A 69,558-nucleotide genomic window follows, 5' to 3' on the forward strand; every position below is an offset into this window, starting at 1 on the left:
CACGTGCACTTTCCGGAGAGGCCAGGTGTGAGGAGGGGCAGGGGCGGCCTGTCCTGCACAGGCCCCTAGGACGCGGGGCACACGCAGGCCCCGGTGGCCACCTCCGCACACCTTGCTGACCCTGGGCCCGGGGCAGGGCGCGTGGACCGTGGAACTCCCAGGGCCGCGGGGCCCAGCACGACGCACACGGGTGTGCAGAGGGGCAACTGGAACGAGGCCTGCGCTCCTGCCCCACGCTCCACGGGGACCCTCGGCACCAGCCTGCCCTGTGCCCCCTGCACCCCTGCATGCCTCAGCTGCACACCCCCCTTCCCAGGGCTGGTCCGAGTCCTCCCAGGGCAAGTCTCTTTTTTTTTTCTTAATCTTTATCAGTTCCCTTAATTATGTCCACGTTCTAACTGAATTGGGATTTTACAAGAGTTAGTTTTACTCTGTTTCACCCAGGAGACTAGACCACTTGGGGTGAGCCCTGGGAGTAGACTGGGGGGGCTGCATGTCCTAGGGGGGTGCTGGGTGCCGCACGCTGTGGCAGGAGCTCGTTCCTGGGGTGGGGGGGCTCGGAGGACGACCCAGGAGCCCGCAGGTCCCACTGAGGCAGCGCTCTGAGCCTGTGATTTCCAGGTGCAGGTGAGTAAACAGACCCCAAGGCCCTGGGGGGTCAGGCCTCAGCCGGTGCTCAGCACACACGGGCCGCACTCGGCCTCCCAGCCCGCGGCTTCTCCCAGCAGGAAAGTGTGTACTTTCCACTCCACCAGTCACGGCCTTCACACGAGCTGTGCACACAGGAGGGATCCGCGGCAATCAAACACCCGCCGGGTGGACAAACAAAACCCCTCTCCAGAGCCCTACAGCTGCCTCTGCGACCCCTGGTCACCGTCCTGGCGAATGTGACGGCCCACTTCTGAGCCCCACCCCCACCCCGAGCTGGCGTGGCACCTGCAGTCAGGGCCATCTCCTCCCGTGGGGCCTCAGGGCCCCGGCTGACGCTGCAGGCACAGGACTAACCCAGCACACTGGGACACAGGAGGGGGCCAGCGGGGGCCCCGCACAGCAGCAGTGTCCCTGTGCTGTCCCTCGTGCCAGCTGTGGCCACCTGGGGCCCCTTGAGCCCATTCAGGTACGTGGATCCAGCACCTCCATCCTGTTAGCCACGTTTCCAGGGTCAGTGTGGGCCTGGGGCCACCACCGTGCCGCTCATGAGGACGCAGAGACGCCACAGAGGTGACAGTGTTGGAGGAGCTTCTCAGGCTGCTTTCCGTGCAGACGCTGTGGACGGAATCGGTTGGTGGTTCCCGTTGGTACTGCCACGGAGGCCCGTGGGGAGCCACCAGGAGTCCCCAGGACGGCTCCGCCCAGTCCTGGAGGCGTTTCCCACAGCTTCCCTGCGCCAGGACTGAGCCCCCAGGAGGGTCTTCTGGGACGCAAGGCACCTGAGGCAGCCGTCCAACCCTCCTTGGTTCTTGCCAAACTTCAATGAACAAAAGCCACCTCTTCAGACTTGTTTTTTAACCACAAACTCCGTGTTTCGGATCTAACGCCCGACGCACAGGGCAGCACGGTGCGCACACCTTCCAGCGGCGCGTGCATCAGTCACACGGAGGCAAACAGCCGGACACTGCGGGGTCACCTTCCTGGGCTGTTAGCACAGCCCTTGCTCCCCCGCACCCCACGGAGCTCAGCTGGGTGCACGCGCAGCAGGCCGGCACCCGCGTTCACACCGGACGCTCTACCGCGCCTTTCTGATCCCCAAGGTCCCCACGGCCTGGGCGCAGTGCCCGCCTGTGGGTGCCCCCTGCCGCACGAGCATCACAGCGGCGGGGGGCGGTAATTACACTGCAGCAAAGGTGAGGGAGGTGCGGAGATCCCGGGGGACGTGCACTCACCTTCGTTCCAGGTGTCCCCAGGAAGCGGCTGCAGCAAGCACAGCAGAGGCACTGCTTGCACGAGCACCCTCCAGCCCGGCTCCCCGCAGACGGCGCCCATGGGGCCTCTTGCTCACACCCCAAACCCTGGCACCTCCGATGGGCCTGCAGTGGCGACAGCCGTCCTGTCGCCTGTCCTGTGTCCCAGCGGGGGCAGCGAGCCCGGCCCTTAGCACCTTGCCAACCAGCCAATCGTGAGTGTGTTGGGTGGGGGAGCTCAGGTCTCACCCACCCATTCCCCCGCCCCTCCCTCTCCATCCCCCCACCTCCTCCCTCCCCCCCCAAGGCCTGGAGCAGCCTCCCCTCAAAGGCGCCTCCTACATGGTGGGAACACGCAGGGGCAAGTGTAGCTCCAGCCAGGGAGGTACCCTGGTAACGGGGAGTGACACGGGGCAGGCGCCCTGCACTCCCAGGGGAGGGCCAGCACGGGACACCTGCACGGGACACCTGCACGGCCCTCTGCCAGCTACTCCTGCTGCTGGAGGAGCAACCGTCCCAACACTCACTGTCTCAGCTTCAGGGAAGTTGAGTGTCCACAGATGAGCATTGAAACACCCTCATAGGGGACCATAAAGGATCCCAAACACCTGGGGTGCTCTGGCCACTTGGGCACAGGGCCTCCCTCCTGGTATCCTGATCCTTTCCTTCGCCTCCTCCTTCCCCGCCCCCCTCCATCCCCCCCCCCCCAATCTTCTCCTCTCCTTCTGCAAAGTTACAGGGAGCAATCCCACCAGCAGGACACAGATCATCACAGAAGTCATCATTCAGCCCTGAAGACTCCAGTGATCACTTTGATTTTTCTCTTAAAAATACATCACAAGCAGGAAATCATAAGTACTTTTGCCTAATCCTGTTCCAAGGCAGTCTTGGAAGGGTGGGGTCTATCGGGTCCAGAACACACGCTGGCCCACAGGAGCAGCGCAGGACCATGGGGGCACCCGCCCGGCTCTCGCCTTCTTCCTTTGTCCTTTTGCCTCAAGTGGTCTCCCCCTTAAATCCACACCAAGCAAAACTCATGACGTAGTTAAATGATAAACCATGACCCAGAAATAAGATCTTCGGAAGCTGTTGCCACTTGCGGCCGCCGAGATCAAGTGATGTCAGCCTCACACCACGTGTGCTGGAGGCGGGCCGGGGACAAGGAGAGCCACTGCCGACTCTATGCAGGGAGGTCCCGTGTCCCTAGAGGCAGAGGAGCCACCAAACACCCCAAGTCACCCGGATTGTGACCCTCTGGAGACCCGTCCAGGCCTGGGGGAGCCACTCCCCGGGGGCTCTTCCGCCAGGGGCTGGAGGTCAGCAGGGGGCACAGCCCCCCACCTCCTCACAGGTCTGCCCCCAGGAGGGGACGCCCCAGGCCCCGTCCCGGCCCTCAGTCTCCCCGCCCATCCTGCTCCTCCGACTCACACAGCAAGCAGTCCCTGAGGACAGAGGTGTTCTGGTCACCTGTGCTGGGGCGCAGGGCTGTAGTCACGGCGTGCGGGAAGCACGGGCAGGCCCTCCTGGGGGGCCGCTGGCAGGCACCCTAGGACCAGACCCAGGGCTGGTTCCTACCCGGCTGGCCAAGCGCCTGAGGGCTGTGCTCCCTCTGACCCCACAGCAGTGGCCTCCGAGATGCTAAGCCCAGGGCTACACCCAGCACAGGGGTGCAAAGCCGGGGTCTCCCCGGGCCTCCCGGGGTCTCTGCTGGAACCGGGGCTCAGTCAGTGGGGATCAGGGCCCCCCGTCCCCATGCTCCCAGGGGTCATCATCTGCTCATCGGGGACGGGAGGCCCTGCAGCCTGGGCCCCACCACAGGCCCGCCCACCTTCAAGGGCGGGAAGCAATCATTCTGCGCTGTGCCGCTACCTGATGCACAAGTCCGCGTGGCCTCCTGGACCTCAACATGACGAGTCAGAATTTACTTTTCTATCCAGAAAGTACACGCGTGAAGGTAAAAAGTCTAAAGGCCTATGGTGAGCAAACGGCCAGAGATGATGGACTGCATTCCAATAATACATACTACTCAGTCCCTTAAAAAATAATTTATTTTTTCATTACAAAACCGACTAGAAGAGTTTTAGAAAATACTTAAGTTTACAAAGACCAAAATGAAACATTCACAAGTCATCAGGTTTAAGTGCTGCTGCATATTTTTCCAACCTTTTTCTTTTCTTTTAAAGATTTCATCTATTCATGAGAGACACAGAGAGAGAGGCAGAGACACAGGTGAGGGAGAAGCAGGCTCCCTGTGCGGAGCCCGACGTGGGACTCGATCCCTGGACCCCGGGGTCACGGCCTGGGCTGAGGGCAGGCGCTCCACCACGGAGCCCCTGGGCGTCCCCCAACCTTTTTCTGACACCCACACGTACGTGGCTATTCTCAGACCTGGAGTCCGGTCATACCACCTGTAGCTATGATCATAAACACTGCACCATGTCAGTATGTTGTTTCTGTAACGTTACTTTGAGAGCAGAAAACACTGTCGAGCCATAGGTTATTTAACAGATCCCCTATGAATTCATATTTAGGATATTTCAGGGATTTTGGTACAACAATACAGAACACCTTTAATTATCTGTGTAAATCCCTATAATAAAAAGTATTGGGTCAAAGGGCAGACAGCCCTTTCTAAGGCTTTTCCACACGTAAAAACCCAACCAGAGCCCAGCAGTGGCTGCAGGGTTAATGTCTCTCCCGTATCCCATCCTGACCCACATCCTAGCTCAGGGTTCACGTGGAGAAGCCAAAAAACCCAGCAGAGCTCAGGCTTCCTTTCAGATCTCCCATCGGGACCCCCATAAAAGGCCACGATTCCAAGCGCAGCTCTGCCCTTCTGCCATCCACCGAGAACTGGAAGGCCGCTCGGCACCTGGCCAGCCCCACACGACGGAAGCCGCAGAGCGAGTCTCCCGGGTGCAGGACGTGACTGAGGGGCTCAGCACTGGGACAGACGAGTCTCAAAATATGTTAACTGTTCAAGTTATGTTCACGTTTCTAACCTGAGCTAACGGAACTGCAGTGGTTACTGCTCAGCACAGCAGCTTGCTGGTTTCCCTAAGCACCCGTGGGAGAGAAAGCCGTCCTCAGTCAAGGCTCTGAGACCCAGGGAAGCACGAAGCAGGGCGTCCTGCCGAGCGGAAGACAAAGACCCCCGCGTCCTGACCCCCGGAGACAGCCTGGGTGGCCTTGCCCACACGGAGACTTGGGCCAGCCCCGAAACCATCAACACAACTCTACACGCAGAAAGAAATCACCTGTGGGTTTACAGCACTTTAGAACCTGCGTGCAAAGCTACTTGACCACAGCAGAGTTAAAATGAAGACGCTCTTCCCAGACTCGTGAAGTGACTGGTGGACACGGAGCCTGAAACGTGTAGGATTCGTTACTCTGGACGCACAGCGAAGCCTGGAGAGAGGGCCACCGATCACGCGTCAGAGGCCTGGATTCGAGTGCCATCCCTGCCACCAGCTCGGCGTGCCTGGGTGCACTGCAAGATCCACTCTGACAAAGGATCTCAGGCGTCTGTGCCGCTCCAGCCTGGACAGGCCCTCCAGCAACACCGGATGCCCAAAGGTGGGATGCAAAAATACACACGCCGGACGCCGGAGGAGCTGAGGCGCGGTGGCCACAGGGGGCGGCCAGGAGCCACTGCGCCACCACCTCGTGCTACAAACCAGTACTGTACACTCACTCTGTGCGAAACATCATTTGGATAATCAGCAGTGACCAACTTCCCAGGTCGGTAACTATCACAGCAAAAAAAAGGTTTATGAACTATCTTCAGGCTGCTTCACTGAACATCATGATTTCCAAGTCTTACTGCAGCAAGGAGAGAAGAGAGAAGAGACACTTGAAAACTGGAACGATATGAGCTTTAAAGAGTTGCTTGAGGGCAGGCAGCCCTGGTGGCTCAGCGGTTTGGCGCCACCTGCAGCCCGTGGTGTGATCCTGGAGACCCGGGATCGAGCCCCACGTCAGGTTCCCTGCATGGTCCCTCTGCCTGGGTCTCTGCCTCTCTCTCTCTCTCTGAATAAATAAATAAATAATCTTTAAAAAAAAAAAAAAAAGAGTTGCTTTAACAAATGCTACGTCCCACGCGAACGCTCACTGACAAGCATCAGAAACAGCACTCGCGACCCTGGGTCTTACCACGCGCTCCAACGCGCTCAAGTGGCTGGAAGACAACTGCTCAAGGTTGCAGATTCCTCTTCCGCTTACCCTAACCCCGCACCTCACTTCTCGGCCTTGACATGCCAGTTAAGACGAGTCACAGCGGCCTCCCCACAGCGGGATCGGATGGGGCAGCGTCGGGGGGGGGCGGGAAGCAGGGCCAGGGGGCTCTGCGTGCTGCAGCTGGACACCCGTGTGACTGAGGCGGCCACAGGGCTGCCCCGGCCGGTTATCAGGCTCCGAGGACAGAGCCAGGGGAGGGTGGGGTGTAGAAGCCTAAACCTACCTGAAGTCTGGATAAACACAGTCTCTTTTCCTCATTTTCCACATCTTGACAACAAAACAGACACGAGAACAAGGGAGAATAAAATGTAGTATGTTTATCCAACTGTCTTTCATTAACCCAACTTTTAGCCAGAAAATTTCTGAAAAAGTAAAATGCACAGACTTTCATGGCTCTACACATGGCCCACGGCCAGCACGGCGCAGCCCCGAGCTCCCGGGCAGGGACCGGTCTATGATAGGGCTGGGATGAAGTACTGCAGGGAAACGTCCTCGTGGAGCAAATCAAAGTGGATAATCTTGTTACTGACGAGGTCTGAGGAGAGAAGAAACCCTGTCACTGCCAAGAGCCCCAGCGCTGCGGCCCACCTCCCTGGGGACAGGCTGCAGTGGAGGACAGGGCACAGGAGGGGTGCACGTCGCACCGAAGCCCAGGTCAGGTGGCGCACACAGGGCGAGGGGCACATTCCTTGGGAGCCCCGCTCGCTTCAATGGCCATGAGAGGCCCTAGCGAGAGGCAGTGGTGACGGCAGGGCCACAGCCAGCACGGGCAGGAGCGCGGGGGCGGGTGAGGGGACCCCATGGAGCCCATGAGGGTAGGCCAGGCCAAGTGCCAGGCTGCAGAGGGACCAGTCACAGGGGCCGTGGGTGGGGCAGGCGGAGACCCAGGGTGTGGGGCAGAGGAGTGGGACGCTGCAGGACGCCACCCCGGGCCAGAAACCACAGACAGAAAAGCTGGTTTGAAATATCAAGCAAAGGGTAGGAGAAATCCAAGTCGTACTGTGTCACAATCCCTGGCTCATCACTGACCTCTGGGGATCCCAGTCACCTTTCTGAGGGCTCAAGCCACTCAGCTGGCCGCCTGGTGTAGAACCCACAAGGCCCGCTGTCCTGAGCGGGCCACGAGGGGGGGGACTCAAGGGCAATGCCCCCCTCCCCCCGGGCTTCCACTCTACACAGGGCAGGGCCGGTTTGCACTGGCGCCACCCAGCAGCCTGTGCAGAGCCTGTCAGCAGACGGGAGGGGTGGCTGAAGCCTGGGCCGACCCCACACCAAGACGCAGCTCCCACCCTCAGCCCTAGAACCCACAACAGGCCAGGCCAAGGGTTCTCGGGATGCAGCGCACGCAGACCCTGGTACCCACCCCAGGATCCGGCCATTCCAGCATCTGCGACCATAACCCTGGCCCTCGGTCGCCGTGCCCCATCGCCCCATCTAGTGGACGTGCTCACTGCCCTCCCGTGATCTGCTTCACTGCGTGTCTCCTTCTATGGGGCTGCTCCTCCTTGGCAGGCACAGCCACCTACAATTTTCTGTTCCCGTCAGGTGCGCTCCTGGGCCGTCCTGAGCGCCGCTCCCAGTTGGCCGGGCGCTCAGCCTGCCGGCTCCTCTGTGGAAGGTGTGGCTCCCTTTCAGATGCCCTGATCGGAGCGGCGAGGAGACAGAAAGAGCCATGGAAAGCTCAGGGCGAGCAAGCCCTTCCTCCTGTGTAGCCAATAACTCCTGAGAGCCAGGAGGGAGGTGCAAGCTGAGGAAGACGGGGCCGACCGCGATCCAGGGCCCACAGGCAAAGATCGGGACAGGAGGCAAACGGCCAGGTAGGGGACAACTGTAGGCAGCGCTCAGGGTTCGACCCACGAAGGCAACAGAGGCAGAGCAGGGGAGCTGGGGCCAAGCCCACTTGACGTCAGGGGCTCCTCTCAGCAGGTCAGACTGGACGATCAGCACCCGTTGTCTGGAAGCCTCCCCGGATACAGACCCACACAGCCCCGTGCCTAGCCAGCGATGCTGCAGGCCACCAGGCGCTGCTAAATCCAGGAAACCCCAAACACCCACCTGCCCGAGAACACCGGGTCCCTGTGGCTGAGCTGTGTCTGCACTGAGGAGACCACGTACCGTCACGGGCCTGCCTCTGATTATGGGATCTGAAACGTGGACAACGATACACACACACACTCACTGCACACAGCCCTCGTAGGGTTCACTTGCTGTCCAGCGAGGAACTGCAGGAGCTTCCGGATGTCTATGTGCACTTCAGCCATCTGCTCGGGGGGTCTCTCCTGAGACGCGTCTTCAGAGGCTACAATGACACGGACAGTGTGAGAGGTGACCGGGAAGTGTGGGGACTTAAACGGACGATTCCCGTTGCCACTGGCTGGCACAGCCTGGAAATACAAAGTGTGAACACAGTCGTGGCTCAGCAAGCAGCTACCGAGGCCTTCCCTCTAAAACACTGCGCAAACTCCCAGGGACTCTACCTGAAATATGACCCACTCTCCCCATTTTGGTCCAAGGAAACGGTTCCTGCTAGCCCCCTGCCACATGCTGAGGAGCGGGACCACACAGCTCACATGTGACTGCTCCTCCTTGGGAACGAGGGGGAAGAAACGGTCCTTCCCCCTCTGGCCAAGCATCACACACCCTTGTTGTAACACATTAAAATAAAGAAAACGAGTAACACGGAAGGCACTCATTTCACATGGCTGTCAGCAAAGCCTCGCCAGGTGGACCTCCCATGGCTGGATCAGCACATGCTTCGCTATAGAGTGGACCCCCCTAGGATGCACCTCTCTTAACGCAACGTGCACTGACACACCCTAACTGTAGCACCGGGGGTCCTATCACACGGTTGAGAACGTTGGAGGGGGCCCCAGGGGCTCAGTGGTTGAGCACCTGCCTTCGGCTCAGGTCATGACCTCAGGGTCCTGGGATCGAGCCCTGTATCTGGCTCCCTGCTCAGCGGGGAGCGTGCTTCTCCCTCTGCCTCTCCCCGACTCAGCTCTTGCTCAAACAAATAAAATAAAATACTTTTAAAACTTTAGAGAAAGAACAGAACACACCCGGGATCGATCCGTTTTCCACATCATCAATGGACGTCCCAGGGCCCCGTGTGGCGTCCGCTCCAGCACCCGCTCTGTGTGTCCCAGGAGCTCTGCAGGCACCACTGGGCCCCCTCACCCCCGGCGCCCCTGTCACCCTGTCACTTGCCGCAACTGAACTGGTCCCGTGATGTCCCAACACCACAGAGGGGACGAAACATCAGGTCAGGCGAAGAAAGCTGTTATGTGCTAACCTAGTCCATAAATACCAGGGACTGCAGCGGCAGGAGGTGAACCCTGTCTACCCGGTGTCACTATTCCAGGGCAGAAATGGGCAGATACGGGCCCCTGGGGCCCCAGGGACCACAGGTGCAGGCGCTGCTCCTCAGGCCAAGGCGGCTGAGCTTCCCCAAGCCTGAGACCCCGTCAGCCGCATTTCTCCCGTTCTGCAGGCAGAGATCTGAGCAAGCTGTGCCCCCCGAAACCACGTGTTCCACACACAACACGACCCCTGGGAACACGTACCGGGCGGAGGGTTCCCAAGGTCTTTGAAGTGAGTTGTGACACACACTAGTTCTGTTTCTATTTTCAAGTTCAACTCTCCGCTGAGGTTTGCTTCCATGATCTGCAAATGGAGTATTTTACAGTCTTAAAAAAGAAGGAAACAAAAGGGGGAGAAAGAAGATCAGCTCCTGCTAAACCAGGCAACACAGCGGCCGCCAGCTGCAGCCCCCTCGGGGAGGGAGGCCCACCCGACACCCCGCAGCCCCCGCGGCCCCCGCAGGAGGGCCCATCAGAGCAGAGACCGGGGAGAGGCGGCAGCAGCCTGGCCCCAGGATCTTGGCAGGTGCCCGCGCGGACAGGAAGCCATGGGGGCGAAGCACAAGGGGAGTGGAACGGGAGGGGGGTTTCCAGGAGGGGAGGACAAAGAGCGAGAAGGGATAGCGGAGGGGCCGCCGTGGAGGCGGCGTGCTGTGACGTGCCGTGGTCACAGCAGGACAGAGCCCTAAGCCCTGAACCTCAAAACCATCTGGGGTCCCACTCTCATGCCGAAAATGAGAACCCGTGCTCTAGAGGATTCCTCAAAGGACTGTGGTCAAGCCCCAAAGTGAGATCTTCAGAGAAGACAGCCAGCACGGTGGCAAGAGCGCTCGGAGACGCAGGGTCCAAGCAGCCGCGTCCAGCTCCGCGAGGGCAAACCGCCGGGAACAGAAGGGAGACAGCAGAGCCCGAGTTGGGGCCGGGTCGCCGGCAGAGACAGCGGAGGAGGACACGGGATGGCATGGTGCCCAGCAGCAACACGGAGCCCTGGGCAGCACATGAGGGCCCAGCGGTCCCCGGGAGCCCTGGAAATGGGGAGGGGATGCACCTGCATCCGCCTGCGGGGAACGCTGCCCGCACAGAGGAAGGCCGGCCAGAGCGGCTCACGGCAGGCTCCAGAGAAGGCCCCTCGCCACGCCTGTCCCCACCGCGAAAGCCACTCCTCGCAGTGACTCAATCAGAGCGGAAGCCCGCCCGCCCTGGAGAGCACGCGGTACAGGCCAGGGTGGCGGGAACGCCGAGCAACACGACTCCCAGGTCGTCTGTCCCAAGCGACCCTCTGGGAGGCGGCTCGACGGGACCGCAGGCGGTCTGCTGTCCCCGTACAGCGCAAGCAACACCCGCGCCACTTACAGGGGAATGTGGGAGCAGAGTCCCATGGGAGCGTTTCCGTGCTGACAACGGGGACATCCTCAACTGCTACAAACAGGAGGGGCATGTGGAAATCAGGAGAAGCTTGTCCACAGCTGTATTCTCTAAGCTGTCAAACCCATGTTCTGACTACAAATGCAACGTAACTACAAAACTTTGAGAATCTCCTGGGAACATAACCCGTTTTTAAAAACCAAGCTCAGGAGTGCCCGGGGGGCTCAGTGGGTGAAGCCTCTGCCATTGGCTCAGGCCATGATCTCGGGGTCCTGGGATCGAGCCCCGTGTCGGGCTCCCTGCGCGGAGGGGGGCTGCTTCTCCCTCCGCCTGCCCGTCCCCCTGCTTGTGCGTGTGTGTGCATGTACTCTCCCTGTCAAATAAATAAGTTCTTTATCACAATTAAAAAAAAAAAAGGGTAAAAACCAGACTCAAGGTTGGGAGGTGAGATTTCCAAATTTCGAAAGGTCTGGAGATGTGGCATTTCCGTCTGCACTGCCAGCAGAGTGGCTTGGTGACCTGCACTGAGGGACAGGCCCCGGCCAATCCCCAGAACCCGCCTCCCAGTCTCCCAGCCTACGCCACTTCCAAGGTCACAGACAGCTCTCCTTTCCAGCTGCAGCCTCCACCACCAACCAGCACGCTTGGGTAACGGGACTAAACCCACCAGTGAGGTTCACAGAAAGATGCGTGTGCCGCCGTATAGCCCACGGCCTCGCAGACCAGCCCATGGCATGCGGTCTCTCTCCCAGGTGTCGGCACCTGCCCCCCTCTAAAGCCGGAGGTCTTCGGGAATCCACAGAGCTGTCTGCAAGTCGGCAGTTTTGGTTACCCACCAAACCCAGAGGCTGGTGGGAAACCTGAGACCTGCGGGGAGTCGGGGGGAGACTCGGCCCGCAAGGCTCTGGGCTCGGGCAGCCGCATCTGTACGCAGCAAGCGCAGTCTGATATTCCTCATTCCTGTCCCTTAATACCTGTGAACTCAAGTATTTCTCATTCTAGAAACAAAATTAAAAACCTCTCTGAACTTGACTGAGCACTTATCTGGAGTTTGTTAAGATTTTTATTTCTAGGTCATCTCTACCCCCGACGTGGGGCTTGAACTCACAAGCCTGAGACCGTGAGCAGGAGAGGCGCAGAAGCCAGGCAAGGACCCACAGGCTCCGAGCGTCCCAGGCGCCTCTGATGACTTGAAATTGAATAGGAAACAGTCCTCCAAAGATCGGACTGTTGCATAATCTTGGAAACATGCCCTCGAACGTTAAGTGCTTGCTGTCAACTCTCCATGTGAACCCAGACACATGCTGTCGCATTTCTGAGCCCATCCTCCTGGAATCCAGCACAGAACCTGAGCAAAATAACATAAAACAACCTGCAGGTTCTCACTGCCTTTGAAGTGGTTTCATATCAAGATTTCATTCAGGAAAGCAGCCTGCCAGGCTCTCCTAAGCTTTCTTCTGATCCTAAAACCGAAGTGATCGCACACGAGCCCACCCACTGGGGCACCAGCAGGGTCTGGAGTGTAATGGCCACCAAAACTCAGGGACAGAGGGACAAAGGCCTAGTCCTCTGAGCGCGGGCCACCGAAGGCTGGCTGTGACCATCCTCGGGAACATCAACCGCTCCAACGTTACTCTATTTCTCACGGGGCTGGGAAAGCCCTTACTTCTCTGTGATTTCGCCAGTGACCGTCCCCTACCACTTCTAAGCGTGACCCAGTGCGCTGGGCAGCCAGCAGGAAGCGTCTCTCCGCACACACAGAGCAGCAAAGCTCCCATGAAGATGTGCCATCCTGCTCACCTCGGGGGATACCTGGCACAAGGCCAATGGGCTGCACGGTGTGGCCAGGAGGGGCCTCAGGCCCACGTGGCCCGAGGACCACCCCTTGCCACAGCGTCACGATACCATCACCCCTGCTTTAACCACAAAGCTGACGAGTGCAGCTTCTGAGCTGAGGGCAGGCGGAGCAGGACGGGGCTCTCACCTCGGCCACTGCAGGCGGTGCCAGGCCAGGCAGCAGGCACACCAGGCTGCGCATCGGGACTTGGTCCCAGACCCCAACCCACACCTCCTGAACCAGAACGTCAGCTGGCTCTCCCTGCAGGCCTCCCCGCTCCTGCCTGGGACCCCAAGTACAGCCGCACGGGCCCCACCCCGTACCCAGGACGTAGGGAAAGACCGGGGGGCTCAGCCCGGGTGTCAGCACCTCCTGGAGGGGGATCTGCGCAGGCTGAGCCCCCTCCTTTCCCTCTCTCCCCCTTCGGACGCAGACTTCTGGTCAGGCTCACTGAGCTGTGTGCCTGGCCACTCCAGAATACTTCCCAGCAAGAGTTCCAGACTGTAGCAGCCACGGCATGAAATCTGTTTTTAAACATTCCAGAGAGGGCAGCCCCGGTGGCGCAGCGGTTTAGTGCCGCCTGCAGCCCGGGGCGTGGTCCTGGAGACCCGGGATCGAGTCCCACGTCAGGCTCTCTGTGTGGTGCCTGCTTCTCCCTCTGCCTGTGTCTCTGCCTCTCTCTCTCTGTCTCTATGAATAAATAAAATAAAATCTTTAAAAAATTTTAGAAAATAAATAAATAGGGATCCCTGGGTGGCGCAGCGGTTTGGCGCCTGCCTTTGGCCCAGGGCGCGATCCTGGAGACCCTGGATCGAATCCCACGTCAGGCTCCCGGTGCATGGAGCCTGCTTCTCCCTCTGCCTGTGTCTCTGCCTCTCTCTCTCTCTGTGACTATCATAAATAAATAAAAAAAAAAAAGAAAAGAAATAAATAAACATTCCAGAGAGAGAAAAACATCTCTGATGGCTCTGGGCCCCTGTGCTGAGTCATTTCCACTGAACCAAAAGAACACTCAGAGCCCTGGATTAACTGCCCTGCCTGTCCCCCCATGTGCCTCACGAAGCCCCTCAGAGCCTCTTGGGGGTGCCCAGAGTTGCCCCAGAGGAAGCTCCCAGCTCCTGACAGCTGGATTCACGTGAAAGCAGCCACAAGAAAACGCAGACATTTGGGGGTAGCCTCGTCCCGGGCTAAGTGGACAGGACCCTCCATTCACGGCCAGCACCAGTGACTCCTTAAACAAACACGTATTAGCAGATCAAACATGGAACGTCGTGTCCAACATAGGAAAGAAGGCCCAAAACCGCTAAACACATCCTCACGAGGCCACAGATGCAAATACACGGGACGAGGGCCACGGTGGATGCTCTCCCCGAGGGGAGGCAGCAGAGAAGCCCCAGAACAGGATTCTGCTGGCAGCTGTGAAAGTGCTGGCTCTGCACCCAGGCCAGGTCTCCGGGGCGCCCGGACACCACAGGGCGGGGCATGAAGGCATCCATACCTCCAGAAGGCGCGGCCTTCTCCCAGGGCACGCGGCCCAAGCCAAATGCTTGTAAGATACGTGAAATGCCCTTTTCTGAAGAAGTCACCACTTACAAGGTGATTGCTGATGTTCTTCATTTTTTCCACGATGCTCTTCATCGTCTTCAAGGCTGGTAAGTAAATACTAACCTACAAAACCAACGAGGAACATCGAAGGTGTTAGAAACATGAGCACGGTCAGGTAGTGACAGGGGCTCACTACCCGTCTGCGATGCGTGTGTGCTTAGCAGCTCTCAAGGCCCGTTCTCTAGTTGTCTGAATAAAGTTCCTTTAAAAACACAAAAAGAAGGACGCCTGGGTGGCTCAGTGGTTGAGCATCTACCGTTGGCACAAGGCGGGACCCCAGGGTCCCGGGATCGAGTCCCGCGTCGGGCTCCCTGCACGGAGGCTGCTTCTCCCTCTGCCTGGGTCTCTGCCTCTCTCTCTGTGTCTCTCAGGAATAAGTAAAATCTTTAAAACACAAAAATATGAAAAGAAAAACAACTTTACCACCCTGCTACCTCCTCCTGCCTCTGGTCACCTGGGCGATGGCGTCCCTGTGGGCATCCGCCTGGGGCCAGGCCGGCAGCCCTTTAGCCAAGATGCCCCTGCACGGCCGGCGGGATGATGCAGCACCATCCTCTGCCCTGCGGGGCCACAGCCACACGCTGGCCCCACCCCACACGGATAAACCCTGCGAGGGAGCCTGGCTCCAGCCCTCAGCCCGGGCTCCGAACAGCGCCTGAGACGGTGCGGTCCCTGTAGGGACCTGCCAGCAGGAGTAAACGGTCTCCCCAGTCTGTGTCAACACTTCCCTTTCCAGAAATTGTGAGCAAGAGGCGGAGGACTCTGTGGCACCGCCCTGACTCTCGGGGGCTCTGGGAGGCCCCCCGGCAGGACCCGCTCTTATACACGTCCTGGACAGCGCTCCCCACAGATCTGTCCCCTCTGTGCCCCGCTAACTCCAGTGCTACGACCCAAGCACTTCTCTCTCCGTGTGTCGCGTGTGGTGTTTCCGCCAAGTGCAGCGCTATCTTTAGGTATTTTACATAATCCACAAAAGGCAATTACTGCAATTCTTTTCCTGAAGTATCCTTTAAAAATGACTAGCATTTCCTCTCAGGTACTGTATGATTTTTAAATAAAATAAACTACAAGACTGTATCTGAAATCAGGGAACTGGAATCACAGCACTGAACACGTCACGAGCGAAAGACAACTGGCATCACTCACATCGGAGTCTGGGATGGTAGGTTCTTGCAAATCCTTCCACAGCTTTCTAGGAATAACCTTGACGGGGATGTCATGGGTCACCACGCGACTGCTGCTCGACACAGATAACTGTCAAGAGAAAAATTAAAACATATTCTCGTAGCGTGAATTAAAAAGACAGAATAACTGAAGGATAAATGGAAATGGGTACCCAAATCTAAGTGGAACGGCCTCAATTTGTTCATCAAGGCACATTCACCAGATATTTAGTGCAGGCCTGTTTGGCTCTTAATCCTGTAACAGGTTAGATGTGTGGGAAGTAACACAGGGTCCCCAAGTTCCAGGGGCACAGGTGGGTCAATGAGCAAGAAAACCAACACCCACAGGGGCATCCGGGGCTCAGTCGGTGAAGCATCTGCCTCTAGCTCAGGCCATGATCTTGGGGTCCTGGGATCGAGCCCCGAGTGGGGCTCCCTGCTCGGCGGGGGTCTGCCTCTCCCTCCGCCTCTCCTCCTCCCCAACTGCTCAGGTGCACACATGCAAACATGTGTTTTCTCAAATAACTAACTAAGTAATCTTTAAAAAAGGGAGGTGGCTGCATTGAGGGAAGGTGAGGAGGAAGGGCACTGGGCTGCAGGTCTCAGGGAGCCAGAAAGGGAGACATTCCAAATGGAAGCCTGAGGGCCCCCAAAGTCTGGGAGCTGGGAAAGAAGAGGATGCTCCAGGGGACCATGTGGACGGCGGGAGTCGGTGATTTGGCTCCAAGACAGCGGGGGCCAGGCGCGCAGGGTTCTGGACATCATGGTAAGACACGTCAACCCCATCCTGTGGGTCAAGAGAGCCTACAAGGTGTGTGTCCCGAGGACAGCCAGGCAACAGAGGCTTCTGGAAGCAGCACTGACAGGTGTGCATGCTGGGAGTACAGGAGGTCACCCGAAGGTGTCAGAGGGGATGTGGGGAAGTCCTCCCAAGGTGCAAACAGACAGAGAGCATGATTTGTGCACGAGGTGACCACACCTGTAATGGGAACACGCAGTCGGAAGCGGGGTGGGGAGGGCCCTGGCACGGGGAAAGACAGGGTCCCAGCCCGCGGCAGGAGCGCAGCACCATTTACACACGAGGGGGCCTGACTCCCGTGGAAAGCAAGTGTCTGCGCGCACATCCCTCCTGCTGGTAAGCCAACTAGCTTCCCGTGTGCTGCTGCAAAGTCCGGATTCAGAGCCACTGGTAACCCGGCCGGGGCCGGCTCGGCGCTGCCCCCCACTCACCAGCTCTATCGAGACCGTGAGGCAGGGAAAGTGCTTATTAGTCAGCTTGATCTTCAAGGCTCTGGCGTTCTGGGCCGTTTTCAAAGCTCGAGATAAATTTTCCGCGGTTAGGTCTAAATAGATGGCGTTGTTCTCCGCAGAGATGCCCTCCATCTGGAACTCGCTGAAGAAGTTCTCCTGAGGGAAGGCGAGGAGGGGACCCTGTGGCCTTTCCCAGGGCTCCCGCGGAGGTGCCCCGGCCGCCCGCGCCTCCTCTCACCTGCTCCAGCTCACACCACATGCTCACCCCTGCGCTGGCCACTCTGTCCGACAGCACGAAGTTCAGCTTCTCCGGGCTGATGCGCAGCGTGCAGGTCTTGGCCAGCTTGGCGATCATGGCACTGACCCCTGCGGGGAGCGAGGGCGCAGGGCAGCTGCTTCAGGAGGCTGGTGCGAAGGGGCCCGGTGCAGCGCCCCGGGAGGGGGGGGGAGGGGGACGGGACGGGACGGAGCGGGGACTGGGAGGGGGAGGGGACGGGGCGGGGAGGGGGAGGGGCGGGGAGGGACGGGGCGGGGAGGGGGACTGGGACGGGACGGAGCGGGGAGGGGGACTGGGACGGGACGGAGCGGGGACGGGGAGGGGGAGGGGACAGGGAGGGGGAGGGACGGGGAGGGGGAGGGGACGGGGACGGGACGGCGGCGCGGGGCTCCCTCTCACGCTGGGCCACAGGGCTGCAGGCCGAGCCGGGGCGAGCCCAGGGCCCCCCCCCACGCTCGCCTGGCCCAAGGCAACTTCCCCGACCGTCCTGGGCGCCGGCTCAGCCCGCGGGCCCCACCGGCCTCCAGCCCCCCTTCCCCCGCCTTCCCCCGCCTTCCCGGGGGCCCATCACCCCCCCGCCCCGCGCCGACGCTCTGCCCCACGCCCTTCTCCCCGTCGCCGGCGCCCCGGCATCCGCCGGCCCCCGCCCCCGCGCCGCCCCCGCGCCCTCCCCGCCGCCGCTCACGGGTGAAGTGGTTCAGACAGGCCGCGTCCACGATCTTGGCCCGAAACTTCATGGCGGGACCCGCGCCGCCCGGGCCGGCGGGCGCTCCCCACGTGCCTGCAGCCGACCGCCGGACACCGCGCCGCGCGGGGAGGGCGTCAGCGCACGGCGGGGCGGGCGACCGGGGTCACATCCGGGGGAGGCGGGGATGGGGGGGGGGCTCACGTCCGGGGGGCGGGGCTCCGGGGCACATCCGGGGCGGGGCTCCGGGGCACATCCGGGGCGGGGCTCCGGGGCACATCCGGGGGCGGGGCGGGGCAGGGGCGGGGGCGGGGCGGGGGCGGGGCGGGGGCGGGGCGGGTGCTGCAGCGACGGCCGGCACCGGCCGAGGACGCTCGTGTGCTGATGCGCTCCGATATCCTACAACTTTTTAAAAATGTCTTATTCATTTATTCACGAGGGACACACGCAGGACAGAGGCGGAGACCCAGGCGGAGGCAGAAGCAGGCCGCACGCAGGGAGCCCGCCGGGGACCCGACCCGACCCGGACCCAGACCCGGACCGGACCGGACCGCCGCAGCAGCCCCCAGCCCGGGCGCCGGCCGCCCCCCGTGTCGGGCGCTGATGGGCGCGCTCGCCCCGCCTGCACTCAGGGTGTCTGTCGAAACACACGCACTTAGTCCCCCGGTGTTTCCGGCGCCCTTCTCTGGGCCTTTCTAGTCCTTGTTGGTTTCGCCCTCTTTCCCCCTTAGAATCCCTTGCCGGACGGGCTCAGCGGTCCTGAACTCCTTTATTCGTTGCCTGTCTGGGGAACTCCCGATCTCTCCTTCCGTCCTGGACGACAGCCTCGCCGAAGAAAGGATTCTTGGCTGCGCACTATTCCCATTCAGCAAATTGAACATGTCCTTCCCCTCCTTTCTGGGCTGCCGAGTCTGTGGGCAGATCTGCCGAAACTCGACTCACCTCCTCGTCGGTCGGGGACTCCCGCCCCCGCAGCCCCGCCTCGGCCGTCAGGACCCTTTCCTTGTCTGTGTATCTCGTGAGTCCAGCTGCCCTGTGCCCCGGCGGCGTCGGCTGCTCGCGAATTTAGTGGGAGTTCTCTGTGCTCTCGGTTTCAGTGTCTGTGTCCTTCCTCGGGTCAGAGAAGTTTACATAATTTGTCCAAATAAAACTTCTGCCCCTTTTTCTCTCTCTCCATCTTCTGAGTCTCCTGTGATATGAATGTTATTGTTTTAATAAGTGGCTGAGTTCCCTCCGTCTGCCTCTGTCGTCCATGACCTTTCCTGTTTCGAAGGCTTCCACTTGGGACTGCGTCAGTTAGAGCATTTTTAACGTTGGCCTGACTAGATTTTAGTTCTTTTATTTCTACAGTAAGGGATTCTCTAGTTTTCTTCTGTGCTCTTTTTCAGCCCAGCTGCTATCTTTATGATCATTGTTTTAAACTGTAGTTAGACATCATATATGTGTATTGATGGACTTCCTGGCCGTGAGTACAACCTCATGTTATTTTATGGAGGTGAATTTCTCCATCTCCTTATTTTATCCAGAAAGAAGGAAGAAAAAAAAACAAACAAGAAAAACAACAATAACAACAACAGCAACCACCCCCCCCCCAAAAAAAAACACCCCACTAGATCCTGTGTGTGTTTTGGCCTGCTTGTTAAAAGAATCTAAATTCCAAAATAAAGAAAATCAAAGTACAATGAAAGTAAGCAAAAATAAGTCACATATAAGGTATATACATAAAAATTAAAATCAAGCAATGAATAAAAAAGAATCGAAGAAAAGAAATGAAAATAAAGCAAGCACAAAGTACAGACGAAGCTCGACCCCACTCTCCCCGCGGAGCTGGAGCTCTGCGGCCTCGGCCTCTGCGGTGGGTCGGTCCACCTGGCCGCAGCGAGGGGGCGGGGCGGGGCCTGGGGGCGGGGCCGCGGCGCTGACGTCAGGTGCGCACCTGCCTCGGGGGTGATGCACCTGCCTCGGGGGCGATGCACCTGCGGGTCAGAGGCGGGGTCTGGCCTCCCGCGGGCGGCGCTGTGCTGCCCCTAGCCTGGGCGCTGAGGGCGGGATGCGGCAGGGGCGCCGGGTCCCCTGGGCCTGGGGCTGAGCTTCCCGCCACCCAGTCTGCAGGGGCCTCCGCAGAGGAGCGCCCGGCCCCGGGCCTCCGCCGCTTCTGCAGACCCTGCGTTCACCCTGCCTGAGGCCCAGCTTCTGTTTATTTTTTGATCTCGGACAAGTGACTGAGTTTCACACCTCCAAGTTTTAGGGGCTGCCCTGGAGGAGACCCGTGCTCCTCCCGCCCGGGGGGGTCTCCTCCCACTTCTGGCCTTTGCTGGCCCGGCCCAGGGACGTGGCTCCGTGACTGCACAGGGGTTTGCAGTTTGTGGCCACACAGGGCAGACAGCTGGCCCTAGTCCCGCGGCTCTCGGCCGGGGTCCCCGCTCCTGGGCCTGGGGACCGTTGGCGCCCCCGTCCTTGGGACCCCAGGGACCCTGAGCCCACCCTGTCGCTCCAGGGGCCGCCCCCCACTTCGCCTCCCGAGCACCGTCAAGGCCGGCGTGTCCCCCACTCTAGCAGACTTCTGGAAGTTCTGACTTTGTGCTCTGCTGCTTCTAATACTGTGCGTAGACCCGTCAGCCGGCTCCCTGCCCCTGTGGGATCCGGGGCTGTGTCTCCCCCAGACCGACTGATTGATTTTCTTTTTAAGATTTTATTTTTCTGTCCTCTCTACCGCCACATGGGGCTTGAACTCTCCGCCCCAAGAACAAGAGTCGCATGTTCTTAGGAACCACACCGAGCGGCCAGGCTCACTTTGATTGATTGATAGGTAGTAATTGAAGCCGACGTGCTGCCTGTGTCAGGGCAGAAACTGAGCCCCCGCGTGGAGGTGCGGTGGAGTCATTGGGACCTTGATCGATGTTAAAGAAAGCAGAGCCTCCCCGGGAGCCCAGGGAGCGGGGCCCACACACGTGACAAGTTGGCCATTTCCTTGACCAGGAGTCATTTGCCTGCCGATTTATTTAAATTGCTATTCAATGGTGAAGGTCGTTCTAGGATACAGCGAGAACGTTCTAGGTTCGGAGGTAGCTAAAGCTCCCCCGTCATGGACTCCATGTCCCAGTTGGGTGCAGAGATAGGCGAGCCAGCAAAGAGATGAGAAACATGGCCTTGGGGTGCCTGCCGGCCTGGTCGGGGGACCTTGATCTCAGGACTGTGAGTTTGAACTCCATGTTGGGTGTAGAGAGGACATAAAAATAAAATCTTTAACAAATAATAGATGGATGAACTAATAAAGCATGACATCGAAGGTAAGTGCTCGCTTCAGGACAAACCTCAAAGCGGACTATGTCTAACCTGCGACCTGTTCTTGATCGCCCCGCTTGCACTCCTGGGCCCAGATGATGTCCTCCACGAGGGACGGTCCCACCCGAGTGGGAGTGGGCTTCCTTCCCTGTAAGGCCCGTGCCTCCCCTCGTTCTGCAGGAGAGAAGAGCCGGGAAGGCACGAGCTCGGGGGATCAGCATAAACCTCAGCGATGGTCCTTCCCAATCCCGGGAGCCAGAACTCGGCCTCCTTTTGGGACCCGACGTCGTAAAGAAGCCCGTGTGGTCAGTGGCTCGGATGCAGGGTGGAGGCCGAAGGAGAATCAGGAAGAACAAAATAGGGGGGAAACCAGAAGCTGAAGGAGAGGAGGACAGATGTCAGCATCCGGAGCCTTCGCGGGGACCCGGCGTCCTTTCCCAGGAGGGGCCCCCCTCTGTAGGGTGCTTCCCGCCGCCCCGCGCTCCCCGTTGGCATCCGCAGGCACATCCCTGGGCCTCCAGCGCCTCTGCAGCCGTGGTCTGGAGCGTCCTCCGTGTGTCCTACCGGGGACCCCAGCATCGTGTCTGTAACCATCCGGCTGCTGTCTGACAACAATCGGGGGATTCCGACGTTTGTTGGGTTTGGGGTGTGTGTGTGTCTGTCGCCGTGCCGCAATCTGATCCTCAGGCCGCGTCATCCTGATGCCGAAATGGTTGAAACACCATCATTTCTGGTGCTGGCGCTGGGCGGCTAGCTGGGTTCTCCTGGCCGACCCGGGCTCCCTCGTGCCGTGCCGTCCTGCTGGAGGGTCAGCTGAGCTGGAAGGTCCGGCTCGGCCGCATTCCCGTGTCCGGCAGTGGGTCCCGCCAAGCGCCGGCTGCTTCTCTTCTCCCCGATGCCTCTCCAGCAGGGAGCCAGACCTCGGGGCCGCCCTGGGGGGAGCTCCTGAGGAGCCGGCTGCCCATGGCGGGGAGCCCTGGGGCTGCCTGTGTGTGGGAGTCAGGGTGGGGATGGGGCTGGGGTCCCTCGGTCCCCTGTGCTGCCTGGCCTTCAGGCTGAGCCCCATGCTCACCCAGCCCCTACTCTCTAGGGCGTGCAGGGTGCCCTCCACACACTGGTGCGAGAGATCCAGCAGCACCAGGTGTGCACGCTGAGCCCACCCGGTGAGGGTGGCCCAGGTGTGAGAGCTGCAAGGGCCTGCTGTCCTGACATCCCCTCCGGGGCCACGCTGACCGCCCCGCGGGCCCTCTGTGCCCCAGGTGCACAGGCCTGGGGTGGGGAGGGGAGGAAGCGCCCCAGAGCCCAGGCAGCCCAGGCCCCCTGGACAGAGGGGGCACAGACCTCCCAGGGTGCTTAGCACAGACCCTGGTGACCTGAGGCTCCCCGGCTGTCTCTCTGTCCCAGGCCCGTCCTGGCCGCGGGCACAGGCTGAGTCGCAGTAGTCTGTGGGGTCCTGACCCTGGCATCTGGCCGTCCCTGGAAGGCACGTGGGGATGTCAGCTGTGTGTGCCTGGTGGCGCCCCTGCAGGGGCTGGTTGGGGCCTGGGCGGTGCCCCCTCCTCCTCTCTGGGGGTGTCTCCGCACCCCGTGCACAGAGCTCTGGGAGACGCAGAAACAAGCCGGCCGTGCATTTTCACACAACACTTTATTGAACTTGCAACAGCAAACAGGGCCTCAGAGCCGAGGGTGCGCGCCTTCCCCTGGGAGACCTTCCTGTCCTTAGAGGAAAGCGGGAAGCCCACAGGGGTGCGGGCGCTGGAGTCCCCCACCTGGGAGCCTGTGCAGACTCGACTCCGGGTGGGGGCGCGTGTCCTGAGGTTGGGGCATTGAGAGGCGGTTCTGGGGACAGCAGGGCTGACGTGGACCTGCGGCCCATGGGCTCCTGCGCTGGGTCCCCACAGGGCAGCTGGACCCCAGCCTTGGGCCCCCTGGGGCCGGGTGACTGACTGCTGGAGCCCCAGCATGTGGAGGAGCCTGCCTCCTGGTGTGGGTGTGGGTGGGGCCCACAGGCCTGCCCCTGCTGCCCTGCCCTGGGGTGTCCCGGGATCCCCAGGGCTGCCCTAGGTCAGCGACCTGGATCTGTGGGGCATGCCCAGGGCCCAGGACCGGCCACATCCAGCTGTGAAAGGGCTCGCTCAGCCCGGGGCCAGAACGCAAGCCTGGCCAGGGCCCCGGGGCGCTGGATCCCATAGTGCTGGGCCTGGGGGGGGCTCGAGTCGCCCCTGCCCCCACAGAGCCCGGGGCCAGGCCAGCCCAGGTCCCTCTGGGTCAGGGACTGGAGTCCTGTGCGGGGGGTGCCGCCCTCCGGGAGGGACAGCGAGACAAGGCAGGGCACGATGATAGCGGGCCAGAGCCTCTGGGCCCCCGCCCTCACCGCCATGCTCTGCCCCCGAGGCCCGCGAGCATCGAGTTACCCCATGGATGCGGAGGGCAGAGGGACCCGGGCCTGTGCGGGGCCTCGGGGCAGGGAGCTCAGTGCCGCCCGGGCTCTGCCCTGGCTGTGCCCGTCACTGCCCAGCGAGGGGCACGAGCTGCAGTGGCTGCGGGGCAGGAAGGGTGTCCTGGGCCCGACAGCGTCGTCCCTAGGGGGCTGGGGGGACCCCGTGATGGGAGTCCCGGGGGTGCTCCAGGGCCTGGTCTGTCGCAGGGCCTCTGGGGTGGCCCAGGCAGGTGCCGAAGGGAAGGGGACCCCGTTTTTTGTCTTGAAGCCCACCATGTCCGGGGGCCGCCTGCCTGCACCGTCTTGTTGCACTGGGAGGGTGGGGAGGGAGCTCCATCACTGGGGGGGAAGTTGGACGATGGCCTGGCCGGGAGGGGGTCCGGGCGGCTCAGGCTGGGTGGCTGGGCCCGGGGAGGCCTGCTCCTCCACCCTGGGCGGTGGCTCAGAGGCCGGAGAAGGGAGGAGAGGCCCGGGCGCCGGGGACACTCGCTCTAGGCCCAGGGGCCTCGTGGGGAACTCCTCAGGTCCCACTGGAAAGAGGCCGACGGGGTCAGCGTCTCCAGCAGGCTGTGTGTCCCCTGCTGGGGGCCCTGGGGGTCCTCACGGCTCCCGCGTGGCCCCCCGGCCTGACCCTGTGCTCAGCCCCCCACACTGGTACCCAGGCCCTGCAGTGGGTGCCCGCACGCCCAGCCCTGGCCTGGGGTCCCCGAGGCTGGAGCAGAAGAGGAGAGCCCCAGAGATGAGGACGGGGGCCCCGGGGTCTCTGTCCCTGTGGGCGGCCCCAGCAGGCCGAGTCGGGAGGGGCCGGGGCCCTGAGCCCACTTGGGGGGGACAGGTTGCACCGCATCCTCCAGAGCTAGGTCATGGAGGCCCGAAGGTGTCTGAGCACCGCCTCGTCCTTCAGGGCCCAGGGCTGGGCCAGAGAGTCCTGGAGGAACTCCCGGAGCCCTTCCAGGAGCAGCTTCAGGAGGCGCTCTGGGCGGTGGGCGAGAGTCAGACCCAGAGGGCCCCGCCCTGGGGCCCCTGGTGCTCCCAGGCCAGCAGCTGGGGTCCCGCTGTGCCCAGGAGCGCTGTGGGCAATGTGCTGGCCGGGGAGGCCCCTGCCCGCTGCTCTTCTCAGGGACCCCCGCTGCACCTGCCTGCCCCGCCGTCCCCCCGCCCCAGGTCTGGGTGCTGCTCAGAGCACAGGGTCACCGCCCCTGCCCCCCGCCCCCGGCACACCTGGGCTCCCAGGGGCTCACTTACTCCTGTGCACCTTGAGGATGGTGTAGGCCATGGCCGTGAGCACCCTCTGCCCATCCAGCATATAAACATCCCACAGCTTCAGGGTGAGCGAGAAGGGGGTCTAAGGGACAGCGGGGTCGGAGGAGCGGCCTGAGCAGGGCCCCTGGGGGCTCGGCTGGGGCTAGGCTAGGCCTGCCATCTGCCCCCGGCTGCCTCTGACGAGGCCCCACAGCCCCCCCCGTGCGTGCCCTCCTCCCAGGGAGATCAGGGCTCCCGGCCGCTCCGGGTTCCGACCCCAGCCAGCACCTCCCACACCCCTGGGGGCACAGACTCTGCCCGCACTTGACGACACCACGCCTCGAGAGGACCCCAGGCTGGCCGCCCGATGGGCTGAGGGCCCGTCCACACCCCGGGCTGACCCGGCCTCCCCCGGGGGAGCTGAGGCAGAGATGGCCCGACCCCCGGAACCTCGTCCAGGGACCCTCTGGGCTTCTCCAGGATGGGCTGGGCTGCGAGCCTCAGCCTCAGGGGTCGGGCCTGGCTTGTCTGGAGGGTGGGGCTGAGCTGGGCCCTCCCCAGGGGCAGGGGGCAGGTCCGGGAGCGGGGGTCCCGGGGGGGCCTCCCCTGGCCGAGGAAGCACTGCAGGAACCACTTTGGGGTATAGATGCCGGTGGACATCTGCTCCTCGTCCAGGCCCCAGGGGGAAGAATGTGACCCCAATTCTGGGCAGCTTGGAGTGCCGTGCCCCCCACCCCCTGCCCCGGGCCCCGGGGAGGGAGCCTCAGGAGCTCCCACTCGCCATGTGCTTCCTCAGGTCAAGGAGAGCTCTTTGGAAGACGCGCTCATGATGAGCCTGGAACCTGAGGAGCTTCTGGAAGCCTGGGACGAAGAAGCCTGAGAAGGCCCCAGGCCCCCACGATCAGGGCCTCCTGCACCAGGTAGGGTGGGGGGTGCCGGGGCAGGGCCCCCCCCCCACGCCCTGACCCCCGTGTGCCCACCGCCCTCAGAGCCCTGACTGGACCCACTCTTCCCAGAGGGCAGGGCTGCCTCCCAGGCTAGGGGCTTGGGGCCCAGGGACATGCCCGCGGGGCATGAGCTGGGAGCTGAGGACCAGGCCCGGCTGACCCAGCACCCTCTCTCCTGCAGGGGCCGCTGCGGGGACAGGCGGGTCCCCAGCCCTGAGGGGCAGCAGGTGCAGGCCATGGGGAGGGTGATGGGCATGCATGGCCCTCTGTGGGGCTTAGGAGTGAGGCTGGGGGCCCCCAGGAGGGGGAGACGCTGCCCCCTGGGCCCCGTGTGGCCGTGGGCTGGCAGGGGGGCCTGGGGGGCAAGCAGGCAGCCGGGCGGGAGGAGGGGGGGCAACGGGAGTGCGAGCCCGGCCTGCAGACGGTGGGGCGGGTGGCCGTGGCTCCGGGACCCCGAGGCCACCGGGGAGGCGGGGCCCTTGCCCGTGCGGGGGTGCGGGCTGGGGGTCCCCGCCTGCCCCCTGGTGCAGCAGCCTTCAGGGAGGCCCTCCTGACTCCCCTCCGCCCGGCGGCCCAGCGGGCCCCTACCGTGCATGGCGTGCCTGTCGTTGGTCATCATCTGGGCCAGCGCCCAGAAGGCGTCCTCCTCGGGCAGGAACATGAGGATGGCCGCGATCTCGCTCATGCCCTGGCAGTAGCCCACCTCCTGCAAGAGCCAGAGCCCCACGGAGAGCGTGCGCCCCGAGGCCCCCTCTGAGCCCTCGTCAGGCTCCCCCGGCTCCCTCACAGCCCGGGCTCCCGGAGGGGGCTCCCAGAGGGCGGGGGGGCAGGTGAGGGCTACCCGGACCAGCTCGGGTGCCAGCACCCCGGGCCCCACTACCGAGCCCTGCGGCCGCCGTGGCAGGGCCCCCATCCTCAGACCAGCAGGAGGGGCCTCCGTGAGCTGTGCCAGGCTGCAGGGGACCCGCCAGGTCTGGAGACCCCCCGGAGGGCAGGTCGGGGGGGCCTGACTGTGGTCCCTGGCAGGTCCCACGAGGAGAGCTGGGCCAGGACACCCCGCGGGGCCGGGGAGTGCGTGAGCTGGGGTCCTCGGGGACCCTTCTGGAATGTGCCGTGGAAGGGGGCGGCCTCCTGGGCGCCTCGGCCTCGTGCCCTTCAGGGGAGTGGGAGCCTTCCCCGCCCGGGTTCTCGTCAGTAGTGCCGTCTGTCAGGGTCCAGACCCGAGCTCTAGGACGGCCGCGGTGCACGCGGGGGCCCCGGGCAGCCCCGGCCCTCGGGCACGCAGGCCCTGCCTCCCCTGGGAGGTCTGCACCCCGCCCCCTGCCCGTCCCGGAGGAGAGAGACCCTCCCCGGCATCTCGGGGCCGTGGAGCTGGGGCCCTGACTGTGAGTGCCGCTGGTCACCAGCACAACAAGGCTGCCTGCGGGGCAGGAGGGGGGGCAGGGACACTCACGGTGTCGTACACCGAGTAGGCCGCCAGCACGAGGAACAGGGCTCCCTGCCTAGGAGGGGGGACAGCGGGGGGCTCTGCTCAGTCAGCCCCCGGCCAGCAAGACCACCGAGGTGCCGACACCCGCCCCGCAGGCCCCGCGGCCCGCAGGGCCCCTCCGCAGAGGCCGATCTCTGGGGTCAGGTCTGTGCACGGGGACAGGCGGTGACCTCACACGTGCAGCGTGCTGGGGGTTAAGTGCACCCTGGGGTGTCCGACGCCTCCGAGCGGCTCCCGCCATGGGGTGTGCAGCTCTGGATTCCCCGAGCACCGCCAGCGCCCCCTCCAGCCCTGGAGCGGCCCCCCCGCACGTCCCCTGGGAGCCAGCGCTCCCCCTGCCCCGGTCCCCACAGCCCCTGACGCCTCTCCTCCCCTGCCCTGGCCTGGCCTGGCCCCGTGTCCCAGGAACACCACCAGCCCCACGTGGCCCCTGCCCCGAGCCCACGCAGCCGGGGCATCCGTGGCCCTGAGCACACCCCCACGACTTCCCAGGTGTCCCTGGGCTGGACTCTGTGCGGGGGACCCGGGGCCCACACATCCCAGAGCATCTCGGGGCTCCAGGTCTGAGCCACTGTGAGGAGAGCAGGGAACGTCGTGCAGGTGTGACCCGGATACAGGCTGCGAACCCCTGGGGTCACTATCTGAGCACGGGGGGTACGGGGTGCGGCCCCTCAGCGCTGCCAGGAGCCGCCGGATGCCCCCCGCACGGCGGCCTGAGTCTGCACCCCGGCTCCGCGGCCCCCGGGCCGGGGTGCTGGAGGCCGGCTCCCCCTGGGCGGGGGTCACAGGTCAGCCTGACCCCGCCGCGCTCTGAGGGCCACGGGGGCCCCAGGGGGCTGCAGGTTCCCTGCAGGGAGGAGCACCGAGTTCTCGTGGGGAGACGGTCTGAGCGGCCCCCTGGGAAGCCCAGCTACCCTTGCCTGGTAGCCCCCTAGCCCCGCCCCTGGCGCCCCTGCAGGTCACCCCTGGGGTCCCGGGCTCCCACACACCCTGCCTGCTGCGCACAGAGGTAGCTTCACCCTCTGGTCCACTCACCGGCACCCCCCTGTCGGGGGCTCCTTGCCTTCCCCACCTCCCCGCAGCCCCTGGGGACTCTACGGGACACCCGGGCTTCTGACGGGAGCAGGCCATCCAGAGAACCCCAAGGTGGCCGGGGAGGCTGAGCATGTCCCACAGGGGGCAGCTGCACCGCGTCCTTGTTGGGGGGGGGGGGCGGGACCGATAGTGTAGGGGTGGGGGTCTGGGGGTGTGGGGGATGGTGTGGGGGGTGATGTAGGGGGGATGGCCTGGGGGCGTTGGTTGAGGGGGATGGGGTGGGGGGCTGCAGACACAGGGCACCCCCTTCTCTAAGGTGCACACGGAGACGTCTACAGATAAAGGCGACCCCAGTCTGGGGTTTGCTGTGACCCCTGCCCCTGCCCCTGGGGCCCCGTGTGCTCAGCGCAGGGCCTGCCTGGACCGGGGTGGCATCTGGGGGTCGTCATGCTATGTGTCCTCACCAGCTGCAAATTGTCTAAAATAAAATGCCCAGAATTCAGAAGTACATAAAGCACCGAGGGTGGGTGTCACCCTGACCTGTCCGACCCTCGTCGGGTCCATATGTCCCAGTCCAGCTGCGGCCATGCACCCTGGCCCCCAGGTCCCCTTCCTGCCCCCCACGCCCCCACCCCGGCCCCCTGCTCTTCATGGGTCTGCCCCTCACCCCCTTGGGGTTCAGTTCAGACGGTGACCCCAGGACGGGGCCTCCCCATCCCCGAGACCCTGGGGGTGGGGGCACGGGGGTCATCCCGAGCACCCTACCATGTGGCAGTGTGTTGTTTGCTGCCGTTGCTCCCCCCGGCCTCGGAGACCCCGTGTCCCTTGCACAGAAGCCCCCGGGCCTCCCCCGGGCCCCCAAACCCCGCAGGCCCAGCAGCCTCACCCGACCCCGTAGCCCTCCCAGAACATGGTGTGACTGCGGAACGTCCCATTGACGTCCAGGTCAATCTGCATGATGTCCCGGGAGGAGACCAGGGCCTCCTCCTTCATTTCCTGCAGGGAGACCCTGGGAGGAGGAGCCGGCGTCAGGGACACAGACCCCGACCTGTCAACAGCTGCCGTCCTGGGCAGGGAGCCCTGGGGCCACCATGGCAGTGTGTCCTGCAGGAAGCTCCACCCTTCCCCTGGGGGGCCGGGGATGGCGGGAGTGCCCACCGTGCCCGCGGGGCCTGCGTGAGGGCCTATGCCCAGCTGTCGTGGGCAGGGAGGGGACTGAGGGTCAGCCCTGGACAGGGAGGGGACATGGAGGATCAACCCGGGTGGGGAGGAGACATGGGGGGTCAGCCCGGGTGGGGAGGGGACACGGGGGTTCAGCCCGGGTGGGGAGGAGACATGGGGGTTCAGCCTGGAGGGGAGGGGACAGGGGGTCAGCCCTGGACAGGGAGGGGACATGGAGGATCAGCCCAGGTGGGGAGGGGACGTGGGAGTTCAGCCCGGTGGGGAGGGGACATGGAGGGTCAGCCCTGGGCAGGGAGGGGACCGAGGGTCCACGGGGAGTGGACGGGCCCCACCTGGTATTTCCCGGCATTCCTGGCCTTAACCTGGTCGACGTTCAGCAATCGCAGCCACACCTGTCCCCGCACCTGGGGTGGGACCCCCTTGTAGACTCAGCATCGCAGCTGCGGGGAGGAAGGCAGTGCTGGTGAGAGGGGCCCAGGGCGGCCCCTTGGAGCCCAGGGAGCGCGAGGCATCTAGAAGTTTCCAGCTTCGGCTCCAGGGTGTCTGCAGGAGGCTGGGTCTCCCTGGAGCTGGGCCCCATCCCCCACGAGGAGCAGGGACCGTGGCCCCGACCTGACACTCCCCCACCGCCGACCCGGGGCCTGGGGAGGCTCGGGCTCCCAGCAGACTCTCCCCAGGCAGGGGGCTCCCCCGAAGACAGGGCAGGAGGACACTGAGGGCGGCCCCCCAGCCCCGTCAGGACGGAGAGCCCTCGGGGGCACCCAGCGCCCCACCTTCTCGCTGGGGAGGTAGTGGTGCCATCGCTTGAGCATTTTTATCCATTTGTCTGCGCGCCAGGTCTCCTGGCGGAGTTTTTGGAAGAGGACAAGCGGGGCCCGCAGGTGAGGCTCCAGCCTGGGAGGTGGGCGCTCGGGCCACGTCCAGTCCCCCGCGGGACCCGGAGGAGCCAGGAAGGCACAGGGCCCCCCCGGACCACGGCTCCGGGTCTGGGGTGCATTCCTGGCAGCCCGTGCACCGCTGGGACGGGGGACTGGGGAGACGCCCGGGGATGTCCTGGGGGACGGGGTGCAGACAGCTGGCCCCAGCTCCCCCCACGTCCTGCCCGGGGCCTAGGACGGGCTCTCACCTTGGCCTCGCGAGGGCTGGGGCCGGGCAGCTCCTTGTCCCTGGAAGGCAAGAGACGCAGAGCCCTGAGGCCCTGGCCCCACAGCCACCCCACCCGTCTGCACCCAGGGGCAGTGCCGGGCAGTGCAGGTGACGGCGGCAGGACACCCGGCGCAGGGTGAGGGCTGCCCCGATCGGCCCGTGGCCCGTAGTCCTGCCACTTCAGAGCATTTCTTACGGAGCCACCTAGACAGGGCCATGTGTGCACATCTCACCGTCCTCACCCTGCTTGTGCCATGAGACAACCAAGTGTCTACGCGGTGACCCGGCGCTCGGCTCCCATGGACCTCTCCTGTCCACGTGTCGGGAGGGGGCCGCAGTGACCGGAGCCACGGCGGTGGGGTGGGCCGGGCAGCCTGCGTGGGAAGGGTGTTGGTGTGTTCAGGCCCCACGAGGAGGGCATAGGTGTGCTCGCACACCGTGCATGCTCAGCGGGCCGCCCCAGGGACCCCCCGGCCCTGCCTTGGGGCCCTCGTGCTGCACACGGTGGCGTGGAATTCCTGCTCACGCTGGAGACAAAGCGAGTCTGTGTGTCAGAACCTGAGCTGTTGGTTCACGCCTCTGAGCAACTCCTACTTTTTCCCTAGATCTTTAGTGATTAAGGAGTTTTTTTCGAAGCCCAAGTACAACCACATTTTGAAGCCAGAAGACTGTCTGAACCGTGCACCATCCTGCAGCTGGACACGAGAACCGTGCAGATCGCTGACCTGGAGGTGAGAGCCCCGGAGGCTAAGTGGGCGGCGCACGTACCAGACTCTGTGCGAATAAACAGATTGAGGAAACTTGCCTTTGATTTTCCCCGAGTCTTGTCTTTTTTATGCTCTGATTTTGTATTTTTACATTATTTTTTCACAGACCTCTTTAACATAATCAGTCATTTTTATATTTATGTTTAATATTTTCAGCATCTTGAGATTCTAATAAATTATATCTAGTTTCTTCAAGGATTTCAAGTTAAAAATTTTTTTTCTAAGTTGTGCTACCATGGATGACAAAATTCTTAATTCTCACTCTTACATTCCCCCTGTTGCCACGAGGTGGCGCGTGTGCATTCAGGAGGGTCTCATTTTAAGGGTGTGCTCGGAGGTGCAAGGTGCAGAGCTTGGGAGCGGGTCCCTGGAACCCCCTGGAGCTCAGCCGGGAGCTGAGCTGTTGGCTCTGCACTTAGTTTCGCAGTATAGAGAGGCCCGGTTCTTTATGCCAAGAATTGAGAAGAAATAGGATTCCACTCAAATATGGGGCCAGAAAATGAGGCAAGTGAGGCCCACGTTGCTTGAAACCTTTTCTTTCTTTCTTTCTTTTTTTTTTTTTTTGAAACCTTTTCTGATTATCTGCAGCATGTGAATTTGTGCTGACAGCTTTAGTAGTTCTTTCCCGAGGAGCAGGTTTGCTGTGTTTGGCGACACTAGCAAGTTGCATCCACAGTTACTGGACTAGACGTGGGGCCGGGCAGTGCAGCGGCATCTGAGCGGGGCTGGCGGGGACAGCTGCTAGTTCCTGCCCCGGAGCCCTCGCCGCCTGCTGTCACGCGCTCACGGGAGCCGCGTCCCTTCCTTATCGTTTGCCTGAACAGACCGTGAAAGGCGAGCTGCACTTTGAGATCAGGAAGGCCGGCACGCTGCATGGATTCACGGCCTGGTTCAGTGTCCGGTTCCAGAGCCTGGAGGAGGACGAGCCGCAGCTGGTGCCGAGCACAGGCCCGTTTCACCCGTGAGTGTGCAGCACCCGCAGGGGCTCCGCTGCCCCGGGAGGAGCGGGTGCAGGTTCCCTGCCGCGCAGCCGTTGGGGAGGCAGTGGCGTGTGTGGGCGGTGGGCGGGGGACCGGGACCGTGCCCCACCCGCCCCTGCCCTGGGCTGCCCTGCTTGTCCTCTGACCCCTGCATGAACGGGCGGAGCACACTTTGCCTGCCTCAGTTGCCCTGGACGCTGCTTCAGCTTCCCATGGTCTAATACAAGCACAACCCACGGAATTGTAGGGGCTTTTAACTCCCCAAGACTTTCTTGAGGAAGGTCAGTGTTTCTTGAGACAAATTTTTTTTAAAGATTTTATTTGAGGGAGAGAGTGGGCGAGAGAGCACATGAGCAGAGGGCGGGGCGGGGAAGGGAGAGGCAGACGCCCCGCTGAGCAGGGAGCCCGATGCGGGACTCGATCCCAGGCCCCGGGGTCATCCCTGAGCCAAAGGCAGACACTCCCCGGACTGAGCCCCCAGCCGCCCCTGGGACACTTCTGTGCAGTAGCATTTTGACGCTGCACGCTGCTCAGGCGCGCTGGGCGCTGCGGTCTGCCTCGGAGCTGGACCCAGCAGCCCGGTGCAGCGCTGCCTTCATGGGGCCTCCGTGGGCCAGCGCGGTAGGTGCCCGGGCCGGGGCGGGCAGCCGCGCTGCTCGGGTCAACACTGGCCGCAGTGGGGGTCCTCAGGGCCTCGCATCCGTCCGCACCACAGGAGCCAGGCTGTTGGCCGGAGCGTCCGTGGAGGTGGCGGGGCCAGGCCTCCTGCTGCCCTTCCCGGTCCCGGCGCACAGATGCGAGCTGTCGCCTGTCAAGGGCGGGAACTCAGGCCCCGGGCAGTCGAGCGCCCGCACACGGTGGGGTGGGGCAGGCAGGTGCCGAGCCCGGGCAGCGCTCTGGGACGCGGGGACAGGGGCCCTCACAGCGGCTGGGGTCGGAGGGACGTGAAGCCGTGGAGCCGTGTCCTCAGGGCCTGCAGAACCCAGAGAGCGCGGAACGTGACAGTTTGTCCCAGATGTCACACTTGCCACACCCCCTCCAGCCCGACTCCCAGGGGCAGTGGCCTTCCTGCACTGCGGAAACTAGAACTCGGCGTTGGCAGCCTAGGGACCGGGCAGGGATGCGGTAGATGCCCGTGCCAGGGTGCGGGGGCCTGGGAGCACCTAGAGCCGTGTGCTCACTGGGCTGCGGCCCAGTCCCTGGCGCCCACAGAGGCCTCGCCATGGGCCTGGTGCATCTGCCCCACGGGGGAGCCTGGGGGTCCACCCCACAGAGGTGATGCGTGCCCCGTGTCTTGCAGAACCACCCACTGGAAGCAGGTGCTGTTTATGATGGACGAACCCATGTCCGTGGTCTCGGGAGATGTGGTCACAGGCTTGGTTGTGCTGCAGAGAAACCCCGTGTGGAGGAGGCACATGTCCGTGGCGCTCAGCTTCCACACAAGACCCCACATCCACACAAGACCCCACATCGCAGAAAGTAAGGCTTGTGCTGCAGGGCGGGTGCTGGGCGCTGGTGCTGGGAGACGGGTGTGGCGGTCGCGGTGCCACGGCCTCGGCCTTGCGCGCCTGCGCTGCTTTCTCACCCTCCTCACGGGAATTGGGTGCTGTTATTGGTAGAACAGGAAACGGGGGCAGGAAGGTGAGTCTGAGGGCAGGGGCCCAGCCCAAGGCCACCCTTCCCGTGTCCAGGAGGCCCCGGTGGAGAGCGGGCCGGCCGCCGTTCCCACACCTGGTGCAGGATGGCAGAGGGGACGCGACGGTTCTCCTCTGGTCTCCTACCTGCTTTGTGCTAATTTTATGTCAAAGTCTTAATCTTGGTCATTAAGAAAACTTCTCCGCCTGGAAGTCGCTCTTGGGTGCCATCCTGAGTCGTCATCAGGAGGTGCTGCGTGTGAGTCACACTCAAGCGGTTTATTATGACTGATTTGCTTTGTCTGTTTTCAGGTTGGAGAGAAGGTCTTTCCCATCTGGAGATGACGGTCGAAGTTGTGGGAAGCAGGTGCTGCAGGAATGAGCCCGGGCGGAGACGTGCTTGGATGTGAGCCCCCGTTCCTGTGGCCTGAGAGCTCCCCTGCCCGGCGGCGGGACACCCGTGTGCGTGCACGCTACCTTCCTCGTGGCCTCCAGAGGCGCCGCGTGGGGCTCGGTGGGGACCCCTCACCCCTGTCACTGCCCGTGTCTGTGCTCTAGAAGTAGGCTGTGTCCCCAGGTGTCCACAGTCTGGCTCGTGGCCGAGTCGGTGGCACTGTGTCCCTAAGCTAGGTCTAGATCTCAACTCATAGGGCACACGTGCATCAACCTCGTACTCCTGTGAAAGTGGCTGTTCACGTATCATGTGTCATGGTGTCCTTGCTGCCCGGGTCCCTCCCTGTCGTGCGAAGGTGGGCGCCCCAAAGCCGTGCAGGGCCTGGAGGCGGTGATGCATGTGACGGGACTCTGCATGGATAGTACAGTCGTAGAGATGTCTTCCACGTAAATTATGTGTTGGCGCATAGCACATACTCAATAAATAATTTTAAAGAAATGAGTGTTGGCGTGTATCCCATTTCCATGTGCGTGTGCTGTGTCGGCAAGCGTGGGATCGTACCGCGTGTGCTGCTTTGTAGCCTTTTTCACCTGGTGTGAAGGAACGTCCCTGCCTGTAGGTCCAGGTCTACGTCTTTTGGTGTGTATTGTTTTGATTTTTAGTTGACTTTACATTGCAATATGAACGGTATATCCCAACCGCGTGAGTGACGGGTGTGCAGGTGTGCATCTCTCTGTAACAAGCACTCGACCGAGACCGTCAGCCGCGAGCGGCTGCCCCAAGTGCCCAGCACGCAGTGCCTCCGAGGGTGGTGCCCCCGGTGACGCGCAGCTTCCTGGGGCCGGTGGGGCACACAGGCTGCTTCCTGGAGCCTGAAGCTTGTGCCGCTCACACTCCTAGGCTGAGGCTCCTGGCGGGGGGGGCCCTTAGGAGCAGGTGTTTGGGAGGTGCTTAGGCCTCGAGGGGGGCCCCCAGGACGGACTCGTGCCCTTCCGGGGGAGAGCCCCTCAGAAGGCGGCTGCCCGGGGACCGGGCCGGGTCTCCAGGTCCCAGGAGGGAGGCCGCCGGGCTGGGGGACGTCCAGCCCCCGGGCCGTTGAAGCCGCCGGGCTGGTGCCATCCGGGCCCTGTCCCTCGCTGTGGGCGTCGCTCAGCTCACGGGCACCTGTGAGCCCCGACCCGTGTTGCTGCGGGTTCCCGCCATGTCCTGCCCCGCTGGTGGTCAGCGGGTGGTCAGTGGGTGGCCTCCCGGGCCGGCCCCGGCAGGTGCGGCAGGTGGTGCGTGTGGGCCCGCGCGTTCCCCTTGGGTGCACGGCCGCCGTGGGGCTCCCGGGAGCCAGGGTCCTCAGCGTCGGCGTCCTTGGCGGGCCCGGCTAGAAGCCCTTCATAGGCTTGTTCTGCAAACACCTGCTCCGTGGCTTAGTCTTCTCTCTATTTTGATAAACAGAAGTTCTTAAGTGTTAATTTTGTCCGATTCGACATTATTTTCCTTAAGGATACACTTGCTGCATCCAGTGGAAGGAATCTGCTCTTCGTTTACGGCTCCGTCGGTCGCCCTGGCGCACAGCTCAGCGCCCCCAGCCTCGGTTTCTCTCGGGCGTCAGGGCGGGCTCGGGATTCGCGTCCCCGGGGGTGGCTGCTCCGGCGGTGGAGTTGCAGCTTCTTTCCTCTCCTGCTGCGCGCACCCTTGCTTTCTCCTCTAGAGCTGCTGCGGCGGCAACAGCATATTTTGATTTATTTCCAGTATCTCCCAGTTCCAAGTATTTTCTAATTCCCATTATGAGTTCTTCTGCTGTCCCAGGGCTATTTAGAAATTGTGGCTTAATTTCCAAAGGTGGAATTTTCTAGGTATTTTTTCTTATTAATCTCTAGCTGAATGTCACTGTGCTCAGAAGACGACCTGAGTGATCTCACTCCCCTGAGGTCACAAGGACTTGAATGTGCGTCATGCTGTCGGATGATGCGGAGGCCACCATGTCGCCGGGATCGTGTCGGGCAGCAGTGTTGCTCACTCGGCCCCGATGCTTGGGCCACTTGCGCCTCCTCGTCCCCTCAGGCAGCCGCCAAGGGAGGGAGCGGGGCCTCCGAGGACACAGCTGCACCTCGGCGGCTTCATTTGACCCATGTCCTTAAGGCCCTGATCTGCAATGCAGTCACACTGCGGGGCCCTGCTGTGACCCCCGACATCCCCGTGCTGGGATGGAACCCCCACTGCTGAGCGGGCCTCTGGGGATGTCAGGGGCTCCTCAATGATGGGGAGATGAGGCGGCAGGGGATGTTGGGGACCCCTGAATGATGGGGGGGCCATAGGGGATGTCAGGGGCACCTGTGGGGGCGCCTGGCACTCCTGTGGCACAGCTCCACCCCGCATTGCTCACAGGGCCACCAGCTTGCCAGCCCCCATCCCGGCGCCTCTTGGAGGCCTGGCAGCTGGCCTGTGTTCGGGGTGGGGTGGCTTTAGGGGTATCTGCTCAGCGGGGCTGCCCCCGCTGTGGGGGGGTGGGGGGAGCAGCCCCAGGCCGACCCCCTGGCCTGACCCCGTGCCCTCTGCACCCCGGAGCTGACCCCGTGGTGGACCTGGAGGCTCAGGCAAGGTCATCGTTGCAACAGGAAGACCTTGACTGACCTGCATCTGTCTGCTTTTTTACAAAACGTGTTGTGCCCATGTGCGGCAGTGCCCAGGGCCCAGACTGGGTGGGGGCGACTCTTGGGCGTGCAGCGTGGCCTGCTGCCCCTGCTGTGGCATCGGAGCCCCCGAGGGTAGGCTCCAGCCTCTGGCCTCCAGCCTCCAGCCTCCGGCCTCCGGCCTCCGGCCACCGCAGCCCAGCCAGCCCGGGTTCTGAGCGTTCCCAGGCTTCCCCTCTGAGGCCAGCACGGGGCCTGACACGTGGCAGGCACTGCAGGAGCAGGAGACCGAGGGGGAATGAGGCCGGTGCATCCTGGGGAGCCTGCGGGGGGCCGGGGGAGGGGTGTGGCGTCTGGGCCAGGCCTGCTGCCCTGCAGCCTCCTGGCCCTGTCCCCACTGCTGCGCCCCTAGAGGCCTGCAGGCACCCCTGCCCCGGGCACACACCGGGCCACCGTCCCAGCAGCAGGGAGGGCGGTGAGCAGACGGCGGGAGGAAGCCAAGGCTTGGCCCGGATGCGCCAGGCGCCTGGGTGCTGGGCTGCCCCGGTCCATCTGCTCGCCGCCCCTGGGGAGCCGAAGCTCAGCACCTCAGCCTTGCAATGGCCCCGCATGGAGAGAAGCCCCCTGGGATGGCTGCTGTATCCTGCCCCCAGCTGGTCTCCCTGGCCGCTCTGCTTCCACAGGAAATATGGAAAGTAGCAAGTGGAGCCTGGGGCCTGGCCTGGACTGAGCAAGGGGTGGGGGGCCGCCGGCGGGGCGAGTCCCCCCTGGAGCCCTGCCCCGGGCGCTGGTGGCAGCCGGAGGCACCGGCATAGGGCTCTATAGATAGTCAGTTTATACATTTGCTTGGAGTTTACACTAATCTATATTTAAGGTATATGATAATTTAGGTTGACATAGTGGGATAGAAATTTTTTCTTTAGAAATTGTCCATACATTATTCATGCAGGAAATAGTGACCTGACACAAGACACCTGACCTCAACTTCGCACCATGGTGAGAGGTAACCAGGATAAACTGCACTTTACTGTGAAAACTGACACCCACTTCCATCCTGCCAGGGTCTTGCGTCGTTTGCCTCATTGTCAAGGGGACTTTACTTTCCCTGTTCACATCACAAGGATGTGGCGAGGATCAGGTATATGGAAGTGTGTTGGGATCTGTAAGAGACACACTCCAGCCAGCCAGCCATCTGTCCATCCATCCGTCTGTCTATTTATTGTCTTTACTGAGCTTTCATTCACGCTCACGCATGCAGATGCTCACAGAGCCCCGAAATCAGTGTCCCTCTTTTGTCAGACTAATAAATGGAACTTGAAGAGGTTAAGAGGTTTCCCCAAGGTTATGCAGCTGCCAGGCAGGTGCCGGCATGACCATGTGTTGTGACAGGCACTGGATGGTGACTTCAGGTGTGTTAAAAGAACGCCCCTTGTGGGTTGGGAAGGGGCAGGGATGGGCAGGCTTCTTCACTGCCCTGCAGCTTTCTCCCTAATGCACGAACCTCATTTGAGCTGTTCTGCTCCACTGCACACAGCCCAGAGGGCCGTGAATAATCCGGGAGGAGCTGGGACCTCTGGGGGAAGCAAAGGGTCGGCTTTTGGGGGAGACGGGCCGTATCAGCTGGGAGTACTGTTAAGTGAGGCCTGGGAAATGAGTCCCATTTTTAAAATGTCATTTCATAAACTCACCCTGGAAGCAAATGCATTCTCTGCTGTGCGAGGAGCTCCACGTGGACTCAGAGCAAAGCAAACGGTGGTGATGCTGGTGATAATGACCATTGACATTTATTGCTATTTTGGGCCAGACTTTATGCAGCATCCCAAAATAGGTATTAGTGCCAATTTTACAAAAAAGAAATGGGCTACATATTAAAAAATACATAAAAGTGGAGGTTGAGTGGGGGCCCTATCAGGAATAAATGTGTTTGTTTTTAATGTGCCAGAACATAATTAATATTAAATGACGTGTAAACTAACTAACTAGGAAAATGTGGCTGTAGCCAGCCACAATCTACTCTTTTCCATCCAAGAGCAACAGCTCACTTCTGAAATTCATCAAAGTTCAGTTTGAACACAGAAGAGAGAAACTGGAGGCAAGCATAACTTCAATATTTTCAGCATTACTTTTTGTTACTTTGACATTTCATGTTGCCCTTTTTATATTTTGGGGAGCTGTATTTCCTAAAATATTCTCCCTTAAGAAGTCTTATCAGGGTTCTCCCAAGAAGAAGAACCAATAGGATTTACGTGCGCTACCCACGTCATCTCTCTCGATCTACAGCGTCTCTATGTTTATCCTTCATCACTATCTGTATATGTGGATCATGCCTCTCTCCTGCAGGCTGGAGACCCAGGAGACGTCATGCTGCAGCTTGAGTCCGAAGGTCAAGGTTGTCTGCCATCAGAATCCCCTTTCTCAGGGAGGTCAGTCTCATCTCTACTAAGACCTTCAACTGACTGCATGAAGTCAGTGACTTCATGTGACTGCTCATCACACTGGAAAGCCTCGTCTGCTTTATTCAAAGTCTAATGATCTAAATGTTAATCACATCTAGAACATACCTTCGCAGAGAAATCTAGAACGTTTGACTAAATAGGCCTAGCCAAGTTGGCACAAAATTAACCATCACAAGTGTCACTCATTTAAAAAAATATATATTTGGTTTTTAAAATATTCTTGAACAAAAGGATCCTGCATCTAGTCAAACATTTATTATTTTTTTAATTTATTTATGATAGTCACAGAGAGAGAGAGAGAGAGAGAGAGAGAGAGAGAGAGGCAGAGACACAGGCAGAGGGAGAAGCAGGCACCGGGAGCCCGACGTGGGATTCGATAAATAAATAAATAAATAAATAAATAAATAAATAAATAAATAAATAAATATTTAAGAAAAAAAGAAATCATGGTGAATTTTCATAGGTGTGAAAATGCCACAAGTAAGAAAATGTCTTTTCTTCTAAAAGATTTTATTTATTTGAGAGACAGCCAGAGCGAGCGAGCGAGCAAGAGAGAGCATGGGGAAGGGCATGGAGAAGGACAAGCAGACTCCCTGCTGAGGGCAGAGTCTGACCTCAATCCAAGACCCTGAGACCATGACCTGAGCTGAAACCAAGAGTCAGACAATCACCCAGGAGCCCTGGAAAATGCCTTTTTTATTTGAGATGCGACTGATGGTTTTCCAGGTGAAATGACGTGTTTAAGGTTTTCTTTGAAATTACTCCAGCAAAAAGAAAACTGAAGATCAGTAAAACAAGTATGGCAAAATGCTAATGATTGCCAAAGCTGGGTGACATATATGAAGTCCACTGCTCTATTCTGTGTATGTGTAGATGCTTTCATCAATAAAAGTATACAATAAATAAACCTATTAAATATTAAGAATTTGCATGTTTACATATATAAATATAAATAAGCCTTTTAAAACATTATGATTTTCCATATAAAAAAATCTTACATAACAATTTGAATTTGTGTTGGTAAAACTGTATTGCTGAAATTCTTTTCAGCACCCTCCAAGTGCACCTTATACTTTCTCAGTATCCAAGATAAAAGTCGTCTGCTTCCTCAGCTGTTACATTAATAAGCCAGCTGTTCCTTCTGCATTCCCATCTCTGCTCTAGGACCGAAGTCTCTACAGGGCAGGATTTCAGTGACGCACCCTAACACCTCTAACACTAATATTTGTTGAATGAATAATTGTTTTTCTTGCCAGAAAATACTGAGTCGTGAATAGTCATTTCATAAATTTGAACGACGCTTCCATTCAACAATGGAATGACGAGCCAGTGCAACTTTTCAGTAATTAATGCATGAGTACAGCATTAGTTTTGCATCTCTTCAGAATTTCTTTTTTATAGTCCATACATTTTACAAGCCTGATAATACAGTGTGGTCGCACATTAAGATTACTGGCAGGTTACAAAAGATTCACATTAAGTCGTCGCAAAAGCATATTCATGAAACTCCGCAGAAAATATTCAAAAATGTCTTGCACTTTTCTCAAGTACAACCTGACACGGGCACAGTTCGGTAGCGCGAGGCCGCCCGGGGGTCCGGCCGGGGGCGGGGGGGGTCCACTCCTTGGGACTCGCGTCCTCCAGAACACGGTGTTTTGTCAGGAAACCCAGGGCGTGGGTTACAGTCTGCAAAGCCCAAATCAACATCTGATGGAAACTGGCTTCTGAGCAACAGAAACGGTTTTTGAAGAACAGAATTCCTTACTGGTCGCTTCCGGGGCCCCGGAGCCCACGAAAATGGCTTTTAGTGACTTAGGGCGGGTCACGGGGTCAACGGCCTCCTCGGGCGAGGGCGCCACGTAGATCCGTGAGAGGAAAGATAGTCTTCGAGCTGGGTTCTCCGCTTCCCAGGCAGGGCTGGAGGATTCGCAGGCCGGAAAGTGTCGACCTTGCAAGATAAAACGGTTATTCTACCGGCGAATCGGGTTTCCCCAGGAGCAGCAGAGGCGCTGCAGCCTGGAAGCGGCGGGCGGGAAACGCTTTTATATGGAGGGGGGTGGGCGGGGCTGTATGGAAGGAAAGCCCATTGGAGGGCGGCGGCGGCTTCTCACTGGCTGAGTGCGGCGGCGGCTTCTCATTGGCTGCCGGTGATGGCGGCGGCTTCTCACTGGCTGAGCGTGGCGGCGGCCCGCCCGGAAGTCTTGGCGCTTCCTGCCGCCCTGGGCCGGGTGAGGCCGGTTTCCGCTTGAGGCTGTCCCGACGGCAGTTCCCGCGAGGTCTCCTCGGCTCGGCTCCGGCTCGGCTCCGGCTCCGGCTCCGGGGCAGCAGCAGGGGAGGCGCGGAGGCCCCGTGGAGCCCTGGCTTCCGGCCGGGCGGCGGAGCAGCTCGGGGCCTCGCCGCGGGGCGGGCAGGGGGAGCACGCGGCCTCCGCCTCGAGCTGTGCGGGTGGAGGCACCTGGGCCCCGAGCCCGTGGCGCGCCCGTCCCGCGGCCCCGTCTGCCTCCGGCCGGCCTCCCGGACGCCCCCTGTGCCCGCCCGTGGCCGCCGCGGGAGCCCTCCCCGGCGCAGCGGCCCTCGGGGCCCCCCGGGGACGGGGACGAGGACGGGGACGGGGACGGCGGCGCGGCTCCGGCACGTCTTGCCCCCGCGTGGCCCCGCGTGCCCGTGTGGCGGTGTCGGCCGCCGCCGCCTGCAGCTGGGACGAAGCCGCCCGTACCTCGACGCTCCTCGGCGGCCGCGGCTCCCCGTGGGTCGGGCCGTGGCTGCTGCGTCGTGTTCCGCGTCCCTGTCGGGCGGCCCGTGTCCTCGCCGCGAAGCACGGGCCTGGGCGGGGGCGAGGGCGGGGGCGAGGGCGGGCGCGTCGCCGGGATCAGCGCCCTCAGGACCCCGAGCGCCCGGCGAGGCCCGCGCCTGCAGCCCCGGGAGTGGGGCCGGAGCCGGGCCCGTCGGGGGAAGCCCTGGCCTCGGCCTCGGGGGCGCAGGGGTGAGGCCCCGCCGTGCAGCCCGCCCCGCCCCGCGGCTCCCTGCGCCCCACCCGGCCGAGGGCGGCGCTTGTCCCCGTGGCCGCGCCGCCGCCGCCGGAGCCTCCCCCGGGGCTGGAGGCCGCGTGCCCAGCGCCGACCACGCCGGGCCGCCTGCGGGGGGCCGGGGCCAGCCTGAGCCGCCGGAAGGGCCCCGCCCCCGCCCCCGCCCCCGCGTGCGCCTGCCCAGGGCCTGACCGGTCGCCGCAGACCTGGGGCCGAGGCCGGACACGGATCCCTGAGAGGCCCCGTCGGCCGCCCCGGCCCCCGCGGTGTCCCCGAGCTGCCCGGCCTCTCCCAGCGCCCGGGGCGTGCCCGGCCCGTCCTCCCGCCCCGCCCTCGGGACCCTCCCGGGAGCCCGGAGTTCTCCGGAGGACACGCGGCCGCTCGCCCAGACCCGGTGCGCGCTGGTCGCCGCAGGTGCCCCCACCCCGTGCCCGGCAGCCCGACGCCACGCGGGCCCCTGGACGTTCCCTCCGCCCCTCGTCCTGCGGGCCGCGGTGTCCCTCGGTCGGCGCGGGCTCCGCTCACCGCGGGTGCCTGGGGCCCGTGGGCCGGCGTCGCGGAGCCCCTGCCTGCTGGGAGCGCGGCTCTGGTGCCGGCAGGGGTCGAGAGCGAGGGCAGCCGCGGGGGGCTCGGCGGCTCCTGCGGCGGCTTCGTTCCAGCGACGAGGACGCAGCCCGCAGCGCAGACGCCGCCTTGGGGAGCGACGAGTCGGGGTCCCCCGTGGGTGCCGTGGGGGGCGCGAGCGGCCGCGTCTGGGTCCCGCCGGCTTGCTGCGGAGGCGCCTCCACCCCGGGGCGCCGCGCTCTGGGGCCCTCGTGCCCGCGGCCGCCGAGTGCTCCGCCGCCCGGTCCCGCTGCGGCCCGCGCAGGCCCCGCCCAGTCCTGTGCTCTGCCGGCGGCGGCCCGTGTCCGTCCTGACGCCCGCCCCGCGAGGGCCGCCCTGGTGGATGAGGCCTCTTGGGATACGAACAAGATTCAGCCTCTGCAGAGGGCGGAAGTGGTTTTTCTGTTGAAACACGGAGGCCCTGCGGTAGCGCGTGCCCCGAGACTCCCCGCCCTTTGCTCCGCGTGCGCGGCGGGCGCTGCTGGGGCCTGCGGTCGCGCCCGCCGCTCCGTGCTGGCTGCGTGTTTCCAGAAGGGTGAGCCTCCGTTCACATTCGATTGCCTTTTCTGGGTCCCACACGGTTCTCCTTGTCCTTACTTCCACCCCGGGATTGTGTTTATTTCCTAGACAAAGGCACTTGTATCTTTGTTTCTCTGGTTCCCGCCGAGGTTAGGAGCCCTGCCTTCCCTGCCCAGAGCACGTGGTCAGGATTTTTTTCCCCTGGCGAAACGCCTTTTGGAGTTGTTTTCTTTTCTTTCTTTCTTTCTTTCTTTCTTTCTTTCTTTCTTTCTTTCTTTCTTTCTTTCTTTCTTTCTTTTTTAGATCTGAAGCATTAAAAATGTAGTTATTTCAGCTTGAGAGTGGGGAGAGATCACAGATTGACTTTTAAGTTACTCTGAGAAAAGTGATGATTTGTCTCAATAGTTAGATAAGCCCTTACCATACAAATAAAGATGCGGTGATCTTTCATGCCACCCCTTCTTTCCTAAAGAGGAGACCCAGCCTCTTCTGTGGCCACTCACCCAGTGGTGATGCATGTTCCTCCTGAACTGTCTGTGGAAGTTTTGTACTTCTGGTTTGGCAGGTAAAGATCTGTTACATTTGAGCCACCCAGAACCTGGATTCCTTGCTAAGGTACCAGCAATATATCTTACTTACTTATTTATTTAAATATTTAATTTATTTATTCATGAGAAAGAGAGAGAGAGGCAGAGACACAGGCAGAGGGAGACACAGGCTCCATGCAGGGAGCTCGATGTGGGACTCGATCCCGGGTCTCCAGGATCAGGCCCTGGGCTGAAGGTGGCGCTAAACCGCTGAGCCCACCCAGGCTGCCCAACATATCATATTTAGATAGAAAATTTCAGAGAAAGAAAATGTTCAAGTGCCCAAAGTTAGTAAAAATGAAATATGGTATGCTAATATTGCTAATATTTCCATATACACAAAAGATATTTTTCCTTTGTACGTTTGTTTCCTTTCTTGTGTTTGATGGCTTATGGTATGATTTACACATACATCCCTCCCCCTGAGTCTCACACTTCCTGAAACAGATAGGACACATGCAGCATCACCCTTGTGGGGAGAGGTGGCTGCTCTTTGACTAGCCGTTGGCTCTCAGGGATGGACATCAAGGGTTTCTGACTCTGCCCTGTGTGACTCTCACCCACATGGCACTTTGGTTATAGAATTGTCTGAAAAATGGAAGGAATAGATATAGAATACTTTATCCAACCAGAAAATTGACTTGATAATTAAAGATAAATTCAACAAGATTTGAAATGAAATGTTTTTTGAAAACCTCTGAGGCCCCAATTCTGCTATTATCATAACCACTGACAGGAGATAGATTTGGAAAATGTCATACAGTACCCGAATAAGCAAGTCTCCTTCAGAAAACAGTTCTAGATTGACCTGTGGAGAGGCATGCTCACTTCCTCCTGGATTCATGGGTCGGTCAGCTGGGCAGTCTGCAATGCTGTCCTTTAGGGTGGCTGAGGAAGAGAAAATGTTTAATGTTCCTGTTTGGCTTAGCTCTTTTTTTGGTATATTTTTTTATTGGAGTTTGATTTGCCAACATATAGCATAACATCCACTGCTCATCCCATCAAGTGCCCCCCCTCAGATCCCATCACTCAGTCACCCCGTCCCCCCCCCACCTCCCCTTCCACTACCCCTGTTTGCTTCCCAGAGTTAGGAGTCTCTCATGTTCCATCACCCTATCTGATATTTCTCACTCATTTTCTCCCCTTTCCCCTATAATCCCTTTCACTGTTTTTTATATTCCCCGTATGAGTGGAACCATATGATAATTGTCCTCCGATTGACTCACTTCACTCAGCATCATACCCTCCAGTTCCGTCCACGTTGAAGCAGATAGTGGGTATTCATCCTTCTAATGGCTGAGGAATATCCCATTGTATACATAGACCACATTTCCTTTGTCCATTCTTCTTTCGATGGACACCGAGGCTCCTTCCACAGTTTGGCTATTGTGGACATTGCTGCTAGAAACATTGGGGTGCAGGTGTCCCGGCGTTTCACTGCATCTGTATCTTTGGGGTAAATCCCCAGCAGTGCAATTGCTGGGTCGTAGGGCAGGTCTATTTTTAACTGTTTGAGGAACCTCCACACAGTTTTCCAGAGTGGCTGTACCAGTTCACATTCCCACCAACAGTGCAAGAGGGTACCCCTTTCTCCACATCCTCTCCAACATTTGTGGTTTCCTGTCTTGTTGATTTTCCCCATTCTCACGGGTGTGAAGTGGTATCTCATTGTGGTTTTGATTTGTATTTCCCTGATGGCAAGTGATGTGGAGCATTTTCTCATGTGCTTGTTGGCCATGTGTGTGTCTTTGGTGAAATTTCTGTTCATGTCTCCTGCCCATTTCATGATTGGATTGGTTGTTTCTTGGGTTTTGAGTTTAACAAGTTCTTTATAGATCTTGGATATGAGCCCTTTGTCTGATTATGTCATTTGCAAATATCTTCTCCCATTCTGTAGATTGTCTTTTGGTTTTGTTGACTGTTTCTTTTGCTGTGCAGAAGCTTTTCATATTGATTAAGTTCCAATAATTCATTTTTGCTTTTGTTTCCTTTGCCTTCATAATTGTATCTTGCAAGAAGTTGCTGTGGCCAAGTTCAAAAAGGGTGTTGCCTGTGTTCTCCTCTAGGATTTTGATGGAATCGTGTCTCACATTTAGATCTTTCATCCATTTTGAGTTTATATTTGTGTCTGGTGCAAGAGAGTGGTCTAGTTTCATTACTCTGCGTGTGGATGTCCAATTTTCCCAGCACCATTTATTGAAGAGACTGTCTTTCTTCCAGTGGATGGTCTTTCCTGTTTTGTCGAATATTAGTTGACCATAAAGTTGAGGGCCCATTTCTGAGTTCTCTATTCTGTTCCATTGATCTGTGTGTCTGTTTTTGTGCCAGTACCACACTGTCTTGATGACCACAGCTTTGTAGTACAACCTGAAATCTGGCATTGTGATGCCCCCAGATATGGTTTTCTTTTTCAATATTCCCCTGGCTATTCGGGGTCTTTTCTGATTCCACACAAATCTTAAGATTATTTGTTCTAATTCTCTGAAGAAAGTCCATGGCATTTTGATAGGGATTGCATTGAATGTGAAAATTTCCCTGGATAGCATAGACATTTTCACCATATTAATTCTTCCAATCCATGAACATGGAATATTTTTCCATCTCTTTGTGTCTTCCTCAATTTCTTTAAGTGTTCTGTAGTTTTTAGGGTATAGATCCTTCACATCTTTGGTTAGGTTTATTCCTAGGTATCTTACGCTTTTGGGTGCAATTGTAAATGGGGTTGACTCCTTAATTGCTGTTTCTTCAGTCTCATTGTTAGTGTATAGAAATGCCACTGATTTCCGGGCATTGATTTTGTATCCTGCCACTTTGCCAAATTGCTGTATGAGTTCTGGCAACCTTGGGGTGGAGTCTTTTGGGTTTTCTATGTACAGTATCATGTCATCTGCTAAGAGGGAGAGTTTGACGACTTCTTTGCCAATTTGAATGCCTTTTATTTCTTTTTGTTGCCTGATTGCTGAGGCTAGGACTTCTAGTACTATGTCGAATAGCAGTGGTGAGAGTGGACATCCCTGTTGTGTTCCTGATCTTAGGGGAAAGGCTCCCAGTGTTTCCCCATTGAGAATGATATTTGCTGTGGGCTTTTCATAGATGGCTTTTAAGATGCTGAGGAATGTTCCCTCTATCCCTACACTCTGAAGAGTTTTGATCAGGAATGGATGCTGTATTTTGTCAAATGTTTTCTCTGCATCTATTGAGAGGATCATATGGTTCTTGTTTTTTCTCTTGTTGATATGATCTATCACATTGATTGCTTTCCGAGTGTTGAACCAGCCTTGCATCCTGGGGATAAATCCCACTTGGTCATGGTGAATTATCTTCTTAATGTACTGTGAGAGGACTCAGGCCCCCAGCTCTGCCCAGACCAGGGCCGGGACCTGCTGAGGATCAAGGTGTTCCTCACGAAAGCAGTTCACAGCACACGACTGGTAGACAGCTGCTCTCCAGGGCAGCCCAGGTCCCATGTGTGCCCCTTACCTTGGGCCATCCTGGGCAGAGGGTCAGAGCGAGGGCAAGGGTCTGAGGTCTCTACCACTGTCAGTGGCCTGCAGCACAGCCCAGTGGGTGGGGACAGGCCCGAACTAGCGACACGTGGGCAGACTGCCTGGAGACAATGGCAGAGGCAAGCAGAGGACCTATTCAGGGTCTTCGAGGGCTGACAGGCCTGCAAAGGACCCCTGCCTCCCTCCCCGCAAAGGATCCCAGCCCCTGTGGGATTCACGTAGCCTAAAATTAACCATTTTAAACTGAGAAACCACCACCTCTCTCTCCATCCAAGATACTGGATCCACACCCCCAAAAGGAAAGCCGGTGCCCATTTAGCGGCCCTCCCCGATGCCCTGACCCCAGCCCCTGGGGTCACAGTGGACCCCTGCTTGGACAGTCCACAGCACTGCTGTACGAGACTCCACAGGTGCTGCTACTTTGCAGTTACCCCTGCAGCTGGGTAATTTCATAGTTCTCAGTGTATTTTCAAGGTTGACTAGACCCGTTTCATCTTTGAGTTTCTTTTCGAGCAGCTGTAACCATCTGTCCCGTGTTGTTCAGGCCCAGAGTCTTCCTTGGGCTGTCTTCCTGTGCGGCTGCTTACTAGCTATGGAGGGGATGTGCTCAGCTGCATCACTCAGTTTACTGCGTACAAGTCCCAAGCACAGGAATGGGTTAGGACTAGCTCTCAGCAATGACACAGTGGATTAGCAGGTAGGAAACAGAAGAGTAGACTGTGCCCGTTACATGGTAAGGAAGTTTAGGAGAAAAAGTGCTCTGGGAGATTATAAGAAATAGCCCAGTTCATAGCTTCAGAAAAATGAGCCCTTTGTTCTGAGCCAAAGCTCTGGAAGATGGAGGAACATTTAATTTATCACAAGAAATGATAAAGTAAAGGAAGGAAAGAAGTTAGACCATCTGCTAGGACCTCTCCTCTGCACCTGCCATTCTGTGAGCCTGGTGGGAAGCCCGTGCCCATCTCCTTCCACAGAGAGCAGAGCCCAGGGTCCATATGACAGGCTGGGCAGAGAGACACACCTGCAGTCTGGGTCACCTATTGTACCTGAGCTGAGCGTGAGGCCTTCTTCCTGTGTCCGGGACCCAAACACTGCGGTGCCGCTTCTGCCTCACAGAAGGTCAACGCTTAGAGCTTGTGGGCAAGCTCCTCTCGTAGCTTGATCTGGAGCCACGCGGCCGCTTACCTGCAAAGCAGCTCTTCACCTTCAGGTAGCCCACGACCAGCCTGAGGATGCAGAGCTTGTCAAGCCGGGCTGCACGTCCTCGGGGTAGGGCAGCAAGGTGGTCAGTTTGCTCAGCTCTGGATTCCAACGGTCCGGTGCTGCTTCAAAGGGTTGCATTTGGCTCCCTCTGGAGGCTGTGGCTCAGGACTTGGCAGGGAGAGAGCAGCAATCATTCTCTACCTCCCTCTGTACCTTCACCGGAGTCACCCGCAGGGCCCCCAGGCCATGCCGGACGCCATCTGGCCCCAGGTCCTGGTGCTTGGAGGCAGGGACCCTTGTCCTTCAGGTTTGGGTTCTGTCCTCACTGCCCTCCTGGCAGGCGGGCCCTATTCATACTGTGCACATGCGAGACCTGGTGGCCCTCAAGGCACTAGGGGCCCAGGACTGGTCATCCCCTCCCAACTTTCTGGTAGCCTGACATGTTTGCAACCATTTTTTAAAAAGATTTTATTTACTTATTCATGAGAGACACAGAGGCAGAGACACAGGGAGAGCGAGAAGCAGGCTCCCTGCGGGGAGCCCAACGTGGGACTCGATCCCAGGATCCCGGGGTCACGCCCAGGGCCGAAGAAGGCCAGTGCCCAACTGCTGAGCCACCCAGGGGCCCCAATATCCACAAATAAATTTTAAATGAGTAAATCTCCATACTACAATTAACACTGAAAAAGCTGAAGCTCCATTTAAGAAATTATAGTTAAGAATTGAGCCTACACACAGACACAAACACACACACACATTAACATACATCTACATGTATACTCTCTTTCTCTGCATGCACACACCCATGCACACCCCAGACCAATGTACATCATAATTACATTGTTAAAAACCAGGGATGGGGAGAGCCAAAGGAAAAAAGACCCATTTCATACAGACAAATAAAGACAGAATAAATGACTTCTCGTCAGAAAAAATGCAAACCAAAGCACAACAGGGTGATATCTTTAATGTTCCAAAAGAAGGGAGCTGTTAACCCAGAATCTCGTATCTGGAGAAATGATCCTTCAAAATGAGGGCAAATTAAAGAAATTTTCAGACAAAAATTCAAAGATTGTATCTCCAGAAGATTTGAGCTACAAAAATACTAAAGAAATTTCTTCAAGCTGAAGAAAAATGGCATTAGGTAGAAATGTGGATCTCCACGAATGAATGAACAATGTTGTAGACAACAAAAAATTTAATGATTTTATTTAAATGGTAATTGTGTAAATAAAAACAGTATTGCATCATGGGGCTTGCAACATATGTAGAAGTAGAATTTGTGAAAACAATAACACAAAGGATGGGAAGTGGAATTACATTGTTGTGAGGTGCTTATGTCGTCCATGAAGTAGTACAATATTATTTGAAAGTAGACAGTAATAAGTTAAGATGTGCATTTTATGCCTTATGGCAACCACTGAAAAAATAAAACAGAAGTACAGCTAATCTGTACTTATTAGAGGAGAAACATGAGATACTAAAGAAGAATGAAATCCAAAGGTAGTAAGGAAAAGAGGAAAAATAACAAAGATGGAACAAAGAAAAAACAGCGAGATGGCAGACTTAACCCTATTGATAGTGACAAAAATGTAAACAGAGGATATCAGACTGACCTGATATATGGTGTCTGGAAGAAACCCAATTAAAAGGTAAAGACACAGATTAAAGTGAAAAGATTGGAAAAAGACATACTATGTACACACTAGACATAGGAAATCTGGAGGTGCTGACAAAGAAGACTCACCAAAGAGAAAGATATTTTCATAATATTAAAAAGGTCATACCAATCATATATGCATTTAATAACAGAGTTTCAAATATGTGAAGCAAGAACTGACGTAACTGCCAGGAGAGACAGGCGAATCCATTAACTAGAGTTGGGGACTTCTGCGCTATTCTCTCAGTAACTAATAGGACAGATTGCTAGAAAATCAAGGACATACAAGACATGAACGCTATCCTCTAACTTGGTATGATTGACATTTATAAAACAGTGTACCCAACGACTGCAGAATATAGATTCTTTTCATGCACATGCAAAAATTCACCACGGGAGACCATAAAACAAGCCTTAGTACATTTAAATAGATTCAAATCATTTAATCATCATAGAGTATATTCTCAGACCACAATATTTGTGAATCAATAATTAAAACATCTGAAAAGTCCTCAAATATATGAAAATCAATACATTTTAAAATAACTCATGGGCCAAAGAAGAAATCACAGGGAAAATAAAAACATTTCTAAGTGGTAATGAAAGACAACATGCCAAAATTTGTGGGGTACAGTTAAAAGATGATTGTGTAGAAGGAAGATTATAATCTTATATAAGTAAAGGAGGAAAAAAAAAATAAGTAAAAGAGGAAGTTTTACAGTCAGTGATCTGGGTTGCCTCCTTAAGAAGCTAGAAACACAAGAATAAACTAAGCCCAAAGCATGTAGAAGGAAAGGAAATAATCAAGTTAAAGCAGAACAATAAAACAGAAAATGGAGGAGCTAAATGAACCAAAAACTGAAAATATCAACAAAATTGTTAATCATCCAGCTAGAGTAATCAGTTCCCGCCAAAAAGAAAATGCAAATTACCAACAGCAAGGAAAAAAGGGAGATAGTTCTAGATCCTACAGACATTGAGAGGAGAAAATCTTTGTGACCCTGCAATATGCAAAGATGCCTTAGATGGGACACCAAAATCACTAACCGTAGCAGAAAAAGATTGATAAACTGGACTTCACCAAAATTAAAAAACCGAAAAGGCAAGCCACAGAATGGGAAACAATACCTGCAGTACATGTAGCTGAGACAGGAATTGTATCCAGAATACATGAAGGACTTTCACTAACCAATTAGAAATGGGCAAATAATTTGAATAGATACCTCATTAAAGAAAATATGCGGGGATCCCTGGGTGGCTCAGCGGTTTAGCGCCTGCCTTTGGCCCAGGGCGCGATCCTGGAGTCCCGGGATCGAGTCCTGCATCGGGCTCTCGGCATGGAGCCTGCTTCTCCCTCCTCCTGTGTCTCTGCCTCTCTCTCTCTTTCTCTCTCTCTCTTCTCTCTATGTCTATCATAAATAAATAAATAAATCTTTAAAAAAAAAGAAAATATGCTAATGACCAAAAAGCATGTAAGATCATAGGCACCATCATAATTCATCAGAAAATGCAAATTAAAGTAAATTACTTGTACACATACATTAAAATGGCCAAAATTCAGAAGATTGACACCCAAGTGTTGGAGGGGATTTAGAGTAACTGGAATTGCCATTAGTGGAAAACTTTGTTTCTTTTTTTTTTTTTAAACTTTCAGTTTCTTAAAATGTTAAACATGACCTAGTAATTCCATTCCTGTCTACCCACTGGAGTGAAATGAAAACATGTGTCTGCTGGGGACTATTTATAGCACTTTATTCATAATGGCCCCAAATGGGACAAGCCAGCCAAGTGGGTGAGGAGAGGCTCAATAGCTCAGCCCCCACCCCCACCCTGTAAGGCTCCTTGGAGCCTGCTAACCGGGGGACCCTGTCCCACGAGGTCTGCCCTGGTCTTCTCCAGCCAGATCCCAGCCCCTTTGAACAAGCCACAGAGAGGGGCTGGGTCTCTGTTGGGCAGCCCCCTCACCACCCAGCTTTGGTGACTTGGCCTCAACCCAGAGGATAACAGAAGTCTCCACCTCTTAGGTTGCCTGGGGATCAATGATAACACAGATGCCATGGTGCAGAACCTGTGCCATCCTTGTGTGGTTTGCTGACAATGTTAGTTTGTGTGTCCCATCACTGTATTATGTGGAAATGTGGACGATTTCATTTTACATTTAAAAAAATTAGGGCACTGGAGGATGTAACTAAGTTCAAAGGACTTTGGGTAGATTCGTTTGTTAAATCTTCACAAACTGCTTTGAAACAGAGCCCTGAGGAGGTTTGTAGGGCCACCAACACCTGGATTTGAATCAGCAGAACAAAATGGGCAAATTGGTATATGCTGATGTTTTTTACTCTTGGAAAAAAAAAAAAGAAATACAATTTTCAGTATATATAACACTCTTAGGGACCCCTCACCCCATTTTATTTTATTTTATTTTATTTTATTTATTTTTTTATAATAAATTTATTTTTTATTGGTGTTCAATTTACCAGCATACAGAATAACATCCAGTGCTTAAACATCTTTTTCAATTAACCAGTGATGACTGGTTTCCGTACCCTGGAAAAATAGCTTCTGATGAGCTGGTTCTGGGATACCTATGCCCCTACCAGGAAGTTTTATGATATATATATATTTGTGGTAAAATACACACACCATAAATGTTACCATTTTAACCATTCAGTGGCATTAAGTACACTCCGGATGCTGTATAACCATCACCGCTATCGGGTTCCAGAACTTTTCCATCAGGCCAGGGAAACCCTTCACCTGGTAACAGTCGCCTCCCCTCTCCCACTCCCTTGCAATTACTCATCTACTTTCTGGATTAGCTATTCTGGACATTTCACACATGGTGTCATGGGCCATTTGCCGTTTTGTACATGGCCTCGATCGCGGCACTTTACGCAGAATTAGGATCGGTACTTCTAGAGGCTTTGGAAATTTCTCACAAACCTGCCTCCAGGTGCTGGGAAGGAACCCTGTGCCCCTGGAGGCTGCTCCGGGTCTCCACGTCCCTGGGGAAGTGCTCTGAGCCTGTGGATGCCGGCCAGGCTCTGCGGGGTCCCCCGGGGTCTGCCGGGTTCCCGGGCTCTGCGGGTCTCCCAGGCTCTGCGGGTTAGGGACACCTCCCGGCAGGGTGTACCCCGCTCCTCGGTGGTTAGGGACACTCCCGGCAGGGTGTTCCCCGCTCCTCAGTGGTTAGGGACACTCCCGGCAGGGTGTACCCCAGCTCCTCGGTGGTTAGGGACACTCCCGCAGGGTGTACCCCGCTCCTCGGTGGTTAGGGACACCGCCTGGCAGGGTGTACCCCGCTCCTCGGTGGTTAGGGACACTCCCGCAGGGTGTACCTCAGCTCCTCGGTGGTTAGGGACACTCCCGGCAGGGTGTACCCCGCTCCTCGGTGGTTAGGGACACTCCCGGCAGGGTGTACCCCAGCTCCTCGGTGGTTAGGGACACTCCCGCAGGGTGTACCCCAGCTCCTTGGTGGTTAGGGACACCGCCTGGCAGGGTGTACCCCGCTCCTCGGTGGTTAGGGACACTCCCGCAGGGTGTACCCCGCTCCTCGGTGGTTAGGGACACCGCCTGGCAGGGTGTACCCCGCTCCTCGGTGGTTAGGGACACTCCCGCAGGGTGTACCCCAGCTCCTCGGTGGTTAGGGACACCGCCTGGCAGGGTGTACCCCGCTCCTCGGTGGTTAGGGACACTCCCGCAGGGTGTACCCCAGCTCCTTGGTGGTTAGGGACACCGCCTGGCAGGGTGTACCTCGCTCCTTGGTGGTTAGGGACACCGCCCGGCAGGGTGTACCCTAGCCCCTCGGTGGTTAGGAACACCGCCCGGCAGGGTGTATCCCGCTCTTCGGTGGTTAGGGACACTCCCGCAGGGTGTACCCCGCTCCTCGGTGGTTAGGGACACCGCCCGGCAGGGTGTACCCCAGCCCCTCGGTGGTTAGGGACACTCCCGCAGGGTGTACCCCAGCCCCTCGGTGGTTAGGGACACCGCCCGGCAGGGTGTATCCCGCTCTTCGGTGGCTGCTGGTGGAGCTGGGAGTGCCCAAGCGGGGGCCTGTGCGAGTGCGTGTTCGTGTTTGTGTGCCCAAGAGCCGCTCTGCCATTGTGCCCGCTGCGTGTGTGATGCTCCAGGTGCTTCAGGCTCCTGAAGAGTAGGCTTCGCACCCCTCAGGTATGGGGATGACGTAGGAGTGCTTTTATTTTAACTGGTCATAGAATGAAAATAATCAAGGGCACTTAAAGAACACCAGTAATACGATACATTAGTGACCGACTGTATATGCTCCAGGAGGCATGATAGGCATCTCGGTGTTTTCCTTTGCACATCAGACCCCTTCCTTGAGTTTAATGAAGTTGATTCGAGGAGTGGAGGCAGAAACACGGGGCCCAGTCCTGAGAGCAGCTTACTCCCAAGTGTTTGCAGACGTCAGAAGAGCACCCGGCTCTTCTGAGCTGCAGTCGGAGGGGTCTAGGGCCCGGGCTGAACGTGGAGGAAGGGAAGCGTTTCCTGCCCATCCCCCCAGCAGCGCCTTTGCAGTCCCTCCACAGCCATAGGTGGAGACCCCCCTGACAAGTAAGAGAGCCATGGTGGTGCCACAGAGACCACGCTCCTTCCTGGGTTCCTCTCCCTCTTCCTTCTCTTCCCGGGTGATGCAGAGGCCAGGCCGTTTCCAACAAAATCTGGGAATGCATTTCATAGCCTGGGACTTAAGGGCCAGTGCTGCAGGTTCAGGGATCCATGCGCTACAGCCTCTTTATCTTTAATGTAGTGGGGGCTGAAAAAGTGGTCTCTGAGTCTTTTACAATCTTTTCTCAAAAAAAGACTTTTAAGACTTCTGCTAATTCAGTGGCATCTTTATTCCTAGAATCACTTGAGTTTCAATGGTATTGCCTAATTTCCCTGTCCATGGTGTCCTCTAGTGTTTTTTCTCTGCATATTTTTAAAAAACAGATGATGTGGATAATGTGAGTATTAAACTGGACCCTTTGGACTTTACAACAAGGAAAACTTGGTAATAATTAATTGGATAAAGGGTATAGGCTTATACCGTATAGGCTTCCTAAAAGAACCAGGGAGTGTGTTTCATTGTATGATTGGACATGCTCTGCTCACTGTTAGCAAGGGCACTGGGTCTCGGTGCCTAGCACCTGTGGGGAGGAGCCAACATTGTTAGCGTGCTGGCTCTTTACTGAGGCCATCAGTGAGGCAGTGCACAACTGACGTATTTCGTTTCAGTCCTGCAGATTGGACAGGAGGAAGTTGCCAGCTGGAAAGTCTCCTGAGATTTAAGAGTGCAGAGGACCAGGGCCACTTACAAGTCAGCAATTGTCTACCTTCTTGAATTGCAAAAGCTGAATTATTTGGCTCATGGCAGCGTTAGGGATGGGATCATCAAACTGTGGTATTCTGGAAGCCAGGATGTGATAGCCTGGAGGATCAGGGGATCCTGCCCCCCAAACCACTCTCGATAGGCCTGCTGCTGCTGAAGGCCTCTGTGCCTCTGGCTCTACCATAAATCTGGGTGGGGTGGTGGCCTGGGGACTGAGAGGTGTTCTTGGACTGTTTGGGGCCACCTGGCCATCCCAGTTCTTTGTTCCCACTGTTTTGGAGGCAGAGAGAAGGCTGGGCCAGAAGCCACTGACTAAAGAGATAGGACCAATAGTCATGGCAGGACTCAGGAAATCAATCAATTGGCATCAAAATAGTGTTTGGGACAGTGTCAGCGAAGGGTGCCCTGGCGCAGGAGCCTCTTACTGTTCAGTCCCCAAGGCCACCTCCAGGATAGTTACCTCCCCTCTCAGAATGCTGTCCCCAGGCAATAACCCTTTTAGTAGGGCCACAGAGAACAGAAGGGAGCAGAAATCAAGTCTTCCGTGCAGGGGGAACCCAGCCAGCCAAGCTGTCCATTGAGCAGGACGTCACTTTCTCCCTATCCAGAGGGGCGTGATGTGTTATTCAGACCACTGATGACTGGATTTACATTTCCTTTTCTGAAAGAGAGTTTTTATTCTGATTGCTCTGCTTTCCTTCCTTGATTAGGTTAGATATCTGGGTAACTGTTAAATCCATGGTTGCAAGATCATGAAACTGAACATTTTCACCTTCCATGATGCGTGTACAGCACCCCCAGGTTTTCAGCTTGTTGCAGTATGATCTACTTGGATCCAGTCCTGAGCCATCTTCCAAAGGAAGAGGAGTTTTTTGTGATTGAAAGGATTGTTGCATTATGAGAAGTGCAGTCTTTGGAATAATTAGTTAGGGAAAGGGTGTGTGTACATGTGTATGCAAATCTGCATGCATACTCGGGAACCAAGGGGTGGACTGTGGTTGAATATGTAATGTTTTTTGCTTGCTCTGTTGTATTAATTGTAAGTGGCTGTTGTAACAAATTTCTTGGTGGCTTAAAACAACACAAATGTGTTCTCTTAGAGTTCTGTAAGGAGTCGGAGGTTTAATATAGGTTTCACCAGGCTAGACTTAAGGTGGTTAGCAGGGCTGTATTTCTTTCTAGAGGCTCCAGGGGAGAAGCTGTTTCCTGTTCATTCAGCTTGTTGGTAGGATTCAACAAGTTGTCGGACTGAGGTCCCATTTCCTTGCTGGTTATGAGCTGAGGGCCATTCCCTTCTTCTTTTCTTCTTCTTTTTTTTTTCTTCTTCTTCTTCCTTCTTCCTTCTTCTTCTTTCTTCTTCTTTCTTCTTTCTTCTTCCTTCCTCCTCCTCCTCCTTCCTCCTCCTCCTTCCTCCTCCTCCTCCTCCTTCCTCCTCCTCCTTCTTTCTTCCTCCTCCTTCTTCCTTTCTCCTCCTCCTCCTTCCTTCTTTCTTCCTCCCCTTCTTTCTTCCTCCTCCTTCCTTCCTCCTCCTCCTCCCTTCCTCCTCCTTCTTTCTTCTTCTTCTTCTTCTTCTTCTTCTTCTTCTTCTTCTTCTTCTTCTTTCTTTTTCTTCTTCTTCTTCTTCTTCTTCTTCTTCTTCTTCTTCTTCTTCTTTTCTTCTTCTTCTTTTCTTCTCCTTCCTCCTTCCTTCCTCCTCTGCTTTCTTCATCTATTTATTTGTTAGAGAGAGAGAATAAGTAGGAGGGGCAGATGGAGAGGAAGAGAGAATCCAAAGCAGACTCTGTGCTGAGTGTGGAGCCTAATGCGGAGTTTGACCTCATGACCCTGAGATCATGACCTGAGCCAAAGCCAAGAGTCAGATGCTCAACTGACTGCCACCCAGGTGCCCCATTCCCAGCTTCAGAGGCCACTCACATGTCTTGATTTGTGACACCTTCCTCCATCTTCAGTGCCAGCAATGGTGAGTCCAGTGCTTCTCACAGACTCTTCTGCTTTCCTTCTCTATGGACTCATCTCATTAGATTGGAGCCACTTGAGTAATTCCAGATAATTTCCCTATTTCAAGGTCAACTGATAAGGTAACCTTAATTCTATCTGTAACCTTAATTATTTGTTGCATGTAGCAGAATATATATACAGATGCTGGGGATTAGGTGGCCATCTTTGAGGTGCCATCATTCCACCTGCCACAGTTACATGCTCAGGAGAGGGGGGACTTGTGGAGTGTAGAATCTGCATATGATCAGTTTTACCTGATTCTGCTAAATAATTTTCCAAAGTGGTTGTACTCACCAAACACTATTCTGTTTTGTTGATCTATTTGTTTAATCATATGCTCATATCATACTGTCTGAGTTTCTGTAGCTTTTAATTAGTAAGTCTTAATATCTGGTAATGTAAATCTTCTTTCTTATTCTTCTTTGGTATTGTATTTGCTATTTTAGTCTTGCATTTCCATATAAATTTTTTAATTAACTTGACTTCCACAATACCTGCTGGAATTTTGAATGGGATTGTTAGATTCTATAGATAATTTGGGGGAAGAATTCACATTTTATAATAGAGTATTTTGTTTTTAAAAGATTTTATTTATTTATTCATGAGAGACACACAGAGAGGAAGAGGCATAGACACAGGCAGAGGGAGAAGCAGGCTCCATGCAGGGAGCCTGATGTGGGACTCGATCCTGGGTCTCCAGGATCACACCCTGGGCTGACAGTGGCATTAAACCACTGAGCCACCCAGGCTACCCTTATAATAGAGTCTTCTAATCCATGGATAAGGCATATCTGTCTTTATTTTGGTCTTCATTATGTCTCTCAATAATGTTTTACAATCATCTATCCATTTATTTATTTGTTTTTGAGAGAGGGTGCGGATGGAGGGAGGGGCAGAGGGAGAGTGAGAGTGAGAATCTTAAGCAGACTCTGTGCTGAGCAGGGAACCTGACATGGGGCTTCATCTCACGACCCTGAGATCAATGACCTGAGTCAAAATCAAGAGTTGGACACTTAACTGACTGAGCCACCTAGGTACTCCAAACATATATATTTTTACATATACTTTATTAAATCTTTTCCTAAGTGTTTTATTTTTGAAGCAATTATAAATGGTGTCATTTAATAATTAATTTTCCAATTGTTGCTGTTGTTTAGAAATATAAAATTATGTCCAGTAACTCTGATTATTAATCATAGTAGTTTCTCATAGACTTCTTTGGATTTTTTTAGTGTTCATATTGATGTAATCAATAACAAATGACATCTTTATCTACTCCTTTCCAGTCTCATTACTTTTCTCTTTCTTGTCTTATTGAGTCTGGGTGGCATCTCCAGCCCATCATTGAATGGGGATGGTGTGAGCAGCCATTTGTACTTTGCTCCAAAACTCAAGGAGAAGGATTTTTTAGATTTCACCATCAAGCATGATGTTTGAGTGTTTTGAAGACACATCAAGAGGTTAAGTAAATTTACTTCTATTCATAGTTTTTTCTTTTTATCATGAATGGATTTTTAATTTTATACAATAATGTTTCTCCCTCCACTGACATGATCATATGTTCTATAGATATGGTTAATTACTTAAGTAGATTTTTGAATGCTAAATCAATCTTGCTTTTCTAGAATAAGTCTGTTTGATCACACTGTACTACCCTTTAATACTGTCTGGTACTTTGATAGCATTTTATATCATATAGTTTTGTAATGTTTTCTTTAGTGATTATAGATTTGACTTTCATTACCCTTGTATTTAATGCCTCTGTGAAGCTTTTGTATCAAGGTTTGCTAGCCTCAGATATTGAATTGGAAATGTTCTCTCCTTCCCTTTCTCTGGATAAATGGATATAAGTTTGTGTTATTTTGACATGAAACACGTGGCAAAGTTACCCAGCCTGGAGTTTTTGGTTAGAAAGTGACCCAGGAGGGGTGCTTTCAGCCTGGTTCAATGTCCAGCAATCGATTCAGTGTCCAACTGGTGATTTTGGCTCAGGTCATGATCTTGGGGTCCTGAGATCGAGTCCCGAGTCTAGCCCCACACTCATTAGGGAGTCTGCTTGAAAATTCTCTCCCTCTGCCTCTGCCTACCCCCTATTTGTGGATACAATCTCTGTTTCTCAAATAAATAAATAAATCTTAAAAAAAAAAGAAAGACTAACCCAGGCGGGAGGGATGCAGGACCTGCTTGTCATGGAGCCAAGGAATATGATACAAAGAGGCATCTGAAGGAAACAAAGACGGAACATACAGCACTTTAGCTATGTGGCTCCGGGGGACATGAAAAGGACATAGTGTCTGAGTCTCAAGGTCTGAAGAATTTTCAAAACCTGTGCCCACAGTTGGCTGACTTTCCTCTGATATGAACCAGCATCAACTCCCAAACTATAAACTCCCTCATTTGCTCTTTTGTTGTCCTTGTTATATTAAGAGTTTAAATAAAAATGCTTTACACACAAAAACAAATTAACGAGGGGCCTGAATCCCAAGACATTAGTGAGTCTGACTTCCCGCTGCTTCCCCTCAAAGCACCTGCTGTTTCAGGGCTGAGGAATTGGGCAGAATGGGGCTGATCGGAAGCAAATGATAAGCAGTGAGTTCCAGCACCTGGGGAGACAGAAACTGGAGTTCTGCAGAGAAGTGAGCCCCATACTTTCTGTTTTCTGCCCACAACAACATTAATCTAGAAATTGGTACTGAGGTATACTGATACAATAAGGTAAAATAAGGTATATAATAAGTAATACATGATGATGAAGATAGATGATAGATAGATAGATAGAAGATAGATAATAGATAGATAGTCTCTATCTATAACATCCAATAACAATGATCCCAGGTCTTAGCTTCTACAAATGAACCAGAGCTCCATGATTCCAGGGCCATGTTAGGAAAATTACAAGGTGAAGCCTGGAGCATCTTGTGCCAAAACAGCAAGGAGGGGCTCACAGACTGGAGGCATGTTACAGGGATACAGGAGCCAGCCTGGAGGGCCTCCTGTTGGTCAAGTCTGAGATGGTTTGAATGTCAAGAGAAACAGTGAGAGAACGGACTAACTCAGTAAAATAGGAAATCATATTACAGATATAAATACATCAGTGATTACATCGAAAATTCTATGATGAAGGGGGTATTTATATAGTTGGAAAGTATTTCCCTACAAAATGCTTAGTAATTTCAAAGGAGAAAGAGTATCATCATGGTGGAGACTGTGGGAGATCCCAGCTTCAGTGCGTGATTGTCAGTAGTACAAGGAGAACTTGTGGGCCTCCTACAAGGACATAGGCACAACATTACCTCAAGATGTTTTGCCAAAGATACACGACTTTAATCTATGCATGAGGACATGTCAGATGATCCAGATGAGGGGCCTTCCATGTTCTACAAACAGCTGGCTGTGGTGTTGGAAAGTACCCAGGGACTGGAGAGGAGACATGGAGTACCTTTTACTCTGCAGGGCATTATTATAGATGAGACTTGAGTACAGGCCAGAGGACCAGGTGTCAGCTCTACATCCATGACAGCTCCCTCATTTTCAAGGATGCACTGCAGTTGTGTGTGGGGAAAAGTCCTTGTTTGTAGGAAATACATGCCAAAATCTTCAGGGGTGATATGGTGTCAGTTTTGCAACTTTCTCACAAATGTATGTCTAGGTTTTCTCTAAGTTTGTAATTATTTCAAAATTATAAGAAACAAATTGAATTTATGACTTTCCCACTAAGAAAACTCCAGGCCTGGCTGGCTTCATTTGGTAAATTCTATCAAAAACCTAAGGAATAATTAAAGTCAGTATTATAGAAAATCTTTTAGAAAATGGAGGCAGGAATACTTCTGAGATCATCTCATGGACCCAGGATACCAGTGATGCCAAACCAGACAAGGATATTATAAGAAAAGAAAATTGCAAACCAGCATCTCCCCATGAACAGAAAAGTCCTCAACAAAATATTGGCAAATTGATGGAGCAATCCATAGAAAGAATAATACATCACCATTTCCTTGTTGTGTGACCTTGGGCATTTTACTTGGCTGCTCTGAACCTCATGGCCCTCACACACCCTTCCTGAGGATAGTGCCTCGAACATTCGTTCTAATGATTTCCCCATCTTTTTCACCGCAGTAGGCCAGGGCCAGTATGAGGACCCCAGCCTCAGGGCACAGTCACTGGGTCAAGGAGCAGACCCGCTGCCTCTGTGGGTCCCATCAGTTTCTCTCCTCCTGGAACTCAGGTCTTGAGCGGTGACCAAAGGCAGCCACAAGAGGACATGGAGGTGGCACCCACCGTTCCCACAGCAGCCGGGACTCCGTCTTCCCAGGTGTCTGTCTCTCCCTTTGGCACAATGAGGAATGACCCTCACCTCTCAGTATATCCCCATTGCTTTGGTGGTTAGAGTGAATTTCTCTTGCTTGTAAGCAGCACTTCTCACTGTGGGAGAGGAGAGGATGTGCCTGCACATGGGTGAGGGGGTGGAACTTGAGGGAAGGGCAAGGAGGGCTGAGTCCCCAACAGCAGGTCAGATGGTCAGCCCTGAAGGGAGTGACCTCAGGGTGGGTAGTGAAGAGAGCAATATTTACATGAACATAGCAGAAACTTGCCTGCTAGATGAAAGATTAAGAGTTGGACTCATTTTTAAAAAAGATTTTATTTATGCATGAGAGACACAGAGAGTGGCAGAAACACAAGCAGAGGGAGAAGCAGGCTCCCTGTGGGGAGCCCAATGTGGGACTCGATCCCAGGATCCCAGGATCACACCATCGGCCAAAGGCAGACGCTCAACCACTGAGCCACCCAGGTGCCCCCAACTCAGTTTTTGACTTTGGAGTGCTGGCAGCCTCCGAGCCTCACCTTCCTCTTTCCTTTTGTCCCATGTCTGGGTGAGATGGTGAGAAAGCTGAGTGCTCCCTCCCTTGGCAAGTGAGAGATTCAGAGAGCCCCTGAGCCAGTGTTACACTGGGGATTTGTGGTGATTTCCTAAATTCCATAATATATGTAATTCATTCTGAATGTCCTAGTCCTCAAATGTCCAGTTCCCAGAGGGAGAAGAGGGAAAAATAAAGGGGGCTGGAATAAAACCCTGTCTCTTAATTTCCCTGGTGGCTTCTTTAGCCAGTAGGTTTGCGACAATGGCAGTCTACCTCCCTGCCTGTACCTCCAAGATCAGAAGCAGCAATCACAGTATAAATCCCTGATACTTGTAGGGAAAGATCCATATTGTCTACATTAGCCCCCCAAAATCACATTCATGACATGTCAGGGATGCAGACATGAATGTCTGCCATGTGGCCGAAGATGAGGATTGAGTGGCCACCACATGCTGAGAGTGGAGAGAAACCACAGTGTGCTGCCCAGTAATTCCCCTGAAGGCTGCAAGCCTTTGAAAAGACCCCAGAATTTCAAAATAGTTACATCAGACATATTCTTCAAGTACAATTTTTGTCTAGAATGGGAGATGTTTTCCTGGAGCTTCCTGCTTTGCCACCTTCTCTAACATCATTCTAAGACCATTCACAGTTATTGTAATCCTTGCCTTTCTGAAAATTTGTTCCAGAGATGCCTGGGTAGGCTCCATCAGCTAAGTGTCTGACTCTTGATTTCAGCTCAGGTCATGGCCTCAGGGTCGTGAGAGTGAGCCCCGCATGGAGTTTGCTTGGGATTCTGTCTCTCTCTCTTTTTTTTAAGATTCATTTATTTTTTTATTTTTTTTATAATTAATTTATTTTTTATTGGTGTTCAGTTTGCCAACATACAGAATAACACCCAGTGCTCATCCCATCAAGTGCCCCCCTCAGTGCCCATCACCCATTCATCCCCACCCCCGCCCTCCTCCCCTTCCACCACCCCTAGTTCATTTCCCAGAGTTAGGAGTCTTTATGTTCTGTCTACCTTTCTGACATTTCCCACACATTTCCTCTCACTTCCCTTATATTCCCTTTCACTATTATTTATATTCCCCAAATGAATAAGAATATATAATGTTTGTCCTCCTCTGATTGACTTATTTCACTCAGCATAATACCTTCCAGTTCCATCCATGTTGAAGCAAATGGTGGGTATTTGTCATTTCTAATGGCTGAGTAATATTCCATTGTATACATAAACCACGTCTTCTTTATCCATTCATCTTTCGATGGACACCGAGGCTCCTTCCAGTTTGGCTATTGTGGACATTGCTGCTAGAAACATCGGGGTGCAGGTGTCCCAGTGCTTCATTGCATCTGTATCTTTGGGGTAAATCCCCAGCAGTGCAATTGCTGGGTCATAGGGCAGATCTAATTTTAACCCTTTGAGGAACCTCCACACAGTTTTCTAGAGTGGCTGCATGAGTTCACATTCCCACCAACAGTGTAAGAGGGTTCCCTTTTCTCCACATCCTCTCCAGCATTTGTGGTTTCCTGCCTTGTTAATTTTCCCAATTCTCACTGGTGTGAGGTGATACAGTCAACAAAACTAAAAGACAACCTACAGAATGGGAGAAGATATTTGCAAATGACGTATCAGATAAAGGGCTAGTTTCCAAGATCTATAAAGAACTTACTAAACTCAACAGCAAAGAAACAAACAATCCAGTCATGAAACGGGCAAAAGACATGAAGAGAAATCTCACAGAGGAAGACATAGACATGGCCAACATGCACATGAGAAAATGCTCTGCATCACTTGCCATCAGGGAAATGCAAATTAAGATTCATTTATTTATTTATTTGTGATAGACATGGAGAGAGAGAGAGAGGCAGAGACACAGGAGGAGGGAGAAGCAGCCTCCACGCCAGGAGCCCGACGTGGGACTCGATCCCGGGACTCCAGGATCGCGCCCTGGGCCAAAGGCAGGCGCCAAACTACTGAGCCACCCAGGGATCCCCAGGATTCTCTCTCTTGATCTCTGTCTGCCCCTCCCACCCTGCTTGTACTCTCTTTAAAAAAAAAATGTGTTCCATCTGTTCTTTGTTTTCCAACATTTCCAATTTGGAGATTACTGGACACTGGTTCTAAACTGACACTAATTTCAGGAAACCTAAAATGTCACTGTGGTCCACTAGTCAGCACAGGGGCTTAGGGAGAGCAGGTGAGCAAGGCAGTTTGGTGCCAGGGCATCTCCGAGCACGTCTGGTATGTTTCCAGAGCGATCTTGTGTAACGGAATTACATTTATTGAATTCACATACTCAGTAACTGGCTGAACTGTGTTGCTTCCCTGGCTTCTGGAATAGCGCTATACCGGTAGGAAGGAAGAGGGTTAGAATTCACTAGAACTCTTTCTACTTAGGAAAATAGTAAACCAACAGAAATTCCACATTCTGGAAGAGATTAGTGCCACCATGAAGGACTTGAAAAGACTTGGAAAATTGGGGGGTGAGTGGTGAATCTCTCATAGGTTATTCAATTCACATATCTGGCCTGTGCAGAAAACAGAAGGATCTTGTAAAATGATGGTAAATTCTAGTAAGCTTAACTAGATGGTATCTCCAATTGTAAGTGTTGTTCCAGATGTGGTTTTATTGCTGAGTAAATTAACACATCCCCCATACCTGGGTATGCAGCTTTTGATCTGGAAAATGCCTTTACCACACCTTGACATCTATTAGTAAAGACCAACAGAATACTTTTCTTTTAGCTGGCGAGACCAGAAGTACACGTTCCCTGTCCTACCTCAGAGGTATATCTACTCTCTAACTATATATCATAATTTGGTCCACAGGGATCTTGATTGTCTTTCCCTTCCACAGGACACCACATGGGTCCTGATGGCATTATATTGATTGACCTAGTGAGTAAGAAGTAGCAAATACTCCAGAGTTATTGGCAACACATTGGCATGTCAGAGGGTGAGAACTAAATATGATAAATTCAAAGGCCTTTCTCCTCAGTGAAATTTCTAGAGGTCCCTTGGCACCAGGCATGTCAAGATATTCCTTCTAAAGGGCAAAAAAGAGGCAGAATGCCTAGTGGGCCTCCTTGGATTTTGGAGGCAACATATTCCTCATTTGGGTCCATTTACTGAGTGACCTTGAAAAGCTGCTAGTTTTGGGTGGGACTCAAAATGAGAGAGGGCTCTGCAATAAGTCCAGGCTGTCATGCAAGCTGCTCTGCTACTTGGGCTATATGATGCAGCAGATCCAATAGTTCTCAAAGCAGCAGTGGTAGGTAGAGGCTTTCTGGATGTGAGTCACAATGTGGACACCTAGTATTTGTGAGGAAATTCCTATTATCCTCCAAAAACCCTATTATCTCTCTTTGGGGAACAGCTTTTGGCTTGCTACTGGGCCTTGGTAGAGACTGATGCTACCAAGTTACTATGCAGTCTGAGCTTCCGGTATTAAGCTAGACATCGTCTGACCAATAAAGCCATAGGGTCGGGCATGCACAGCAGTATTCCATTGTTGAATGGAAGCGGTCCATACAAGATTAGGCTTGTACATGCCCTGAAGGCACAAGGAAATTACACGAAGACATAACCCAAAAGCCCACGGACCTCACTCCTGCTACATTACCTTCTCTCTCCTAGCCTGCATCTATGGCCTCCTAGGGATGTCTGCACTGTTAGTTGACTAGGAAAGTGAAAGCTGAAGCTTGGTTTACAGATAATATGCACGCACCATTCAAAAGTGGACAAATGTGGCACCACAGTCCCTTTCTGGGACATCCATGAAGGACAGTGGTGAAAGGAAATCTGAGTGGGAACAATCAGGTGCAGCTAATTGTTCATTTTGCTTTGGAAGAAGTAGTCAGAAGTATGGTTTTGGGCTGTGGCCAACGGTTTAGCTGGATGGTTAGCAATTTGGAAGGAATATGATTAGAAAATTGGTGAGAAAGAGGTGTGGGGAGGAGAAATGTGGATAGACCTTTGAGTGTTCAATAAACATGAAGATATTTTTGGGAGGTACTGTACTGTGTGGGATCATTGATCTCAATTAGCAAGGGGAAATTGGGCTGCTACTACACGGTGGAAATAAGGCCAAGGGTGTCTGAAATACAAGTGAGCCTTTAGGATGACTTTTACTACTACCAGTTTCTGTGATTAAAGCTGATGGAAAACTACAATGATCCAATTCAGGCAGGTGTATTAATGATCCCCACACTTCAGAAATGAAGATTTGTGTAATCCGTCTGTCTAAGAAATCCACCTAAGCCCCACACATTATTAAAAAGCTCAAAATGGATATCAAGCATATGTATACTGTAAAACTATAAAACTCTTAGAAGATAAAATAGGAGGAATTCCTTGTGCCCTGGGTCTTGGTAAAGAGTTCTTAAACACGACAAAAAATGGGGCAGCTGGGTGGCTCAGTTAACGAAGCCTTGGACTTTGGCCCAGGTCATGATCTCAGGGTCCTGGGATTGAGCCCTGTGTGAGGCTCTGTGCTGAGCTGGGAGTCTGCTTGAGGATTCTCTCTCTCCCTTTGCAAACCCCCCCCATCTCTCTAAAATAAATAAATCTTTAAAAACAAAACAAACGAAAAATCCCAGGGCACCAAAAGCATGATCTGTAATAGGAAAAATTGGACTTCATAAAAATAAAATAATTTGTTCTCTGAAAGATTCTGTTAAAAAGATAAAAAGACAAGCTACATCCTGAGAGAATATTTACATGCTATATTATTTGACAAAGGAGTCTTATCTAGATTATGTGAAGAAGCCTGAGAACTCGATGTTTAAAAACCAAACAATCTAATTATAAAATGGACACCCAAAAAGAAAGACACAAAGAGAAATTTCACTGAATAAGATATACAAATGACAGATAAGCACATGAAAAGATGTTCAACGTCACTACCCTTTAGTAAAGTATTGAGACCATGATAAGGTATCACTACAAGCTATCAAAATAACTAAAATATAAGATAATGGCATATGCATGTTACCTCAAACTGGATTAAAGACCTAAATATAAGATCCCAAACTCCAAAACTCCTAGCAGAAAACACAGGGGAAAGCTTCATAACATTGGATTTGGCAGTGATTTCTGGGACGTGACACCAAAAGCAGAGGCAATAATAGCAAAGACAAATGGGACTACATCAAACTTTAAAACACTCATGCATCAAAGGGCACAATGGACAGAGTGAAAAAAGTCTATAGAATGGGAGAAAAGATTTATAAATCATTAAAGTGATAAGGGATTAATAATATAAGGAGTATGTAGACAACTCCTACAACTCAATAGAAAAAAATCAAGTAAGTTGGTTTAAAAAGGATTCAACAATATGAACTGACCTTTCTCCAAAGAAGATATACAAATGACCAACAAGTTTACAAAAAGATGCTCAACATCACTAATCATTAGAGAAATGCAAATCAAAACCACAGTTAAATATCACTCCACACCCATTAGGAAGAGTACTATCAAAAGATCAGAAAATAACAAGTGTTGACAAGGATGTGGAAAAATTAGAAGCTCTGGAAAACCACTATGGGAAACCGTGTGGCAGTTCCTCAAAAAAAAGCAAAAGTAGAACTACCGTGTAATTTATCAATTTCATTTCTGGGTATAATCCAAAAGAATCGAAAGCAGGTCTTGAGATATTTCCACACCCCTGTTCATAGCAGCATTATTCACAAAAGGTGAACACAAGGGGATCCCTGGGTGACTCAGCGGTTTAGCGCCTGCCTTTGGCCCAGGGTGTGATCCTGGAGTCCCAGAATCAAGTCCCGCGTCGGGCTCCTGGCATGGAGCCTGCTTCTCCCTCTGCCTGTGGCTCTGCCTCTCTCTCTCTATGTCTATCATGAATAAACAAATAAAATCCTTTTAAAAAAAAGGTAAACACAAGAAATCCATGAATGGATGGAAGAATATACAGAGTGTGGTATATACATTTACTGGCATGTCATTCAACCTTAAAAGGCAATCCTGTCACACACTACAGAATGGACATTAAGCCTAGTATTATGAACCAGTCACAATATGACAAATATTATATGATTCCAGTTAATGAGGTATCTTAAGTAGCCAAATTCATAGCAATAGAAAGAATGGTGGTTACCAGATGTTGGGATTAAGGGGAGAAGGAGGGCATTGGTTAATAGGCATAGAATTTCAGATTTGAAAGATGGAAAAGTTTTGGAGATCCATTGCACAACAACATGAATATACTTAATACCTCTGAGTTATATGCTTATAAACAGTGAAGATGGTTGATTTTACATTATTTGTAGTGTACCATAATTTTTAAGAAGATAATCACATACTAAATATTGAGGAGGATGTACAGCAACTGGATTGCTCCTACACTGTGGTAGGATTGTAAATGTCCCAGCCACTTTGGAAAACAGTTTTGCAGTTACTTTAAACATTGACTATACCTGTATCACACAGTACATCAGTTGTGCTTCTGGGCATTTGTTTCAGAGAAATGAAAACTTATGTTTACACAAAGATTCGTATACAGTTGTTCAGAGTAATGCAAAACTGTTGTCTGTTTGTGGTAGCCATACTGCAAAACAACTATAGAGTTTGTCAGTAGGCAAACATTAAATGAACTGTGGGCCACTGATATCAGGAATTTTACTCCACAGTGAAAAGAATTTAGCTACTGATGCCTGCACAACGTGGATGGATCCAGAGACTAATGCTCAGTGATAAAAACCAAATCCCAGAAGATTATATGCTGTATAATTATATGATATTTATATAGCAATCTAGAAATAGCAAAAATAAAATGATGATTATTATTTTTATTTATTCATGAGAGGCACAGAGAAAGAGGCAGAGACACAGGCAGGGGGAGAAGCAGGCTCCTGCGGGGAGCCCGATGTGGGACTCGATCCCAGAACCCCAGGGTCACACCCTGAGCTGAAGGCAGACGCTCAACCGCTGAGCCACTCAGGCATCTCTG

At 55.2% G+C, this 69,558-nt stretch overlaps 1 protein-coding gene and 3 long non-coding RNA genes across 11 annotated transcripts; 2 read left to right on the forward strand and 2 right to left on the reverse strand.

Annotated features, from left to right (window-relative positions):
- The first annotated feature begins 540 nt into the window (after nt 1-540).
- Nucleotides 541-5,971, forward strand: LOC140605347 (uncharacterized). Of its 2 annotated transcripts, none has more exons than XR_012008078.1 (2): nt 541-2,116; nt 2,635-5,971. It is a non-coding gene; the product is annotated as an uncharacterized lncRNA (long non-coding RNA). The 2 variants fall into 2 exon arrangements; XR_012008077.1 differs by having other exon boundaries at nt 2,641-5,476.
- A 468-nt stretch (nt 5,972-6,439) lies between these two features.
- Nucleotides 6,440-17,848, reverse strand: HUS1 (HUS1 checkpoint clamp component). 7 transcript variants are annotated; one of them, XM_072777637.1, is made up of 9 exons: nt 17,680-17,839; nt 16,956-17,083; nt 16,697-16,873; nt 15,450-15,557; nt 14,292-14,366; nt 9,701-9,800; nt 8,317-8,436; nt 7,664-7,777; nt 6,440-6,672 (listed from the first exon to the last, which is right to left on the reverse strand). In XM_072777637.1, exons 1-9 carry the CDS (start codon nt 17,729-17,731, stop codon nt 6,590-6,592), a joined length of 957 nt encoding a protein of 318 aa, XP_072633738.1. In that variant the 5' UTR covers nt 17,732-17,839; the 3' UTR covers nt 6,440-6,589. The 7 variants fall into 7 exon arrangements, 6 of the variants coding, with proteins under 6 accessions (XP_072633738.1, XP_072633745.1, XP_072633743.1 ...); XM_072777641.1 differs by lacking the exon at nt 6,440-6,672 and adding an exon at nt 6,682-7,218; XM_072777644.1 differs by lacking the exon at nt 7,664-7,777 and having other exon boundaries at nt 16,983-17,083; nt 17,680-17,848.
- A 13,051-nt stretch (nt 17,849-30,899) lies between these two features.
- LOC140605348 (uncharacterized) lies at nt 30,900-34,712 on the forward strand. The gene is made up of 4 exons (XR_012008079.1): nt 30,900-31,176; nt 32,037-32,173; nt 33,493-33,671; nt 34,139-34,712. It is a non-coding gene; the product is annotated as an uncharacterized lncRNA (long non-coding RNA).
- A 5,266-nt stretch (nt 34,713-39,978) lies between these two features.
- Nucleotides 39,979-41,672, reverse strand: LOC140604480 (uncharacterized). The gene is made up of 2 exons (XR_012007343.1): nt 41,412-41,672; nt 39,979-41,248 (listed from the first exon to the last, which is right to left on the reverse strand). It is a non-coding gene; the product is annotated as an uncharacterized lncRNA (long non-coding RNA).
- Between the last annotated feature and the right edge of the window lie 27,886 nt (nt 41,673-69,558).

The sequence above is a fragment of the Canis lupus genome, chromosome 15, assembly GCF_048164855.1.
Source record: "Canis lupus baileyi chromosome 15, mCanLup2.hap1, whole genome shotgun sequence".
Lineage (NCBI taxonomy): Eukaryota > Metazoa > Chordata > Mammalia > Carnivora > Canidae > Canis > Canis lupus.

Coding starts and splice junctions, on each gene's coding strand:
- HUS1 (XM_072777637.1), bottom strand. CDS start 17,731: ATGAAGTTTCGGGCCAAGATCGTGGACGCGGCCTGTCTGAACCACTTC. Junction 9,801..14,291: donor AGAACATCAGCAATCACCTT/GTAAGTGGTGAC, acceptor CTCCATTTGCAG/ATCATGGAAGCAAACCTCAG. Junction 8,437..9,700: donor CCTTGGGAACCCTCCGCCCG/GTACGTGTTCCC, acceptor GTGTCATTGTAG/CCTCTGAAGACGCGTCTCAG.